General features: G+C 38.9%; 1 protein-coding gene across 1 annotated transcript; it reads right to left on the bottom strand.

Moving 5' to 3' along the window:
- Positions 1 to 5,892: 5,892 nt before the first annotated feature.
- LOC120518766 (cholesterol 24-hydroxylase-like) lies at positions 5,893 to 41,696 on the bottom strand. Its single transcript, XM_039741717.1, has 5 exons — positions 40,941 to 41,696; positions 30,240 to 30,317; positions 14,077 to 14,158; positions 13,424 to 13,497; positions 5,893 to 6,009 (listed from the first exon to the last, which is right to left on the bottom strand). The coding sequence occupies exons 1-5, from the start codon at positions 41,087 to 41,089 to the stop codon at positions 5,919 to 5,921; spliced, it is 474 nt and encodes a 157-aa protein (XP_039597651.1). The 5' UTR covers positions 41,090 to 41,696; the 3' UTR covers positions 5,893 to 5,918.
- Between the last annotated feature and the right edge of the window lie 24,095 nt (positions 41,697 to 65,791).

The following is a 65,791-nucleotide window of genomic DNA, read 5'->3' as shown; positions in this document are numbered from 1 at the left end:
TAATTTTATAATTATATATTATAAACATATGAAAATGTATTTTCAATTCAGTCAGAAGACCCCCACCCCCCAAAAAGGTATAGGTTTTTATTGCTGATGAATCAAACAAATCAAATGAATCGATTCACATAATTGTGTACTTTGAAAAAAGCAAATCAGTAAAGTCAATCAGATGCCCATCACGATTGTCAGAATTCACTATCACCTCACAGCCCTTTCTCTTCAACTATAGTTAGAGACCGCCAGTCTGCTGCAGTCCATTTTTCAATACCAACAGTTAATGTTTTAGATTTTCTTTGATTCATAGACATGGACCCAGTTGTATATTCATGGATTGTAGTTTGGTGTGTATTTTGGTGACTAAACATTACTTTTTTTACAGTGGCATGTTTTAATTTTAAGAGATATCAATTCTATGATAATTAATTTTCCCAGCACTAAGTTTACAAATATTGACATTGTTCTTGTATCTATTTTGGAGAGTTTTAAATTGAAAGCTAAAATTAAAAACTTTGTTCTTTCTAAGCCGGCTGTAACAGACAAGTCTACAGTACATGGTAAGTACTACGGAACAACATATGCACTAAATTACATTAAACTAAAAAAGAAATACTTTTGAAATTATTTGCATTCATTAACTTTGACAACCTTAATTTAAACACACACTAAGTGGAAACCTAAGAATAGCTGGGGTAGAAGAGATGTGTCTTTATCCAGGAAATGAAAATTGCAGGATTAGCTTTTTCTTCAAGAAAACAAAAGAAAGTGGAAAGAAGGAGAATGGAGAACAAGCAAGGAGCATCAAAATGGACACTACACACTATTGGGAAACACTAAAAAACAGAAACAATTTATTGAGCATGCTTGTGTGAGAGTATATGCCCTGTGACGGCCCATCTCTTTCCTGCCTCGAGTTTCGTCCTGCCAGGATTGGCTCTGGCTCTTCATGAATGAGGAGGTGGATTAAATGGGTTTGGACAATGGGTGGGTGGATGAATATTCATCTCTTATCCAACCCGCTATATCCTAACTACAAGGTCATGGGGGTCTGCTGGAGCCAATCCCAGCCAGCACATGGCGCAAGGCAGGAAACAAACCACGGACAGGACGCCAGCCCACCGCAGGGCGCACACACTTACTGATTCCTAAAAAGAAACAAAGATAAATTTAAAAACGGAGGTCAGTAACTCCGCTCACTATGATCTAGTAGCTAAAGCATCAGCAATAGCTGGTAGGAGTAAACAAAAAATGTCAGAGATAGAAGTCAAAATTGTGCAGTTCCTGGAAAGGAGGCAACAGATAATTTATGTTTACTTGAAAATGCCATAAATGATACCACAGAAAGCCATTGGGAGTTATCAATTGTGAATTTTGATGTTGAAAAAAGCTTTTGATAGACAGCACATGTGGAATGTGTTACCAAGTAATTTTACGAGCTGACTGACGATAAGTAAGATAAGAATTACTAACACATTAATGGGGCTAATCCTAGTTGAGCGTAGGGTTAGGCAAAGATATCCCTTTATCAACCTCATAAAAACAAAGGCTAACACCATCCAACAGAATAAGAATATTTAAGGTGGACAAATCTCAGGTATTTCAGGTCCTGAACATAATGCAAAAAGGGAGCTGCTCAAATACAAGTTAAATATAGAAAAATCAAATGTATGTTGTGCGGAAGACTGAAATAAACAACAAACTCAAAATGGATAACAAAAGAAATAACAAAAGTATTATAGGTTTACACTGTCAGCATTGTCATATGCACAGAGTACAGTGAAATTCTTACTTGCGTGTGCTGAAGACCATGCAGCTTGTCGCCATGATTAGTGAGTACCAGCAAACCCGTGATTCTTGAAAGAATCGCAAATCCAAGAATGGCAATCACTTTCTGTTCCCTCCGATATTTGGAGGGAAGAAAAATCATGGAGGGTGGGTGCGTCCTGGGAAAGTTTTCATTTAATTTAATAAACATATTTGTGCTAAAGCCGTTTCTTTTTGGAGCCGTGAGTGATCTGGTTCTGGTGTTTCAGAAGCGCATTGTAGGCGCCCGCGTTCATTGTTTATATCCATGCGGTCTCGTTTTTGTTTTTCTATGGCTGTGTCGTTAGCTAGAAGTCACTTGCTGATGGTAGGGGATTCGCGTGCTGAAGTGACCATGGCGGCGGATCCAGGCTTGGAGGGCTACATTACTAAACGAAGGTGGTATATGCAGTGGTGTTGGCGGTCGCGTTTGGGTGGCGGTGGTAGTGTGTACGGCTTGCTTGTGGCCTCTGGCATCTGTGCATATATACAACCTGGCGTGCACGTTTTACCTCAAGATTAGTTTACAGGTCATGTTGCGTTGTTTGGGCGCCACCTACTGACTCTGGGAATCCACTGGCTTTGACTCTGGGGCGCTGAGGCGCAGTGCGCGTGCGCTTTTGGTGCGTCTGGCATCCGTGCATATATACAACCTTCGTTTAGTACATGATTAGTGAGTATTACTACCTGACCACAAAATGTCTTCCTCACCTAAAATCATTTGTCTTCCTTATCTGAAATACTGCTTTACGTTGAAACTTCTGCCTTTCATATCTGAAGAATTTCCGCACAACATGCCACTGCATTAGAAGCTGGCACATGTGCACACGTATACAAAATCTATGGTTTTTAGTAAGGTATAGGGATTAAAAAAACTCACCAAACCTAAAGTAGCTGGGAAATCTGGGTGGGCAACTCAACCTGGAATGGATTGGTGGGTGACTCTTCAGGTGGTGTAACCCAGTAGGTACCCCATCTGAAATGGTAATGGATTATCAACCACATCAGCTATTTAACAATCATGCCTGCCTTGAGTGGCTTTATTTATTAACTTCTAGTTCTCATTTTTGTAATGTTTGTGTGAATGAAATTTGTTTTTTGCAGTTCTTGAAATACTTTGTTGTTATTGTGATGACACCATTTTGAGTCATATTTTTTTGCATGGTCTTCTCCATTTTGAGATAATCTTTTTACAGTATGTTCATGGCCATATCATTTATAGTCACTAGACCTGTTTGCAGGCCACGTGATACAGAGATCACATGCTGTAGTATATCATCATTGCCTGCCTATATAAAATGCAGGCATACATCTTAACACTAGAATTACCAGAGCCAACGAAAAAACTCGTAATTCCGGCCCATCTTAAATCCCTTCGCACCTCTCCGTCGGCCTCTTTTGTCTTCTAAATGTGTCGATAAGTCCAAGCAGCCTGCTATACCATCCCCCCCATCACCTCAGAACGGCCAAGAAGTTCTCCCAGTTCCTGCCTTGATTGATTAACTGGGAGTGAGCGACTCAGAATTGTAAGGGGAAATAACTTGATATGCGTTTTCTGTCTAAACAATCTATGTAAACAAATCATTAAAACAGAAACGTTTTTCATGTTTTAGTAATAAATTGACAAAATGTACACATGAACTATATAATATGTAAAGGTTGATGGCCAAATATCAAATAAACACTTCCATAAAAAGGGTAACTACAATATGACAGCTTCCGTGGTGCAGCAGTTAGAGCTGTGGACTTATAATCCAAAGGTCGTGAGTTTGAAACTAGCTCCCTTGTAAATTTATTGTTTTGAGTAGTGAGCTGCTCTTATTGTTACTATTATACAATAAAAACATACATTTCATTTGTGCCTGTAACAGCCGGTGTAAATTTATAGGACTTGTAAAAGTTAGCGTTTTTTTTCACTGTTATTTTCTCAGTCACGATCACGATATAACGTCCAATGCCCCCAAGGCCCACTCACGCCCCGGATTTGACGCGGTTACTTTTTATCTAAAACTGGGAATAACTGTAGATGTGAATGGTGTTATTCCCAGCTTTAGATAAAATGTATATTTTTTCGCTTCTATTCTCTGTTCTGCATCTGGCAGACTATGAGTCTATGATGCAAGGGAGGAGGATTATCTCTTCAGGGGCCTATCCCACCCAACATTGGCCCCTACAGCTCTGTGATATCATGCTGGCCTCACAAATCATCATGGGGCTCAGGGAATAAAAAAGATTGCCTAAGCTGGCTGCACGGCAAATTTTCAGGGGAAAAATTGGCAAACAAGGTCACTAGTGAACACAGCAAATTTCACTGATCAACACTAATCAGTACAGAGAGGACATGCACGTGATGGGCGTAACAGAACAAGATGCAGAGGACAGAAAGATATGGAAGAAGATGATCCGCTATGGCAACCCCTAACAGGAGCAGCCGAAAAAAGAAGAACACTAATGAATACACAGATTTATTAAACTTTATACATTTTGACCTTGATATATATCCGCGTTTCTCAACCTTTAATTATTTGCAACCCGAGTTTTCATAACAGTTTTAATTGTGCCCCCCTAACATTTTTTTGAAACCCTAATAAAATGTATTCCTATATTTTTTTCTGCCGATAAATCGCTACAAGTTTAAAATTTCCCTACGAATAGCGATATTACGCCACATATGGCAACACTGCCCACCTCTTCTTATTTCTCGCGCTTTCACGGAAAGTTTCAGTCTTTGCCGAATTTACTAGAGATGCACCTGCTAGTATAAATGTGACCTTCGTCTCGCTAAAGGCCATATTTCAGTCTGGTTGTTTGACTTAAGTACTCGATAGTGTTCGTAGCAACTCGAATATACGTTGTAAAAACCAAACATTTTTACGCTCACCATCATGGATACATTTTTAATTGGGCGCAAACGAGCATCGGACAATTGTGAAGCATCAACAAGCGCGGAGAAGAGCGTTGTTCCAAGGGTTAAATCAGGAAAATATTCTGGAGTATTTAAATTTTGGATTCACGAGAACTGAAGTAGCTGGCAAGGACAGGCCCCTTTGTGTTATTTGTTCAATAGATGTATTTTTCATATTTTCAATTCTTGTTTTCTTTTTTTTTTACATCTTCACGCCCCCTTTTTAGGGGGGCACGCCACACAGATTGAGAACCGGCGATATATATAATGAGGTCCTAATATCAGCATGTAACCTTGCATTTACACAAAGTGATACTAGGAGCCTAAACTGAATACCACTTAAGCCTATTGAAAACTCCTAAACCTAATGAAAACTCCCACAGTCAGAGAAGAGCTACAAATAATTATTATCCAAAATTCTCAAGTCACCTTCTACAAGAGTTTCACTATACATAACCTTCATTACACTGACCATTATATCATAAATAAGACAAAGCATCATTTTCAGAGATACAGGAATGTAATGCTTACATGTAAGACAATAATTCTGTATGAAAATGAAATGTTAAGCCATGTTTACTCCTCCTAGCTCAGGCTCCTCAACAGATCAGAATCAGATGTTCATTCATTCTAAACATTTATTATAAATCACTGCATATGTACAGTATGTTCATTTTAAAAATATTCTTCACTTTGTGTCTTGCTTTTCCAAAAGGAGCACAGTAATACGAGGGATGTTTAAAAAGTTTCCACACTTTTATATTTTCGTTGGAAACGGTGAAGGAGTGAGGAATAGTAATTGGGCATTAAAAAGATGGTACGAAGCTCTGGGAAAATTGCATCGCAAACGAAGGTGACTATGTAGAAAAGTGATGTCATTTGTTTTTGAAATTCTTAATAAACAGAGCTAAAAAAAGGTGTGGAAACTTTTTAAACGTCCCTCCTAAAATGTACCTTGAATGTGATGTCCATTCTTACAGGACAATTTAGGTAGCCTGTACTATTTTTAAGAAGTCTCTCTCACATAAGGCATGTCTTTAACTACAGGTGAAGGCTCCGAAGTTTTTCTAATTAGTTCATTTGAAACAGCTAAAGTATGTGAAAACCAGGTGTAATATATTTCACTTTACATGCTCCAAAGTCAAATACTTTGTCATTTTGAATTCTATCAATCTAAAACACTAACGTTAAAGGTCATAAAAATCAGTACTTACGTTCGGCTGAAAGCTGGATCCATAATTCTACGCTGATGGTACCAGCGATCATGGTTTATGTCAGTCACAAGTCCAAGTCCAAAAAATCTTTGTAAAGAAAGAAAGCATTGTTGAATTCTCAGCAAGAATTAACACTAGAATTACCAGAGCCTACGAAAAAACTCGTAATTCCGTCCCACCTTAAACTGCTTCTTAAATCCCTTCACACCTCTCCGCCAGCGCCCTTTGTCTTCTAAATGTGCTGATAAAGAGAAGCCGGCTATTCCATCCCCCCACCAATTTAGAACGTGCACGAACTTCTCTCAGCTCATGCCTTGATTGAGTATCTGGGAGTGAAGTGGAGTTTTAGAGTGAAATAATAGATCGTTGTTTGGAACACACGCATTTCATGTCTGTTCCGTTTCTACAGTAATCTGTGTCAACACATTGTTAAAACAGAAACTTTTTTATATTCTAGTAGTAGATGACAAAATGTAGGCATAAACTATATAATGTATGAAGCCTGAAGTCCAAATAGCAAAGAAACATTTTCACAAGAATAACACAATTGCACTTTTATTCAAACATATAACTGCAGAAAGAAAAAGCTGCCTTAACATGCGACATTGACACCAGTTTACTATAACTGACTCCGTGGTTCAATAGATACAGCCCCGCTTGGGAATCAAGGGTCACGGGTTCGATCCTGCGCCCTCCCTTTTGAGAAGTAAACTGTTCTTAGTCTTACTGTTTTAGAATAAAAACATACATTTGATTTCAGTCTGTAACAGCCGGTGCAGTTTATGATCTTTGTATTTTTTTTTTATTCACTTTTCACTCTCTCAGTCGCGTTCAGAATCAATCCATACAACCCCATCTGACACGGCTGTTTTCACTAAAGACGCGCTATAGCTCTGCAGTGTACCACGATGCATACTAACGCCCCGGTTCTGACACACAAGCTGGCGAAGCTGCCTTCTTCGTATCTCACCGTCACTTGCTTTTCTTTTTATTCAGTTTTATTGAGTGTTCCTGCCAGTCCCCGCATGTTGCTGTATGCTTTTTCTTTTGCACCCAGGACATGCAGAAGAAAGAATGGTAAAGACCAACTTCGCGCTATATGCAATCATCAGACACTCCCCATCTGCCCGTGTCGCTCAAACACAGGAACATATATTGGTGTAAAAGTATAACAAAAGTGCACTTTTATTCAAGTGCACTTTTTCCATCGCCTTTTCCTGTAAGAAGCAGTGTACACACTTCTCTCTATGCTGTGGTTTCTATTACACACCTGAAAGAAAGAGACAATACATATGAACATATCCAGCATACAGCAACATGCGGGAACTGGCAGGAACACTCAATAAAACTGAATAAAAAGAAAATCAAGTGACGGTGAGATACGAAGAAGGCAGCTTCGCCAGCGCCTGTGTGTCAGAACCGGTGGGGGGCGTTAGTATGCATCGTGGTACAGCACAGAGCTATAGCGCCTGTATTCTGTTTCTTTTGTACTCCAGGGCACGCAGAGGAGAGAATAGTAAAGAGCAGTAAGTTCGGCGCTATATGCAATCATCAGACACTCCCATCTGCCCGTTGTTTTGTTATACTTTTCAATACTTTTATACTGCTCAAACGGGCATGCTCAAAAATACACGTGTAATGCCACGAAAAGTGCACGCAGACACTTCATTTCGCAAACAAAACAAGTGCACTTTTATTCAAAACTACCTGTATAACCGAAGAAAAAAGAAAGCAAGATACAGTAGGCGATTGATACGACATCTTGCATGGTGCAATGCTAAGAAGTGAAGATTTTCATTCCGTGCTATATAAAATCATCACATTCAAATATTAACAGTTCCCACACACCCAAGGACCGTCCTTCCTACATTTACGACACGTGTACTTGTTGCCGTGTACACACCTCTCTGTGCTATGGTTTCTATTACACTGAATGAGCACCTGACACTGTACTTTCTTCCCTGGGGGAAGGTCCCGCATCAGAGAATTTCCAGTTCCTGCATAAATTCACCCCGATCTGACGCTGTTCGCTTTCAAATAATATTGCATTAGTGCGATTATATTTTCACATATATTGTCTTTCTTTCAGGTGTGTAATAGAAACCACAGCATAGAGAGAAGTGTGTACACTGCTTCTTACAGGAAAAGGCGATGGAAAAAGTGCACTTGAATAAAAGTGCACTTTTGTTATACTTTTACACCAATATATGTTCCTGTGTTTGAACGACACGGGCAGATGGGGAGTGTCTGATGATTGCATATAGCGCCGGTTGGTCTTTACCATTCTTTCTTCTGCATGTCCTGGGTGCAAAAGAAAAGCATACAGCAACATGCGGGACTGGCAGGAACACTCAATAAAACTGAATAAAAAGAAAAGCAAGTGACGGTGAGATACGAAGAAGGCAGCTTCGCCAGCGTTTGTGTGTCAGAACCGGGGGTGGTGCGTTAGTATGCATCGTGGTACACTGCAGAGCTATAGCGCGTCTTTAGTGAAAACAGCCGTGTCAGATGGGGTTGTATGGATTGATTCTGAACGCGACTGAGAGAGTGAAAAGTGAATAAAAAAAAATCAAAGATCATAAACTGCACCGGCTGTTACAGACTGAAATCAAATGTATGTTTTTATTCTAAAACAGTAAGACTAAGAACAGTTTACTTCTCAAAAGGGAGGAGCGCAGGATCGAACCGTGACCCCTTGATTCCCAGGGGGGCTGTATCTATTGAACCACGGAGTCAGTTATAGTAAACTGGTGTCAATGTCGCATGTTAAGGCGGCTTTTTCTTTCTGCAGTTATATGTTTGAATAAAAGTGCAATTGTGTTATTCTTGTGAAAATGTTTCTTTGCTATTTGGACTTCAGGCTTCATACATTATATAGTTTATGCCTACATTTTGTCATCTACTACTAGAATATAAAAAAAGTTTCTGTTTTAACAATGTGTTGACACAGATTACTGTAGAAACGGAACAGACATGAAATGCGTGTGTTCCAAACAACGATCTATTATTTCACTCTAAAACTCCACTTCACTCCCAGATACTCAATCAAGGCATGAGCTGAGAGAAGTTCGTGCACGTTCTAAATTGGTGGGGGATGGAATAGCCGGCTGCTCCGAGCTTCTCTTTATCAGCACATTTAGAGAACAAAGGACGCTGGCGGAGAGGTGTGAAGGGATTTAAGAAGCAGTTTAAGGTGGGACGGAATTACGAGTTTTTTCGTAGGCTCTGGTAATTCTAGTGTTAAGAAAGACTTTGAAAAGTATATACATTAATTTGTTTTGTGTTATCTAGTAGATAAGGGATCTTTTCAGCCTAGCTTAGCTTAGATAAGACATACAGTCTGGTGTAAGAATGTCAAGCCTCTCTACAGCCGCACATTAAAGACCATCATCTGTCTGCATGGACCACGCCATTACGGCTCTGTGCTTTATATGGATGTCAGAAATGTCTTTCAGGGCCAACCTACTGTATATAAGCCATCTGTGCTCCACTTCATGGCACCCAGTTCAAGCATAGGAGTCTAATTGTGTTTGTTTGCCACATCAAAGGGCAGACAACACCACTTTACTTTCCCTGCCAGAGGAAGATGACTTTTCTGATATTCATGTGGAATGTCTTCTACCTTAGATCGAACAATTTCTATTTACATGGTAGATCACCCTATTAAACTACACATTTTCCTGTTTTAATGAGCATATACAGTATATTCGGGATATATCAATTCTTTTTTAATAAGGTGCACTTCCATGAATACGCTTCAAAAAACCCTTTAGAATATTTGCCAAGATGTTTAAGGAAATAACACTAGAGGGAGCAAACCAAAACAAATACCATTTATGTCCACTCATATAAAATGTCAGCGTGATCAAATGAAATGGTAAAGGCTTGACTGAAATCACAGTTCGGTTTTAACATAAGACTGTACAACTAATTAAGTAGAATGTACACTGGACTGTGAAGGAGGAGAACACACATCTCAGGTGAGACAGGGAAATATACATTAACCAGACGGGAGGCCAGAGAGGCGATGAAAGAGCATTGGCCTCCTCCTCCTCCTCCTTAGGATCACTATGTATCGATACAGGACACTGTCAGGGGAGGACCTCCCTAATTTTCTTATGGCCCAGAAATGTTTCCCAGAGGATATGATGTGGCACTGAAAACACCCCCGGGTCTGGCATAAAAGGGAGCCCTGATGCCAAACATGGACGAGTCAGAGTTGGGAGGCAGCAGTCAACAATCAGCGGAGGAGAAAAGCATGAAGAACTGGTAATTTATTATTCATTTATTGTATTATTGTGGCTTACGTCAGGAGAGGATTGTGGTGTATTGCTGGGTCTGTGGTTTAGGGCTCTCTGGTGCCCCGTTGTGGTCTCAACTGCTAAAGGAATTGCTCAGATTATCCAAAGGGTCAATTACTGAAGGCATCACACAGACAGGGTGGCGCAATGGGTAGCGCTGCTGCCTCCCAGTAAGGAGACTTGGGTTCGCTTCCCGGGTCCTCCCTGCGTGGAGTTTGCATTTTCTCCCCATGTCTGAGTGGGTTTCCTCCCACAGTCCAAAGACATGCAGGTTAGGTGGATTGCCGATCCTAAATTGTCCCTGGTGTGTGTGTGCCCTGCGGTGGGCTGGCGCCCTGCCCGGGGTTTGTTTCCTGCCTTGTGTTGGCTGGGATTGGCTCTAGCAGACCCCTGTGACCCTGTAGTTAGGATATAGCAGGTTGGATAATGGACGGATCACACAGACATATTTGCAAATTATGCACTTTGGTGACAAAAGAATTTGCGTGTTTGCAAATAATATGCTTTTAACAATTAAATTCAATAATCTCAGAAATAAATTACAAAAATGTACACTGCTATTACTGAATGACAAACAGTATTGAATTAAATCTTTGTATTGCAGCATTCAAAGTTAAGAAAAGGAACAGGCAAACTGCAAACCAGCATCTGAAACCAAGATCTTCCTCTCACAGGAGCAAAATGAAATCAAGACAGTTTTCACAAGGCCTGGGAAAACATGAAGTCGTGGCTTTCAGTCATGGATAAAGAAACAAAAGTAACGATGACTTACAGTGTACACTACACCTACTGTGATTGAAGGCTCGTTTACTTCAAGGGGCTTAGCATTATCAACATCATTCAAGGCCTTATTGCTTTGAAATGAAATCCACTTAGATTAGTATGGAGGCATGGACTGTGTTCCATGAGAATCTACACTATTTATGATCAAAAGGGTCCCCAGTCCTCCAGGGCATGCACATAAATGGCCAGAGACCACCCAGAAGTGACTAGCAATGCATAAAATGTTACTGGGAATAGATGTCCTGCAAAGACACTGGGGGCCTTATTTATAAAAATGTGTGTGGAATGATCCTAAATATGAACATACAGCATGATTATTTCCAAAAAGATTCTACAAATCATTAATAAGATTTTCCTGTACATGAATAAATATTCCTAGATCCTCCACTCCTGGCCTGTTAATAAATAACAAATCACCTTTAATTGGTGTGCATGTGAACAACCACACTGTCTCTACTCAAAGAATACCCTAAAGAATCTTCATATATTTGGATATAACTCCATATAAATGGCAAGAAATCGGCCATCATTAAAAAGGCAAGTGAATGCTAAGTTCAGGAACAAAGAAAAATCTCTCTCCAAATGACATAAAGGTCCTGATGAAAGAAAAAAAAAAAATTTATTTGGCATCCTAAGCACTGGAAAAACCACTGCAATATTACTTGCCAAGCTGTGACAGTTGTGCTCAGTAAAACAGGTGACCAAAATCTGGCAGGCAAGCAAAACTGGACTAAGATGGGCCTGAGATTCTCCCATCCTGCCTGTGAGTTGCCTGTTGCATGTAACTTGTGCACTGAGAGATCTTGCACCTCCACTGGAACAGTGAGATCATGCACATTAGAGCCCTTAAAGCATAAGTTTGGTATTTTTTTAAGTCAAAGTTATTTCTTCACAACCATGGTATATATAATTTAACAAGGTTTTGCTCTAAAGAGTATCATTTTTTTTATACATTTTAAAAATACTTTGTCCATTTATGCAGCTGGCGGCACAGTGGCGCAGTGGTAGTGCTGCTGCCTCGCAGTGGAGTTTGCATGTTCTCCCCGTGTCTGTATGGGTTTCCTTCCAAAGTCCAAAGACATGCAGGTTAGGTGGATTGGTGATTCCAAATTGTCCCTAGTGTGTGTGCTTGGTGTGTGTGTGTGTGTGTGTGTGTGCCCTGCGGTGGAAGACAAGGTTTATAAATGTGGTAAGAGAGGACATGCAGGTAATGGGGGTAACAGAACAAGATGTAGAGGACAGAAAGATATGGATAAAGATGATCCGCTGTGGCGACCCGTAACGGGAGCAGCCAGAAGAAGAAGAAGATTGGGGGCTTATTCAGGACAGTAGTAGATTTATACAAAAGCAATAAAAAATACAAATAAATAAATTAATAACACATTAGGTTCAATTAACATGACGTCTTGGCTGGGATTGGCTCCAGCAGACCCCCATGACCCTGTAGTTAGGATATAGCGGGTTGGATGATGGACGGATATGTGCAACTTACAATAGGACTAATGGATACATGGGTCTGTAGGTGAAAGAGAAAATCTTAATACCAAAAAAGTCAATTTGTCAAGCCAAAAATGTTATCAAGCATTGATTGGTGTCTTGAGAATGCACACATTATGCAAAATAGCGTATCCATGTTGTTTTCAGAAGAATAAAAAGCACAACACTGTTGTGACATTCAGCCATTTAAAAAGAGACTGCACACTCTGTTCTGTCACTTGTCTTCATCCACAGCATCTTTCAGGGCCAGGGACAAGGATTCACTTCGGGAAGTCATCAACAATTGCTGCTATTGACCATGAATGTTAATGCTCAGATATGAATTGCTGTCTGTGTTCTATAGACAGCTAGGGAAGAATAACTGAAAAATGCACACTTATGGTCGCGTACTCTGTGTAAGCTTATTTCATGTGTTAGTGGCCACAAATTATTACAAGAACAAGAAAATACAAACACATAACTCCAGTTCTTAAATCCTTTCACTGGCTCCCGGTTAAGTTTAGGGCAGATTTCAAAATCCTCCTTTTAACATATAAAGCATTAAATAGCCAAGGTCTGGCTTACTTGTCTGAACTTATCATGACTTACAAACTACAGCGCACATTAAGATCTCAAGATGCTGCTCTGCTTAGTATTCCAAGGGTATAACAGTGGGAGGTCGAGCTTTTAGTTACAGGGCCCATAAACTGTGGACTGGTCTGCCTGCTACTATAAGAGATGCCCCTTCGGTCTCAGCTTTCAAATCCTGACTGAAGACTCACTACTTCAGTTTAGCACACCCTGACTAGAGGGTGAAGAAAAAGTACTGATAATTAGTTTATAACAGACAAAAACTCAAGATCGTTCAGTTCTCAAAACTTGTATATGTCTGATCTGGTGACGTTTGAGTACTGAAATGTTAAAAAACTAGGGATGCCTACCTCTGTCGGAATAAAGAAAACAGAAGCTTGTAACTGTATGGGTCCTTTGTATACTTCGGTGACATCAGAAGCTCCTACACAAAGGAGAACAACTTTATATACAAACTGAATAAAATATGAATTTAACAGAAACAGGGATTCACAGAATTTATAACAAAACATTCTAGTTATGAATTTGTTTTTCAAAGAACATAAATAATTACCAAATAAAAAAGAAAAAACATAACTCTGAATAGATAAGCAGATATCAGGAAACAGCACTACGGTGCAGCAAGAACCAAAGTTCAAAGTTCACCAAGTGTCAAATCAGAAACAACAATGGTGGATCAGAGAGGCCTGTTTATGAATCGGGGCATCCCCAAGGTTTTGATTAGTGGTGCTGAAAGTGAGCTATTAGGATAAGAAGGGAAAATCCACATTATTTCGGGAGCTTTTTTTTTATTTTTGTGTGATATTTTTTTATTATATGATGTTGCTAAGCATTTAAAAAAACTTTATACATTCCAATATATAAAAATAGTATGGTCTGATCAGGATATACTACAAATTCATTTTTTGTTTCGTGACCCTCCTAACTTATATGCAGAAATTTATTGCATAAGATCCTTCTTTAATAAAAAAATAATTGATGGGTTTAAATTTTCTAGGTTTACCTTAACTGCCTCTGGACTGGTCACAATCAGAAACACCTGGTGTAGTATATTCAGTCGTACAACTGGCCCATATGCTTCAGCCCTGAAAGATAACAACCTGAATGTAAAGGGAATCACATAGATGTACTGTATATATAATTTTACAAATTTCTATTACAATTGAGAATACAAAATTAAGTAGATTTGAAAATGTATTTTTTGCATAGTAGATACTTTAAGTGTATGTCTAGCATAACTTCTTTGAACACGTTTTAAGCCAACTGAAGGTTGTAAGCAGGTGGGACCCTGTCCTAGCTACACTAGAAATGAAGTTCCATCTATCAGTATTAAATAGTATCTCATCTATCTGTCTAGATATCTATCTATTAGTATTAGATAGTATCCTATCAATCTATCAGTCAGTATTAAATACAGTGGTACCTCGGCATACGTCCTTAATCCGTTCCAGATCCTTTGACTTATACCAAACAGGGCGTATACCATACAAATTTTTCCCATAAGAAATAAAGGGAAAATGATGAATCCGTTCCCATGAAAAAAAATCCTATTGTTATTGGCATATTATACATTGATGGAGTTGTATGAAATAATTTAAACACTGCTTAATACTAAAATACATAAATACAAAAGCAATTAGATGAAATAAGTGAAAATTTAACCTCACTTTACTTTTTAATAATATCTTTGTTTTTCACAATTGTCGATACCATCGTTCTCAGCATACGGTATGCAGCAGCCAATCCCGGATACGCATGCCACCTTCATACTTTTCAACAATCAATTCAAATTTACGCGAAAAAACACAAAATCACATGAAAATTCACATAGAGTTATAGTGCGGGTTGTTCACTGAATGCTAGCAACTGGCGTACTGACACTCGTGGGCAGTCGTGGCTTTGTCTCTCGAGAGAGGTAAACAAGGGTAGCATGCGGTGTTTTAGCACGCGAGTCGTATTCCATACAAAAGTCGTATACCAAGCAAAATTTTTCGGGTCCAAACAGGACAAATACCAAGTGGACTTATTCCAAAGTGGACGTATACCGAGGTACCACTGTAGTATCTATCTATCTAGGCACAAAGCAGGAATCAGTATATCAAAGCAGGGCATCTTTATATAAAGTGTGCTGGACCACACAAGTAGGCCTGCATGTGTGAAGGTATGCAGCATGAACCTCAGCTTCCATTTTGTCTTGTTCTTTCTTATCTATTTGCAGTTCCTGTCTTGTTATTTCCAGGGATTTTTTGTCATCCTTTATAATCTCTTAGGCTCCTTGGTAACTCTCTGATGTTATAAAGAGTTGTCTGTAACACTTTGTTAGCTATTTCATTTTTGTATCTACAATATTTCATATCCAGCAATTGGCTTTATTTATTTAATCAATTCAGACTACCATGTTCACCTTCCAAAAACTTTCAAATGCATTCAGTGATACTTCACAACCCATTATTAAGTAAATATTGTTGGTTTCAATCAAACGTCTTTGCTTCCCGTTTCTTCCAAATCTTCCACACCATCTCTCTTCTAGTAGCCAGTGTTTCTTTTCTCTGTTTTGTTACTTTCAGTCATTTAGTACACCTTCTTTCAAATCTAACTTTTTTGTGATGTAAGCTAACCTGCACTTCATTACTAAGGACATTTAGGCCTTTTTTGGAAAGAAGTTTATTTACTTGTTAGCTGTCCTAACCATCTAAGATGGTTTGGCATCTAAGTAATCAGCACAGGCCGCCTGTTTCTTATTTAATAAAAGGGTCTTCCATTCGGTCTGATATAAATACATACCCAATCCCTTTCTCTCGTGGCGGCCTTTTCCTCTCCGGATAGAGGCATCCATTTTTCTGTATTTCTTCTCGGCTTTGGTTGCTGAACTTACCTCTCTTAAATGTCAGAGTGTTTTGCTGGGAAAATATGGCAGTGGTCTCTACCACACTGGATAATTTTAGCAACTCTAGCCTGGTTGTGTTGGGGCTTTGGTTTCCTGACGTGCAACACTCATCCACTGCCAACCATGGAATGTTCTCGGTCATTACCATTACAGCTATAAATCTTGTTCATGTGGCCTGAGCGGGTGCAAGCAAGTTGCAACCACGCTGCTGTTGGTGATGTACAACTTCAGACAACAGAATAGGCCGATAAGACCAATTTTCTTATTTTAAGACCCTTATTTGGTATTTTTATTATCATTTTAGATTTATTGACCCTTCTTCTACATGTTTTGCCTAATTTTACATTCTTCTTTATCATCCTATCAACATGTTGGGCACACAGGTACACAAACACATGTGCCTTTATTAAGGTGTATAAGCTGATTTCTGTCCATCTGGTACATCTGTACAGTGGAACCTCGGTTCATGAACGTCTCGGTACACGTACAAATCGGTTTACGACCAAAAAGTTTGCCAAACTTTTGCCTCGGTTCACGACCACACACTCGGTATACGAACAAGCCAGTTTCCCTTTCACCTGTGCAGCGAGCGATCGAGCAAGAGAGAGAGAGTGCGACACACACGCACACAGGCGCGAGAGAGGCACACACAGGCGCAGATGAGAGAGACACACACACACGAGAGAAAGGCACACACACAGGAACGCGCTAGAGAGAGACACACACAGGCGCTCCAGGCTCGGGAAAGAGAGACACACGCACACACGAAACAGAGAGCGAGCGAGCGAGAGAGGACTGAGTGCATAAGGTAGAAAAGGCTTGTTTTTGTTTTCAGTTCTGTTTACAGCGATCTCTTCATAGCGTGCATTGTGGCAATGTTACTTTTCTTGGTGGTTTATTAAATTACGGATTTTTCAAATGTTCATTATTTTCCCTGTGCTTAAAACTAATTAAAAAAAAGTGTTTTTAACGAGCGGTTCCTAGCACTATAGCGCAAACTATTGCAGTGTTAGTTTTCTCTGTTGTTCAAGGTTTTCTCAGTGTTATTCAATGTTTTTACATTTAGTTTACTATTACTCTGTGCATTCTATGGTATAATTAACTATATTTGTGCTTAAAAACTAAAAAAATATATATTTACATACAGTTTGTGCGGTCTGGAATGGATTAATTGTATTTACATACAATCCTATGGTGGAAATTTCTTCGGTGCATGACCAAATTGGTTTACGACCAGAGTTTTGGAACAAATTATGGTCGTGAACCGAGGTTCCACTGTATTCTGTAATGCATGTAGTAATAAAATTATGAAAATTATGAATCCCCTCCATTATGAAGCGGTTTTAGTAACTTCTTCAGTCCTAAAATGGTGTGAGACTGCTTCTCAACTTCAGTCGTTGTACACATATGTTTATTGCCACAAATAGATTTATTCTGTAGAGCTCCACTGGTACTTTTACAACATTAGAAATTCTCAGGGAGACCAGAATATGAATATTTTTCATTTTATAAATGAACTTCTCATATTTCAAAGTCAGGAGGCAGCAGGTGAACAGTAAGAAGTACACTGTGATAAAAGTACACTGCAGGGCACCTCTCAGGGTAAATTATAAAACAATAAAAAAGTCTCAGAATTAAACATACAATAGCGCATAGTTGGATAAATCCAGCCATCCATTATCCAACCTGCTATATCCTAACTACAGAGTCACTCAGCTGAGTAATGTTGTAGAGCGACTTTTAAATCACTTCTACCATCAGGAGTGTTCAAATAAAACAGTCACTTGTTGGCCTGTCCTGCAGAGAGTGAAGAATGACCGCACCAGTTGTTTTGGACCACGTCCTTGTCACCAACCTACCTAGTGGTTTTGGTTCTGTTTATTTCTCCCCCTTTGTCATTCTGTTATTTCCATGCCCATAAACTACTTACTTCTAAGACGTTCCCCACATATTTAGGGCCTACCACCCTTGGTGGCATCCTCATTCCCACACTGGTATGACATAACCTGTTGCTGCCAGTGTACAGCAAATGTCTGTCAGCTCCATAGGTGTGTTTTCTGCTTTGTTTAAGCAAGTCACTCAACCACCTACTCCCAGCTTGGAATACTGTATATACAAAATTTAAATGACAATATCATTAATAAGTATAGCAAATAGCTGATTTATGATTATTATCCATCTTACATTTACTCTTCTACCTGAGTATTCACAAAGAAAAATAAACCAAACTGTTATCTGACACCAAACAGGCCCCAAGTATTTATTTTCAGATCAGTGCTGACGTCAAAGCCTTTGGAAAAAAGCCCAGAATCCTGCCTCTATGTTTACAGTACCTTTTACTCGAATTGTTTATTATACAAATATTGTAGATTTTAAAGATGAAGTAAAGTCTAAGAAGACAAGTCATTCTAGCATTTAAACTAGTACAGTTTTACAGGCTAAGAAATGGTGAAATAAGCAAAATCAAAACACACACACATATTCAAGTTCCTTTTGAAACTGAGCATTCTGAATTCAGTAAGAGTGGTTTCTTTTGTTCAAATGAAATCTTATTGTGGGGCATTTCAGTTATGAAGATGTGTCCTAGCATCCTTGAAAGAAGCAACAGCAAATGCAATGCAGGAATACTGTCATGGTGTTCACTTTGTGGATATACAGAGTAAATCTAAGGTCCTCTTTATGGTTTCAGCCTGGACCTGTTAGGTACCAGACAGCTTTGAATGTGCAAAAAACATTTCCTCCACAAAAAACACTGTATGAATGTAATGTAACGTAATGAATATCAGATACACTTTTTATAAAATGTATTTAGAGGACGGTTTTAAATCTTATTCTTATACAACATTTAATAACAATGGATTCCAATCTAGCTTTTTTGTCCCTTATTGTGTGTTATACAATTTTTCATATGAGGAATTTGTTAGTTTTCGCATACCCCTTGGGGTCAGAGCGTAGGGTCAACCATTGTACAGCACCCTTGGAGCAATTACAGGTTAAGAGTCTTGCTCAAGGGCCCAGCAGAGTAGGATCTCCTTTGGCAGTGACAGGGATTCGAACCGGCAACCTTCGGGATACCAGCGCAGATCCTTAGCCTCAGAACCACCACTCTGCCCTGATCACATCTCTGCAAAGGGATCTGAATTACTTTAATTACAAATACATAACACAAAATAACTGACTGCATATTTGCACATCTGGACAGTTTTCCCATTTCTTTTTTGCAAAACCGCTCCTGTGAGTGAACAGCCTTTATCAAGTTCAGCCACAATTTCTCAGTTGGGTTGACATCTGTGCCCATATTTATCATACATCTCAGAATTACTTCTAGGAATTGCACTGTTTGTCCGACTAAGATAAGAATTTGCACCCCTAATCAGCACCCTGCATCCACTGCCAGTGAGGAGTAGGAGTTCACGTTTCAGAATACTTGATGTCACATTTTTATGGCAGCCCCAAGCTGGAAATTGGCACTCATGAAGGCATTTTATACTTTCCTTGGATATAATGATGATTTTTGTTAGTTTTCTGATACTAATGCTAAGGCTCCAACACAAAGATAATAATAAAAATATTGTAGGAGTAGAAGTATAATAAAAACACAATAGAATATTGCGCTAAGCTGCACATTAATTGTTGCTACTTTGCAACAACTTTACAAATAATACCCTAATGAGCACCAAGATGGAAAGGCCGAGACACACACACCAAATGAGAGTAAAGCCCAATGACGGACACATTTATTTAACAATGAATGATCCACAGCTGTACTTTTAGAATCACTTTCCCAAATGACAACTGGAAACTCCTTGCAAAGTTACTGAAGGTAGCAACATCTATTCTGGCGCTGATTCTGATGTTGTGTTCACTATTTCAATGTTCCCCATCGTCATGCTGTCACGTGCCGTGCCTCTCTCTGTAATCCTCCCTTATCTTCTACAAAGCTATTATTTATCTAATGCACAATAGATCATTGTTTCCCAGCCTCGGTCCTGGGGCCCACTGTGGCTGCAGGTTTTTGTTCCAACCAGCTTCCTAATCAGTGACACCTGATAGCACTGAGCTCATTTAATTAGCTGCTATTATTTTTCTTTTATTCAACTTTCAGTAAAACATAGCAGCATGGTTTTTACATTTATAAGACATTTAAAAATATTTCTGCTTTTGCTATAGTTTTAAATGCTTAACTCTCTTTTATTGATTTCATTATCTTATGCCCTTTCTCTGCGCAGTTTTTCCCCTTTGTTGTATCTTATTAATGACAATTAAAAATAAAGTATCGCTCTATCTATCTATCTAAAAATGAGCAGAGCAGACACTCTGGCAAACAACACTGCAACTACTTTAGCATCAGACCCACTAATTAGTAAATAATGGATTAATGAAACAATTAGAACACCTAGAAAATTAGAATGAAAATCAAGATGAAAATATTGTTAAAAAGAAAAAAATACATTATTCCCATATAACTGCTTGGTAAATTTTAATATATATATATATATATTTTTTTTACCAAACTTATTTTTCTAATTTCTATATTGTTCCCAAAATACAGAAGTTGGGAAATAACACATCACTTAATTAGCCCAGGAGTCCAATTACAAACAGAAGCTGGTTGGAACAAAAACCTGCAGCCACAGTGTGCCCCCCGGACCGAATTTGGGAAACACTGCAATAGAGGCCCTGCTTATGAAGTGTAATGCAAATGTTCCAGAGGTTTGTGAAATGCAGAGCTCAGTGTACCTGTGTGACATTTTGCTGTCAGTCACCCATCAAGCCCCAGCTGTTGTCAGTGTAACATGCTGCCTAATGCACTGCAATTTGCCTCCATGAACACCTATGTGTTGATCCTCTGATATGATATGCGATTCACATATATGTGCTCATCCACTTTTGAGTCAATGATCTTTATGTGCATGTCGATTTGCATGAATATAGCTTGCTTTAACATTACCTGATATAGACTGGCGGGGAAAATGTATAAATTTTCATATTACAGTAATCCCTCACTATATCGCGCTTCGACTATTGGTTCTTCACTCCATCGCGGATTTTAAATGTAAGCATATCCAAATATATACCACAGATTTTTAACTGCTTCGCGGATTTCTGAGGACAATGGGTCTTTCAATTTATGGTACATGCTTCCTCAGTTTGTTTGCCCAGTTGATTTCATACAAGGGACGCTATTGGCAGATGGCTGAGGAGCTACCCAATCAGAGCACGTATTACGTATTAAATAAAACTTCTCAATGATATACGATATGCTTCCCGCACGGTGATTCGCACACTTAAAAGCTCTAACAGTAAATATTGATTTTTGATTATTTGCTTTTCTCTGTCTCTCTCACTCTCTCTGACATTCTCTGCTCCTGACGGAGGGGGTGTCAGCAGAGAGGCTGTTTCCACAGAGCCTGTTTGCCTAGAGGATACCGACGCTCCTCTAAAAAATGCTGGAAGACTACCTTCACATTGCTCACTTCCTTCGGCCACTTTATCGCGGTGTTTTGCATACTTAAAAGCCCAAACAGCCCTTATTGATTTTTGATTGTTTGCTTTTCTCGTTCTCTCTCTCTCTGACATTCTCTGCTCCAGACACGCATTCCTTTGAAGAGAAGATATGTTTGCATTCTTTTAATTGCGAGAAAGAAGTCATCTCTGTCTTATCATGGAGCACAGTTTAAACTTTTGACTAAAGGGTGTTATTTCATGTCTAGAGGGCTCTAATAATGTTAAAAAATATATTTAGAAGGTTGTAAATAGGTTTTGTATGCTCTAACTGCGAAAATATTAGATTTATAAATAAAGAATCCTACTTCGTGGAAATTCATTTATCTGTCTGGAGCGGATTAACAGCGATAAACAAGGGTTTACTGTAAAACTGTGCGGAGAATATTTATAAACAGTGTGGGAGAGTTTATAAGGGCTTAAAATATATAAAAATAACCATACAAACATATGGTTTCTACTTCGCGGATTTTCACCTATGGCGGGGGTCTGGAACGCAAAAGTCTCAGAATTAAACATACAATAGCGCATAGTTGGATAAATCCAGCCATCCATTATCCAACCTGCTATATCCTAACTACAGAGTCACTCAGCTGAGTAATGTTGTAGAGCGACTTTTAAATCACTTCTACCATCAGGAGTGTTCAAATAAAACAGTCACTTGTTGGCCTGTCCTGCAGAGAGTGAAGAATGACCGCACCAGTTGTTTTGGACCACGTCCTTGTCACCAACCTACCTAGTGGTTTTGGTTCTGTTTATTTCTCCCCCTTTGTCATTCTGTTATTTCCATGCCCATAAACTACTTACTTCTAAGACGTTCCCCACATATTTAGGGCCTACCACCCTTGGTGTCATCCTCATTCTCACACTGGTATGACATAACCTGTTGCTGCCAGTGTACAGCAAATGTCTGTCAGCTCCATAGGTGTGTTTTCTGCTTTGTTTAAGCAAGTCACTCAACCACCTACTCCCAGCTTGGAATACTGTATATACAAAATTTAAATGACAATATCATTAATAAGTATAGCAAATAGCTGATTTATGATTATTATCCATCTCACATTTACTCTTCTACCTGAGTATTCACAAAGAAAAATAAACCAAACTGTTATCTGACACCAAACGGGCCCCAAGTATTTATTTTCAGATCAGTGCTGACGTCAAAGCCTTTGGAAAAAAGCCCAGAATCCTGCCTCTATGTTTACAGTACCTTTTACTCGAATTGTTTATTATACAAATATTGTAGATTTTAAAGATGAAGTAAAGTCTAAGACGACAAGTCATTCTAGCATTTAAACTAGTACAGTTTTACAGGCTAAGAAATGGTGAAATAAGCAAAATCAAAACACACACACATATTCAAGTTCCTTTTGAAACTGAGCATTCTGAATTCAGTAAGAGTGGTTTCTTTTGTTCAAATGAAATCTTATTGTGGGGCATTTCAGTTATGAAGATGTGTCCTAGCATCCTTGAAAGAAGCAACAGCAAATGCAATGCAGGAATACTGTCATGGTGTTCACTTTGTGGATATACAGAGTAAATCTAAGGTCCTCTTTATGGTTTCAGCCTGGACCTGTTAGGTACCAGACAGCTTTGAATGTGCAAAAAACATTTCCTCCACAAAAAACACTGTATGAATGTAATGTAACGTAATGAATATCAGATACACTTTTATAAAATGTATTTAGAGGACGGTTTTAAATCTTATTCTTATACAACATTTAATAACAATGGATTCCAATCTAGCTTTTTTGTCCCTTATTGTGTGTTATACAATTTTTCATATGAGGAATTTGTTAGTTTTCGCATACCCCTTGGGGTCAGAGCGTAGGGTCAACCATTGTACAGCACCCTTGGAGCAATTACAGGTTAAGAGTCTTTCTCAAGGGCCCAGCAGAGTAGGATCTCCTTTGGCAGTGACAGGGATTCGAACCGGCAACCTTCGGGATACCAGCGCAGATCCTTAGCCTCAGAACCACCACTCTGCCCTGATCACATCTCTGCAAAGGGATCTGAATTACTTTAATTACAAATACATAACACAAAATAACTGACTGCATATTTGCACATCTGGACAGTTTTCCCATTTCTTTTTTGCAAAACCGCTCCTGTGAGTGAACAGCCTTTATCAAGTTCAGCCACAATTTCTCAGTTGGGTTGACATCTGTGCCCATATTTATCATACATCTCAGAATTACTTCTAGGAATTGCACTGTTTGTCCGACTAAGATAAGAATTTGCACCCCTAATCAGCACCCTGCATCCACTGCCAGTGAGGAGTAGGAGTTCACGTTTCAGAATACTTGATGTCACATTTTTATGGCAGCCCCAAGCTGGAAATTGGCACTCATGAAGGCATTTTATACTTTCCTTGGATATAATGATGATTTTTGTTAGTTTTCTGATACTAATGCTAAGGCTCCAACACAAAGATAATAATAAAAATATTGTAGGAGTAGAAGTATAATAAAAACACAATAGAATATTGCGCTAATATTGCGCGATCGAGGAGGGATTACTGTACCTCACACATTGTGAGGGTTTTCAAATATTATTAGAAAATTTGAGAATTGGTTGTGTGGGACATACCCAGATCCTTGCTTTTGCAAAACTGCATTTTCCCTGTGAACAAAAACATAATGTTTCATTTCAGCTGACCGTGTATGGCTTTTCCACGTAGACCACAGGTGTCGAACTCCAGGCCTGGAGGGCCACAGTGGTTGTAGGTTTTCATTCTAACCATCTTCTTCATTAGTGACCAGTTTTTGCTGCTAATTAACTTCTTTTGCTTTTGTTTTAATTAACTTGACTCAGGCCCCATAATTGTCTCTTTTTTTAATTAGCAGCCAAACAATACACCTGACCAGCTCACCTGTGCCCATCACACAATATCTCAAAATAAAGAAAGGTCTCAGTAAGGTTGATCTCTCAGGTCACCAAAACATTTTGACGAACAGAAAATCAACAGTATTGGAAATGTCTGCTGTGGCAGAATGAGACCACAACATTAAATAGCGGGCTTAATTAATTAACAGCAAGAATCAGCTTCTCATTAATAGATTTGTTGGAGTGAAATTGGTTGGAGTTTGAAATCCCAGTTTAGCTGCTCATCTGTTGGATCGCTTCATCAACAACAACAACATTTATTTATATAGCACATTTTCATACAAATAGTTGCTCAAAGTGCTTTACAAAATGAAGAATAGAAAAATAAAAAAACACAATAAGAAAACAAAATAAGTCAACATTAATTAACATAGAATAAGAGTAAGGTCCAATGGCCAGGGTGGACAGAAAAAACAAAAAAAACCTCCAGACGGCTGGAGAAAAAATAAAATCTGTAGGGATTACAGACCATGAGACCGCCCAGTCCCCTCTGGGCATTCTACCTAACATAAATGAAACAGTCCTCTTTGGATTTAGGGTTCTCACGGAAGAACATGATGATGGTGGTAACGTAGATTTCTGCCTTTTAATCCATCCATCATTGTTGGAGCATCATGAAGCTTTGAGTAGGTGGAGGTGGCGCAGGCCACCACCACACAGAAACCAGAAAAAGAAACAGAAGAGAGAGTAGGGGTCAGTACGGATTTTAGAGCCACCATGAATAGTTATTATGATGAATTGAACATACAGAGTATCAGGATTAAGTTAAAGTGAAGTTATGAGAAAGCCATGTTAAAGTGTGTTTAAAAGTGCTCCACTGTATTAGCCTGGCAAATTCCTATTGGCAGGCTATTCCAGATTTCAGGTGCATAGCAGCAGAAGGCCACCTCACCACTTCTTTTAAGGTTTGTTCTTGGAATTCTCAGGAGACACTCATTTGAAGATCTAAGGTTACGATTTGGAATATAAGGTGTCAGACATTCCGATATATAAGATGGGGCGAGATTATTTAAGTCTTTATAAACCATAAGCAGAATTTTAAAGTCAGTGCAGAATGACACAGGCAACCAGTGTAGTGACATCAAAACTGGAGAAATGTGTTCGGATTTTCTTTTCCTAGTTAGGATTCTGTCAGCTGCATTCTGCACTAGTTACAAACGATTTATTTCTTTTTTGGGTAGTCCTGAGAGGAGTGCGTTACAGTAAACTAGACGACTGAAAACAAACGTGTGAACTAATTTCTTAGCATCTTTCAAAGATATAAGAGGTCTAACTTTAGCTATGTTTCTTAGGTGAAAAAATGCTGTCCTAGTGATCTGATTAATATGCGATTTAAAATTCAGATTACAGTCAACAATCACCCCTAAGCTTTTTACCTCAGTCTTGACTTTTAATCCTAATGTATCCAGTTTATTTCTAATAGTCTCATTGTATCCATTATTGCCAATCACTAAGATTTCAGTTTTCTCTTTATTTAACTTGATGTCTCATTTCTGTTTGGCTGCCATTTCATGAAGAAACAAATCAATTCAGAGGACTGAATCCTTAAAAACAGTGCTATTAAAATTAAGGGAAAAGGAGTTAATTAGCAGTGAAAACTGGTCAATGATTAGGAAAAGGGTTAGAATGAAAACCTGCAGCCACTGCGGCCCTCCAGGCCTTCAGTTTGACACCCCTGACGGAGACAGAGCAAACACGTGATGTACAAGATTAGTTACAAATATTATTTCATGTCTGTCAAACTGATACCCTTTTATGAGTTCATTGTTGTCCAGCATTTCTAAAGCATTCCACATTTTCCAGAACGTGCACGCTGATCTCTGCTGAACTAATGAACAAATGAAAGCCCAAATAAATCACTGTAATTCAATGTTGTATAGGAATAAAATGTGAAAACTTCCAAGGGGCTCAATATTTTTTATGGGTAGTGTACAACAGCCGAAGGATACACAAGGCTCTGTTTTATAGCTCAGCCAGTGTGGTCACTCTGCACTAGAACCTAAGTAAAGATAACTCAAATAAAAGATCTTGCATCTTGTTTGACAGACAAGCCATGAGGTTAAAAATGAAGTAGTTTACATAAAAGATCAATCTTTTTGATTGTGTAACTCTGATACAGCCTAAAAAATGAAAAAGAAATAAGTCTCTTCAAATTGCCATGCAAGAATACTGCTGCATGCCAATGATGGATTAAAAACATTACAAGAATGTATGTGCTCATGAGTCTGGCAATGATGTGTTTGCTTTAAGGAGCAGAGTGTGGAAAGCTGGATTTGATAAGCATTCACTACATTCTTTATATCCTGAGCTGTTGTTATGCAAGTAGCCAGTGTACTTGCCGTATTAGACTAGCCACTGCTACTGAATCATTTAATACATCTCTCTATTATAATAAAAAATCCTGGGACGAGTCGTGACTTTTTCAGAGAGATACTTTCACGTTTCGCAACACGAGACTTTGTGCCAAAAGATTTAACCACGCCCGGGGCCGGAAATAAAAGACAAAGAGTAGATGACAAAATAGAACATTGTAAAGAATTCAAAAATGTTGGCGTGATACACATGCAGAAAGAGATAATGGAAATACTAAAATTCGAAAGTCTCAAAAAATGATAGTAAAGATCACATTAGCGCAAACAAATGGAAATTATTACTCCGTGAAATAACGGAACAGTGAAAAGAGATCGAATATATTGTTCGGTTTTAAACTTTAAGCCGGAGACGAGCAGATCATCTAATTCGTGTTACCATTAGGGAAAAGTAGTGTTTCTTCCCAGAGAAGATAATTAAAAGATTTGTTGTTTAGTGAAACTGAAATCCACATACTCGAGCGGCAGAGACGTGAAGTGGCTGGCGCACAGTGCAGGCCAGGGGGGTTGGCGAGCAAAGGGGGCTAACATATTTTAAACATATCATAACATAATCAACTTTATCTAATTCATGTCAGAGTTACAGGGGACTGGATTCTATCCCAGCAACATCAGGTAGAAATTTAGTCAAATTTCTTCGGTCTGCAGATTGTTCATTGACTGACCACTCCTTATTGCTGCTTGCTCACAAGTGCATTAACAGGTGAAAATGCACATCAACTTGCTTTTCAAAGAAACCTTTAACATGAAAACAAGGATCATCAAACATATTACTACAGTGTTAGACACAAAATCAACTAGCATATAAAGAAAATAAACTAAATAAAAAAATAAGGATTTACATGGAGTATAACCCTCAAGACATTGATTAGAAAATGTACTGTCAAAGAAAGGATAAAATCATGAATGTTTTAGTCTTCAGCTAAATTCCAGAGACCTTATTCATAAATCTTGTGTATGCACAAAATGAGGCTTGAAACATGCGTACGCCAACTTCCAACACAAACACAAAATGTGACAGGGGAACATGCTTTTATTTGTGGCAAGTCTAACCCAACCATACGCAACATTTCGGAGAAACTGGGAAATAACGACACCCTTGACGAAGCAGGGAGATGCAGCCAGAGTGGCTAAATGATGACTCGCACACATAATAATTAATATCACCAAGCCATTGTTACATTGTGCATTGATGTGACAAATATATCACACCTCAAATACAATGAATCTGCTGTGCTGATTGTAATTTAGTTCCCTTTTAAGGGGGCCAATGGTACATATTTGCACTGAAGAACTTTTTTGGTTATTCATCAGCTAATATATTGGTGACCTGCTGTAACTCCTAAGGGAACTGGCCAACAGGTCAGGAATAGGTCTTCCTAGCGGTCCTATAATGCTGCACATGATATTCTGCTCTCAGTTGCGGAGCACAACCATATACTCTTGAATGCATGTGGTGGGGTCTTGGCACGTCAATGAAGTTCTACAGCATTGTGAATACATATGTGTAAGGTTGATTAGCATGCTACACATACAGTATGGATGTTTCAGAGCGGCATGTTCATGTTAACGTACTGTATCTACAAGGTGATTGTAATTTATAAAGGGTGAACTGTGTAGAGATGTGCGTATGGCAGGTTTCATAAATCTGATCTTTTTTTGGTGCACGCGTTTTCCTGTTTTATCAGTGTGTGCATATTTCCCCATGCAAAGTTTTATAAATGATGCCCTAGGTCTGTTTTGGGCAGAAAAAATTTAAATTTCTGAGGAAAAAAAAAATTTTTGGATTGTCCATAGTAAAAAAAAATAAGAACAAAACCACAGGTGCATGAGGAGAGGTTGGGCTGACATTGGCGCGCCCACCACACAATGTCTGGACCATCTGGATTGGGACCCAAGTGCAGCGCAACAGTGAAGATTTTTTATGGTGGTTGGAGTTTCAATCCTGCCACCAACCTCTAGGTTTTTCCTTGCAGGGCTGGATGCAGATTAACGTCATACTCAGGATGAAGCCTTGCTCAAAGGCCCAACAAAGTGGAGTCACTTCTGGCGTTTACGGGATTTGAACTGGCAAGCTTCTGATTGCCAATGCAGTTCCCTAGCCTCAAAGCCACCATGTGTGCATGACCATTAACATATGATTGAGGTTAAATCCAAAACAGACCTATTGCTGAAATAAATGGAGTCTGATAAAATAAAAACATCATTGCACTTTCTTGTTAACGTAAGCCACTGATGTGAAAAGCGAAACATCGTAACATAAACAGAAAGGAATTAAAAATGTTTGTAATGGCACCAGGCATCAGCTAAAGAATAACAATTAAGTTTGGCTTTTCATCTCAGACAAGCATGGGTGGACTGGAATCAAAAACTGCAGCCCACATGGACACATGCTGTAACGGTCCCTGTTGACTTATGAGGACTACAGTACAGCGTAACGACTGACAGAAAAGCACAGGCCGTACAGGCCCTGCACTGTGCCCCTAAGTAAGTGGAAGGCATTAACTGACAAAATGTAGGCAAGCATCAGAAAGCAAATACTGTTCATGAAAGTGAATGAGCAAAACAAAACTTAATATTAGATTCTTTTTAAAGTTGACTTTCTGAAATACTTTATTTGAGATGAATAAAGGTTCTTGTTCCATTTCATAGCCTTAACTTAAACAAAATTGAGATCAACTCCATGTATAGATTATGTCTACACAGCAGACAAGATCTGGCATACCAAGGAGCAGGACATGAAAGTGGAAATTAATCAAAACTGGGAGGTCAAAAAAATTGTGTGTGTAAGCCAAAAATGAAGTCAAAAGCAAAAGGAAAAAACTAAACATCTTTGAGTTTCATTATTTTGTGTAGGTGAATCAACAGAGGTTTTTTTATTCACAGCTTGAATGGGGAAAGATTGCTCCTGAAGGTCCTTTATTTCTTTTCTGTCATAATACCCAGGTCACCTCCTGTAATAACGCGGCATCCTGTATCCTAACAACGGGCACCTAAAATCGCAGTGAATGTGCGCAAAACAAAACGACGAATGAGACAGGCCAAAAATGAATCTGCAATTCAAACAGACTGGAGTATCAAAAAATAAATGCCAGAAATTAATTTAGGGGCTCTAAATCCTCTCAAAATGAGTACTGAATCATAAAATTTGATACACATTAATTTGTAAAAGAAAAAAAAAAAAAGATTCCTAATGGTATGTATGCAGCTTACTTTTAAATAAGACACTGATCATGATGTTATTTGCTGATGAATACACACATGCAGATTACTAGGAAAAACTTTAATGATCAATTAAGCTGATGATGACACTGAAATGTGACATTACAAAAACAAAACCACAGTAGCTAAAATTCAATTTATATACAAATAATCTGCCAGAAATAAGAATAACAAGAAATAAGTTCCTGTAGCTATACTCAGAACCTGACAAACAGAGCAACAAAAACTTGTCATAGACCTCAGGTGTACCTCCAAAGTTGCAGCATAAATCATAAAAAATATGTTTGAACGACTTACCATTGGCGAAATAGTTCATGGCTGACTTCATAATCATCTGCTGCCTTCGTAAACTTTATGAAATGTCCCAGTAAAAAACTGAAGAAGAAAAAAAACATTTTGAAGAAGTTGGAAAATGAAAATAGAAGGTTCAGTTACAGAAGCACCAAAATGACTGTCACAAGGTCCATACAGTACTGAATCACCACTTACTCTGTTGAGCTGATGATGCCTGTGTTTAGCTGTAGTCTCTACAGAGTTTAGCTTCTCAGGTACAAAAGAAAACATTCTGACTCTAAAGATTAAATGAAATTGAGTGTGTCTCCTTCTCAAAACAGACTCGTCGGGGATCGAACCCATGTTTTGATTAGAAGTTAACAGTTGATACCGTTGCGCCACTGAAGCAGTCATAGTAAATGTGTTTCAATGTCACACCCTAATGCGTGTTGTTTTTCTGCAGTTATATTTTTGAATAAAAGTGCACTTGTTCTGTTATATTCGTACCTTTTGTGAAAGTGTTTCTTTGATATTTGGACTTCAGGCTTCAGACAATATACAGTAAACTTCATGTCTACATTTTGTCAATTATTACTAAAACATGAAAAACATTTCTTTTTTAACGATGTGTTTACATAGATCGTTGTAGACACGGAACACACATGAAATGCATGTGTTCCAAATAACGATATAGTATTTATAAAAGGTGTCATTTTGCTTGACTTCTCACTCTATACAACTCTAAGCAACTGACACGCAGGTAAACAGATTTTGCTGCTTATCCAGACATTTACAGGACAAAAGACGCTGACGGAGAGGTGCGAAGCGTTTTAAGGTGGGACGGATCTATGAGTTTTTTCGTAGGCTCTGGTAATTCTAGTGTTCATGGATCTCAGTCCCTTCAATATGCAGAGGTATCTTAACACGTCTCTGATGACCTCACGCCAGCTCTGCTGCTGCTGCACAGTACATCACGCTCTGCTGGTTAAGGGATTACTAGTAAAATGTTATGCTCACCTTAATGTTTTTCTAGTTTTAAAATATTTTTTAGCTTTTGTTTTTTATTTAGTTTTTGATTTTAATTCTACTTTCCACCATTTTCGAATTTTAGTTTTATGTAGTTTTTGGTTTTTTTTTTTTAGTTTTTATTTAGTTTTAGTTTTTTGCCATTTTCTATTTTTTTCATCTTTTTTTGTTTTTATTAATTTAGATTTGTAGCAATTACCTTTTACTTTTTGTTACATTTTATTATACTCACCAAAAATGTTGACATGGGCATATAATGTATAATCATAAAATGCAAGAAACAAATAACAAGTGTGTTTTGACGTCACTTATTGACTTAACCTGCAACACATTTAAGCAAAGGGCGGCATGGTGGTGCAGTGGTAGCGCTGCTGCCTCGCAGTAAGGAGGCCCAGGTTCACTTCCCGGGCTCTCCCTGCGTGGAGTTTGTATGTTCTCCCCATGTCTACATGGGTTTCCTCCTACAGTATAGTCCAAAAAGATGCAGGTTAGGCCATTAGTGTTAGTGCATTAGCGATTCTAAATTGTCCCTAGTGTGTGGGTGGTGTGTGTGTCCTGCGGTAGGCTGGCACCCTGCCTGGGGATTTGTTCCTGCCCTGTGTTGGCTGGGATTGGCTCCAGCAGACCCCCATTGACCCTATATTAGGATATAGTGGGTTGGAAAATGCCTGACTGACGTTTAAGCAAATGGTTATTTAATTTTATTTAATTTTAAATTAAAATTAAAAATAAAAGTGCTGTTTTTATTTTTGAGATTCCCTTTGCAAGTGGTTAGATCACTGCGCATATACACTCTTTGGTTTATTTTTGATATCTCTGGTGTGGGATGGTACAGCAAGCTGTTTGCTGCTTGTGCTGATTGACACATTTATAAAACAAAAGACGCTGATGGAGGGGTGTGAAGGGATTTAAGGTGGGCCAGGATTACGAGTTTTTTCATATGTTTCAGGAATTTTTGTGTCAATGCATATGTTTTACATAATAAATATTAACTGAATATAAATTGATATTTGGTGAAAAATGGAAAATGTGAGTTTTCCTGGACAACTGTGTACTATGATTTGGTCACAACTGCTGCCGTGATTCATTTCCTAGACTCAACAAGTTCAACTCCTCTACAGGAAAGTTCATCGGTTAAGACTCAGCTGTGTACTTGTGAATTTTAACTTAGCAGGGTCATGTAAAAGCTTTAACGCATGGTGAAGTGCTGGGCTTCATAAATACTAAGGCAAGAGTGCAACAACAGTGTGCCATCATAAATCTGATAGCAAGTACTCACCTCTCTCAAACTAAAAAGTGCAGTTTTTTTTCCAGGTAATTCTTTTGCTCGTTCACTGCTGCTGCTACCAAGCAAGCACAACACTAAAGCTCATGATCTAGTCCCGTCTTCAACTGCGCAGCATCTTGGGTAATACTATTAAAGGGGAGGGCTCACATATTGCATAACAGTCACATCCACGTCCATACAAAAAGATATTACCTTTAAAACACAAGTACACGACACATTTTCAGTTTTCTTCTGCATGTGTGTTTTGTTTTTAAATGTATTAGCAAGTTTTCTGCTAATTCTTTTACACCCACTACTAGGATCAGCCTTACTAGGATCGGGGCTGTCCCATCTAACTTTGGCTGCTACAGCTGTATGATGTCACACTGGCCTTGCAAAGCATCATGGGGCACTGGGGGGAAAAAGGTTGCCAAAGCCGACTGCATGATTAATTTCCAGGAAAATATTCATCAAACACAACATGTTTGCTGAGAAAAAATGTTTTGGAGAATTTTACTTATCAACACTTTGAAAAATGGGGAAGGCGTGTTTTCTGCTGCTTTGAAGAACCTGTCTTTGTTGAGTTTTAAGTACTAGGGTGTTGTACCATGTTAGCCATTATGAATGTAATGAAAAGTCAAGCAAAATGACACCTTTTATTGACTAACTAAAAAGATTACAATATACAAGTTTCGAGGCAACTCAGGCCCCTTCTTCAGGCAAGATGTAATACAGAAACGGGAGTTCACTGTGTTTATATACACACACTAGGAGAAGAAACAACATTGGTAAATCTTGAATTGAGAAATCTTAAATGTAAAAAATTAATGGATTCATTCAGGCTAGGGTTTATTTAACAAGAGGGAAAAGAACAATGTATGGTCAAGATCTTTGAATAAGATAACTGTCCATCAAAGTCTTTTGAAGTTTCTGATGAGTTTTTCCATACAATGTGGGTCTGTAGACAGGTTGTCGGTGTCATTCTGAGAGATGCAAACAATCCTCACATCTGGCCATAAGACCCATGTCTCTATTCAAACCATGTTTTAATGTATTAAATTTTAACATGAGTTTGACTTCCCATTCTTTTCTCTCTTGCTGTGTTTTGAAGATGCCCATAAGCCCTGTGACTTTGAAGTCCCTCTCACAGTGTCCATGGCTGTTGAAGTGGGCCGCTACAGGAACATCTGTTTTGCAACGTTTAATGTGGAACCTGTGTAAATTAATTCTATGGCGAAGTTTTTGTCTAGTTTCTCCCACATAGACTGCAGTGTCTGGACATTTCATGCAGAGAATTAGGTAGGCCACATTAGATGATCTGCAGGCTATTTTATACAATTACAACGTGATGTCCTTTAACATTTTAAACCACAAAACAGGCATTGCATTTGTTTTTACTTATAAAAATGTTCCACTTAAAAACACACAATTTCCCAAGACAAATTAATGTAGGCCATGATTGCGAACTTGAAAAACACTAAACTTATCTTATAAGCAGGTCTGGGAATGTTACGTTAACGTCAGATGTTTTCCCATTTACTTTGCAACTCCCATATTCAATGAACTTACCAGGAAGCAATTGTACACTAAAATGGAAATGGGAATCTGGGCCAGACTACACCGTTCTCTACTGTAGCTGAAAAGGATATTCTAAAAGCTTTTAAAAACTGTCTGGGCAAACCATTGAGGCTACGCACAAATGAGCCAAACATGTGTACTGAGGGACTGAAGAGCCCTCTGCATTTCGAAGATTTCTAGATTTTTAGTAAGTACAGTGGTGGCATATCACTTCTTAACTTTGTTATTACACATCCATGTTCCCCAGGACACTAAAGTCGAGTATCTACATACTGTATAGAAATGCATGACTTTTTGTCATACATGGGCTTTAATGTTAAACCTAATAAATCTGAGACCTTGGTAAAACATCCAGAGTCGTTTCCTGACTGTACCTGAAGGTCCCCTTGCAGTCCAGCCCTACATTCAGCGGGTTGGAAAATGGATGGCGGTTACTGCCAGGCTGCGTAGTTCTGCCCAGCTTTACATTAGAAGATACCCATCATCTGACTCTGCAAATATCAATGAACAGCACATACAGTTCATTGCGTGACATGATTACTTTAGAGGGTTGGTTTCTGCCTTCTACTTATCACATGCTACCACTGATAAGGTGCTTGCCAAGCTCCTTGAAATAGTTTATGTGGCATGGTGCACGCTTACTCATACTGGTTCTTTAATGGCATTTTCCTGGGTTGTATGGTTCCCTGCAGAACCATTACTAGACATTTAACATTTTATTTGGGAAAGAGTTATTTCCATATGAAATTAGTAGTTTTGGATTTGAAAAGGTTCCCAATATGTGGACAAATGGGTTGCATTTTGTAAACTCTTTGTTCTAGCAACTTGAGCAAGCCTTGATGTTATCAGGTTTGGATATTTAACTGTACTTCTAAAATGGCACACCCTGCAAGCTTGTATACAAACCCACCTTTTAGTGATATGGAATGTGTTTTGTAATTCAGATGACCAAAGTGTAACGCAGCTATTTTGCCCAAGGGGCCTTCATGTAGGACTTGTTGTGGACCAACTTGAACTGTGTTATAAAAAGCATCGAATGACATTTACAAAATTAGTGTTGCGGGTTCACAGCATGCGAATCCCCCCATAGTAATAATAAAAAGGCTTGGCATTCTATCGCCTAAATTAAAAATGAAGCTTGTTTCTTTTACACCTTTTTTTAAGAAATTTAAATATCTTATTGTTTCACTTTTTTGCAAAAGTAATGTTAGGAACTCTAAAATATGTGCTTTCCCATTTAAACATCAAACAACCGTCTCAGACACATTTTATGAGCAATTTATAGTGCCCAAGACTTTTCACACTACCTCACTTTACTGTATGTTTTTTTTATATCCATAAATGGGGGGAGGGTTACGTCAGGAAGGGCATCCGGTGTAAAATTTTGCCAAATCCATATGCGGACAGATGATCCGCTGTGGCAACCCCTAACGGGAGCAGCTGAAAGAAGAAGAAGAAGAAGAAGATATACTGTATATATACAGCAATAGACTGGCATTCTGCTCAGGGCTGTGCCTGCTGTTGAATAGGGCTTTGTCATCTCATGGATGACAACGGATACGCTTGTCATTTTTTATATTATTTATTTTTTCAGAGTGATGGTACACATTAATATTCCATGGGAAATTCTGTTTTAAAGTTTATATATATTAAAAATATCAAAAAAAACTATGTTTGTTCTGGCAGTATAAAATGGGGTCTAAGGAGCAACACTGCAAATGTGAAAAAAGCCTTAAAATCTCAAGCATTGATCTGCAACTTTAAGATTGCATGCATATTGTAAACCTGCATATCCATGTTTTCAGTTTATGACTTATGGTTCCAGCTCTTACAGTTGTAATTTCTGATTTGAGTGCTTAGGTAATGACTATCCACATCGTATGTCTTAAAAAACATTTTTATAGATTAATATTTAAACACTATAATTCCTGAAGCCTACGAAAAAACTCGTAATCCCGGCCCACCCTAAATCCTTTCACACCTCTCCATCAGCGTCTTTTGTTTTGTAAATGTGTCGATCAGCACAAGCAGCCTGCTGTACCATCCCACACCTTGACGGAGCTCAGCTCATGGGCAAAAATTTCTCCCAGCTAAAGCCAAGGCACAATATCTGTGTGTGATGTGCCTGGAGTTGTATGGGTAAATAATACAGTATATCGTTATTTGGAATACATGCATTTCATGCGTGTTTCATGTCTACAAAGATCTGGGTAAGTGTAGGATGAAAGGAAACGTGTGGGATGGGACAGCAAGCCGTTTGCTACTTCTGCTGATCGACACATTTACAAAACAAAAGACACTGATGGAGGGGTGTGAAGTGATTTAAGGTGGGCCAGGATTACAAGATTTTTATTATGCTTCAGGAATTCTAGTGTCAATGCATATGTTTTGCATATTAAATATTAACTGAATACAAATTGATATTTGGTGAGAAATGGAAAATGTGAGTTTTCCTGGACAACTGTGTACTATGATTTGGTCACAACTGCTGCCGTGATTCATTTCCCAGACTCAACAAGTTCAGCTCCTCTACAGGAAAGTTCATCGGTTAAGATTCAGCTGTGTACTTGTGAATTTTAACTAAGCAGGGTCATGTAAAAGCTTTAATGTATGGTGAAGTGCTGGGCTTCATAAATACTAAGGCAAGAGTGCAACAACAGTGTGCCGTCATAAATCTGATAGCAAGTACTCACCTCTCTCAAACTAAAAAGTGCAGTTTTTTTTTTTCCAGGTGATTCTTTTGCTTGTTCACTGCTGCTGCTACCAAGCAAGCATAACACTAAAGCTCATGATCTAGTCCCATCTTCAACTGCACAGCATCTTGGGTAATACTATTAAAGGGGAAGGCTCACATATTGCATAACAGTCACATCCACGTCCATACAAAAAGATATTACCTTTAAAACACTAGTACACAACACATTTTCAGTTTCCTTCTCCATGTGAGTTTTTTTTTTAATGTATTAGCAAGTTTTCTGCTAATTCTTTTACATCCATTACTAGGATCGGGGCTGTCCCATCTAACATTGGCTGCTACAGCTTTATGATGTCCCACTAACCTTGCAAAGCATCATGGGGCACTGGGGAGAAAAAAGTTTGCCAAAGCCAACTGCATGATTAATTTCCAGGAAAATATTCATCAAACACAACATGTTTGCTGAGAAAAAATGTTTTGGAGAATTTTACTTATCAACACTTTGGAAAATGGGGAAGGCATGTTTTCTGCTGCTTTGAAGAACCTGTCTTTGTTCAGTTTTAAGTACTAGGGTGTTGTACCATGTTAGCCATTATGAATGTAATGAAAAGTCAAGCAAAATGACACCTTTTATTGACTAACTAAAAAGATTACAATATACAAGTTTCGAGGCAACTCAGGCCCCTTTTTCAGGCAAGATGTAATACAGAAACGGGAGTTCACTGTGTTTATATACACACACTAGGAGAAGAAACAACATTGGTAAATCTTGAATTGAGAAATCTTAAATGTAAAACATTAATAGATTCATTCAGGCTAGGGTTTATTTAACAAGAGGGAAAAGAACAATGTATGGTCAAGAACTTTGGATAAGATAACTGTCCAACAAAGTCCTTTGACGTTTGTGATGAGTTTATCAAAACAATGTGGGTCTGTAGACAGGCTGTCTGTGTCAGTCTGAGAGATGCAAACAATCCTCACATCTGGCCATAAGACCCATGTCTCTATTCAAACCATGTTGTAATGTATTACATTTTAACATGAGTTTGACTTCCCATTCTTTTCTCTCTTGCTGTGTTTTGAAGATGCCCATAAGCCCTGTGACTTTGAAGTCCCTCTCACAGTGTCAATGGCTGTTGAAGTGGGCGGCTACAGGAACATCTGTATTGCCACGTTTAATGTGGAACCTGTGTAAATTCATTCTCTGGCGGAGTGTTTGTCCAGTTTCTCCCACACAGAGTGCAGTGTCTGGACATTTCATGCAGAGAATTAGGTAGACCACATTAGATGATCTGCAGGCTATTTTATACAATTACAACGTGATGTCCTTTAACATTTTAAACCACAAAACAGGCATTGCATTTGTTTTTACTAATAAAAATGTTCCACTTAAAAGCACACAATTTCCCAAGACAAATTAATGTAGGCCATGATTGTGAACTTGAAAAATAGTGAACTTATAAGCAGGTCTGGGAATTTTATGTTAACGTTGGATGTTTTTTCCCAGTTACTTTGCAACTCCCATAAATTAATGAACTTACCAGGAAGCAATTGTACACTAAAATGGAAATGGGAATCTGGGCCAGACTGCACCATTCTCTACTGTAGCTGAAAAGGATATTCTAAAAGCTTTTAAAAACAGTCTGGGCAAACCATTGAGGCTACGCACAAATGAGCCAAACATGTGCACTGAGGGACTGAAGAGCCTTCTGCATTTCGAAGATTTGTAGATTTCTAGTAAGCACAGTGGTGGCATATCACTTCTTAACTTTGTTATTACACATCCATGTTCCCCAGGACACTAAATTCGAGTATCTACATACTGTATAGAAATGCAAGACTGACTGGAAACAATTTTCCTTAGACTGTGCACTATGCACGAATGTCAATCAATGATTATATTTGGCATTAAGTGAATTTCATTCCAGGCAGTACGGTGGTCCTTGATTTCTGCTTTGATCTCTGATAGTGTAGACTTTACATGTTCTCCCCATGCCTGTATAAGTTTTGCTTCGAGAGCTCCACTTCAAGATGCTGCAAAGACAGAGAAGGGTGACATTCCAGTTTGCACATCTGACTGGTGTAAGTACCACAGTGGATGGACAGGCATCATGAAGGGGATGGAGGATGATTCTTTGCCTGTATGAGCTGCACAGTTGGGAGGGTACAGGAACCCTTTCCCAGCCTGGAGACCAATATAATGGAAGGACCGGGGGAGACAAAAAACAATGTTTGGCTCCTTCATCCAAAAATATGTTGGATGGTAGCACCCCTGGGCTAGGATTCCCACACAGACATCTGCAGGACATGCTGGGACCTGTAGTACTATGGGACAGCCCTATTGGGTTCTTTGGGGGCTGCTGGGATTAGTAATCCTTACTTTCATGGACTTCTGTTTGACCTGAAAGTGCTTTCAGTGTGCTTTGCCCTAACACTACAAGTGACCCCAGGCCATAGATAAAAGTAGCCATTCAACCTCATTCAAGCGAGTCGGAGTCGGGAAGCAGTGGAAGACATTTGCTTGGAGAAAGAGCAGTAGGATGAAGAAGGAGGAAAGTTTTTATTGTTGTGGTGTGCTGCATGGAGGATACTAGTAGGGCCTGTAAAAGTACTAGCTAGAATAAAATTATTATATCTGAACCTGAGACAAATACTCCTCTGCATTCCCAAATCTGTTTAAAGCAATTTAAAATAAGAATGCAGTGTACAGAATGCTGCAGTAATAATACAGGAAAAGACACCCACACCTCAGGGAAATGGCCTCTCAAAGGTATGCTTTATAACCCCTGAATTCCATTTAAAGTAACAGAAAACTGTCAGATGGGTGATTAAGAACCATTCCAAAGCACACTGAAAGTAAAATGGAGGCAAGAAATGTGCTTTTATCAACAACAAAAGCATTTATTTCTATAGCACGTTTTTACACAAAGGATGTAGCACAAAGTGCTTTACGAGATGTTAAAGAAGCAGTTACATGCAAAGAAAAACAAACTAATATTAGATAAAAATAATAATGCATAAATAGAGAAAAAATGAATAATGCACACTTACATCAGATAGATATACAGTACAGGCCAAAAGTTTGGACAGACCTCCTCATTCAATGTGTTTTCTTTATTTTCATGACCATTTACATTGGTAGATTCTCACTGAAGGCATCAAAACTATGAATGAACACATGTGAAGTTATGTACTTAAAAAAAGAAGGTGAAATTAATGGTTTAATTTCAGGTGACTACCTGTTGAAGCTCAACGAGAGAATGCCAAGAGTGTGCAAAGCAGTAATCAGAGCAAAGGGTGTCCATTTTGAAGAAACTAGAATATAAAACATGTTTTCAGTTATTTCATCTTTTTTTGTTAAGTACATAACTCCACATGTGTTCATTCATAGTTTTGATGCCTTCAGTGAGAATCTACCAATGTAAATGGTCATGAAAATAAAGAAAACACATTGAATGAGGAGGTGTGTCCAAACTTTTGGCCTGTACTGTACAAGTAAGAGAAACAGAATCCTTGAATGTAGAATTGTTTTATTAAGTCTCTAAATGGCAGTCTGATGATAAGGTCAGTAGGTTTGAGTATCCATTTAGAATCGCCAAGGCACCTAACCTGCATGTCTTTGGACTGTGGGAGGAAACCCACGCAGACACGGGGAGAACATGCAAACTCCAAACAGGGAGGATCCGGGATGCTAACCCGGGTCTCCTAACTGCGAGGCAGCAGCGCTACCCGCTGCGCCACTGTGACGCCCATTCAGATGAAAATACTGTAATAATATTAATAAAACTCCAGTTACACTGTGTTCCAGGCCATAATGCAGGCTGATTCTATCATCCCGTTGTGACTTCTGAATGTGCCGTCTTGAGGATTCATACCTCTAAAAATAGTAATCTAAAAAGTAATCATCTTGTCCACTTTGCCTGTCTGAAAGTACAATCGCAATCACCTACTTTAAGAAGAACACCTCGTTTAAAGTGTGCATTGACCCCTAAACCCCCTCGCCCGTTAGCTTCACTTTAAAACAGAAACTGGCAGTAAGGGCAGAACTTTGGTAACGTAAAATAATAAAAAGAGCTCTCGTTAAAGTTGAGAGAATTTCTAAAGCAGACCCCCCAACTACACCGTGCACGAAGAGTCGCGTGACGTCCGGGGTGCTCACCTGTCTCGGGGGGGTCCCGGGATGTGGTCGAACTTCAAGTGAATGTATTTGACGTAAAGGCAGTAGAACCCGAAGGCGGCCAGGAGCAGGACGAGCAGCAGCAGGAGTCCAGTGCCGGTATAATGGAGAGCAGTCTGCAAGAGGGACATGATGGCGACCTTTCGATTAGTCCGCTGTCTCCAGCCGTGTCGCTCAAGTTTTTCGTTGTTTTAGCGGCAGAGCACGTGATATAACACAGGGGCACTGCTGACAACCGTGAATAAAGCGCTGATAAGTGTGCGCGCTGACAGAAGGAGCTTAGAGGCCGACGGCTTGTTATAACAGCGCTTCCTGCTGCCAGACTGCGCGCTTCTGCGCAGATTCCTGCGACATACGGAATGAAGTTGGTATCAAAGAACGGCGTAGGGCTTTTAATGTTAAACCTAATCAATCGGAGACCTTGACGACACATCCAGAGTCGTTTCCTGACTGTACCCGAAGATCCCCTTGCGGTCCAGCCCTACATTAAGGGGGTTGGAAAATGGATGGCGGTTGCTGCCAGGCTGCGTCGTTCTGCCCATCTTTACATTGGATGATATCCAATATCTCACTCTGCAAATATCAAAGAACAGCACGCACAGTTCATTGCGGTACATGATTGCTTTAGAGGGCTGGTTTCTGCCCTCTGCTTATCACATGCTACCACTGATAAGGTGCTTGCCAAGCTCCATGAATTAGCTTATGTGGCATGGTGCACTCTTAACCATACTGGTTCTTTCATGGCATTTTCCTGGGTTGTATGGTTCCCTGTAGAACTATTACTTGACAAATTAACATTTTATTTTGGGAAGAGTTATTTCCATATGAAATTAGTAGTTTTGGATTTGAAAAGGGTCCTAATATGTGGACAAAGCATACAGTTAATGATTCATGTCCTGTGTAGTAGGCTACCTAGCACACTACTAGACAGATCAAGAAATAAGGATCGAAGCCTTTTGCAAAAGTCCTTTTAAAATCAGGAACCCATTGGTGTTTCACAAACCTGTTATCATCTATTAATGGTTATTAATGCAGCCTGTTACATGTTTTAATAAAAATATCTTGTCTGGAACCAACATGTGGAAGCTTTTTTAAGAACTATTAATGGTTCCCCTATGGCACCCCTCTAAGGAACTGTTTTGGCAGCTTTATTTTTAAAAGTGTGTTTGCATGTTCTCTTCCTGTTTTTGGTGTGTTGTGGGTTAGGTGGACTGGCGTTACTAAACTGGCCCCTAATGTGTGTGCGTGTAAGTGTTTGCCCTGTGCTGGGCTGACCTGATTTTTATTCCTGCCTTGTGCCCGATGCTTACTTTGTTAGCTTCCAGCTTCCACACAACCCTGCTATGGGTAAGCAGGTTTAGAGAAATTTTTGGATCTGTTCAAAGATGGACAGATGGCAGTCAAAGTTGTTGCCTCATTGCGCCATTCTGCCCAGGATTTTATGGTAAAATGTCTATAACTGGACACAACTGTTGTCAAAGGAAAACCGTTACACTGAACACAGAACCCCATCGATTCAGGTCCCTGACAAAAAAAATCAAGGACAAGTTTCTGGGCGTCACCACCACCATCCTGAGGTGGATCAAGGGGGTTCAGTAATGGATGGATGCTTTCAGGGCCAGCGTGTGGAGTGATGTGATGAAGTGAATGCCTTTGGCCAAAGCAGCATTTTCATAAGAGATTTTTTTTTTTATCATTGTGAGAAAATAATTAAAAAAAGTAAAGTGTGACCCACCAACGTTACATATACTGCCATTTAAATTTGTAAAAAATATTTTCAGTTCAAAATGTTCAAATACGTCAGAACTGCAGTTTGCACTGCCTCGTCACACTGCAACAGAACATCAAAAATGTGTATGTACAAGTCAGTGATCTTCATCCTTAATTTTTCACATATCATAAGTAACCACAAGGGGGCGGCAGAGAGCACAGTAATGCAGAACGTGTTGTATGAATAAAATCTTCTTCTTCCTACCCTCAGTTCCACTCTCGTTACTTTCCTCCTCTCCTCCTGCCTCCAGACACGTCTCCCCCCTCTTCTTCTCCTTCTTCTTCTTCGGCCAACAGTAGCCCAATTTCCTCCAGCACCCTGTTGGCTAACAGTACTGGTGGTGGTCATTGTTAACCCAGGGCTCGACCGATCCCGTATGGAAATCTGTATTGTTGTCCACATATTGATTTGGCAAAATTTTACACTGGATGCCCTTCCTGACGTAACCCTCCCCATTTATCCGGGCTCGGGAGCGGCACAAAGAAACACACTGGCTTGTGCATGCCCTGTGGCTGGGTTGTGTTGTATGAATAAAACAATGGATATTTATTCCACAAAAGCACCTTTACACAATCTTCACACCAGTTATTAGCCACAATACATAATGAATATTCTATTTAAAGCAGTTCTTCAGTGTTGCCTTCTTTCCTCCCAGCTCTGACTCAATTGAACTGAGGCAGCTGAGTCCTTTTAAGTCAGACAATAAAGCACTTCCAGGTCATAGAAAAAATAGCAAAGTTCTCCCCATGACAGCGCCCTCTAGCGATACCCAGGGACCCTGACAGGGCTGCACTTCCAGATTCCAACTGCCAAGCATCCCTGTAGCTGTCCTAACAGGACACCACTGCCACCTATCATATGGAGGATTGAACTGCTCTCAACTCCTGGCTGTCACTAGTCCATCCATTCATTTACAAGGACTGGACACAAAGTTATTAATTTGTTCCGCCGGTCAATCGTCTGCATCGTTGTGCTGGCTTCCTGTCCGGGTAATAGATCCTTCTCTTTTCTGGCCGGAATGCCCGCTCTCCTTCTATACATATTATGTACTCGTATATACTGATTGCAATTCTGTAAAGATTTGTAAATTTCCTGAATGTTATTATGGTGTCAGTCATCAGTACAATGTTTGTGAAATGCCTGGTAAATTTAAATAAGCATGTTTAGTTAGAACACTGAAAAAAATAATTCTTTAGATTAACTTAATTCAACTACATGTAAAATGTCCACGTAATTGAATTGAGTAATTTCAAAGAAATGAACATTGTAATTTAAAAATGATTTAATTTAGTTAATGTAAGGCCATCCATATTTGTTTCTCAAATCCCAAAGAATTAAACTGGATTGATTATATTTAGTGTAGTTATTCCAAACTGTTTAAATTGTATTGATCAAACTCAAGTAAAAATATTTTCACTTAAACCAATCACTACATGTTAATTCAATATATTTAGTTTATGGTAATTTTACACTTTTTAATTATGTGACGAATTTCCATCCAATTATATCATGTCACTCCAACTAAATAAAATTAATTAACCCTCTTCCACCCAAAAAACAGACACACACACACAAGAATAACTCAAAACACTTTACTATAACAATAGTTTATTCAATTTGAAAAATTAAAGTGCTATAAGCTTATCAGCTGCTCATTTGCTATTTTCTCCCCTTATTACTTTATCAAAAATACGCAAATAAAATAATTAAAAAAAAAAAAAAATTGAGGGGCTAAAGCTGAAAGACCGCTCAATTCCATATTCAGATTTAACAGTTATACTGTACATAACAGTTTTGTTGAACGGTGTGTTTTTACTATCAGTCTGATGAACAATATTTGAAAACATACAAGAATTCCTAAATATTTCCTTAAACAGATGTCAATATTTTTTTGCATAAATCACTACTTATCATGTCTCAATAACAGAACTTTACTTGTGGTTTAGTTTTCGAATAATATCTACAATTCTGTTATAAAGTGTAAGTAATGTAGAGACAGACAGAAGCTAACATTTTGATTATTTAAGCATTGAATACAAGTTCAGTACAATCTTTAAATAATCTCAATGAATATTTGCTTTTCAATATGTTACATTGTGTTTACACAAAGTACAATCACATAAATTCTTACCAGCTTTTTAAGCTTTCAGTATGTCTAATAAGCAGGCCAGTAAAATAAACAGTTTTTCTTCTGGGGAAAAAACATCAATTCAAAAATTTCCTTCAATGGTCAGAGGCAAAAAGCTGCACGATAAAAATACTTTTGAAGGAAAACCAAAACTTTCTGCCTCTCTGTGTTTAACCATTTCTAATCTGTAAAAAAAAAAGAAATTGGAATACAAAAGAAAATATCTTCATTGTGTGTATGATGATCGCTGAAGCATTTTAATTTTAAGTGCTTGCACTTTTGGAGAAAGCTTTTGCCCATCCGTGTTCATTACGACCTTCTGAATAACTAAAATTTTAAATGATGAGGGTAGCTCAGGTTGAGTGCATAGATCAGGCCAAACAATTTGATAAAAGCAGAGACGATGTTCTTCAGTTCATTGAGAACCTCAACACCCTCAAGTACAACACCTACATCGTCTGCCTCCTCAGCAGCATCTTCACCCTCTCTTCTTATTCCATATATTCCCATGACTGTTTGTTCAATCTCCCTCTCAGCATCATTTGGGTTGTCATTCTAAGAACACAGAAACACAAACAAAATGAAGATTAGTACTAATCAGATGTATGTAGTAGCTTCAGTGACAGACTTTTGTCACTGTCCTGTTCCACTGACAGACTGAGGAGATCGTTCCTCCCCCACACTATGCGACTCTTCAATTCCACCCGGGGGAGTAAATGCGAACATTAATTTTATTTTAATTCTTTTCATTTTTATTACTATTTAATTTAATATTGTTTCTTTGTATCAGTATACTGCTGCTGGATTATGTGAATTTCCCCTTGGGATTAATAAAGTATCTATCTATCTATCTATCTATCTATCTATCTATCTATCTATCTATCTATCTATCTATCTATCTATCTATCTATCTATCTATCTATCTATCTATCTATGAATTATAGCCTTTACTTCAATAACCTTCAAGTTTACTCCTGGTTTTCACTCAAACCATTCCTAACTATTAAAATGGACTCATAAATAAGAATTCTGTATATGCTTCAGTGTCATGTAGATGCCACTGAAATGACACTTATATGGTTTGTCATCTTTGTTCTCCGATCTTTAACAGTCTGCATAATTAAGACTGAAAAAGCCTACCAAAAATTAAATAAGCCTCATTTTTTTAAAGCGACTGTAATAAATGCAAGATCGTCTAAATTTCTATTAATAAACCTACCATGTCTGACTACAGAAGAAAAAAAAAATTACCATAGTATTATCAAATGAGTTGGGCTATAAACATACAGAATCCACTTTAATGTTCAACTTGTGCTTTTTCTTAGATTTTATACTTGACTTTACTGTTAAATTGCTTACCAAGTACTCCTTCACAACATTTCCGATATCTTCATTAAGACAGACACAGAGGCTCTTCAGGACACACTCTCTTCTTAAATCAATGTTGTCTCTCTATAGGAAAATAAAACCTGTTGACTAGTAACTTACAGTGTATGAATATATATGTGACACATTACATTTTTCCATGTTTTGAATGTACATGTATTGGACAAGTGATGAGCAGTGCCTGGTTGTCTCCACACATACCGCTTAGAAGGGATTAATAAAGTATCTATCTATCTATCTATCTATCTATCTATCTATCTATCTATCTATCTATCTATCTATCTATCTATCTATCTATCTATCTAGAATTAAGGCCAAAAAGTTCTATCTTGGAGTTTGCTAAAAGACACCTGAAGGACTCTGAGATGCTGAGAAATAAGACTCTCTGGTCTGATGAGACCAAGATAGAACTTTTTGGCCTTAATTCTAAGCGGTATGTGTGGAGACAACCAGGCACTGCTCATCACTTGTCCAATACAGTCCCCACAGTGAAGCATGGCGGTGGTAGCATCATGCTGTTGGGGGTGTTTTTCAGCTGCAGGGACAGAACGACTGGTTGCAATCGAGGGAAAGATGAATGCGGCCAAGTACAGGGATATCCTGGACAAAAACCTTCTCCAGAGTGCTAAGGACCTCAGACTGGGCCGAAGGTTTACCTTCCAACAAGACAATGACCCTAAGCACACAGCTAAAATAACGAAGGAGTGGCTTCACAACAACTCTGTAACTGTTCTTGAATGGCCCAGCCAGAGCCCTGACTTAAACCCAATTGAGCATCTCTGGAGAGACCTAAAAATGGCTGTCCACCAACGTTTACCATCCAACCTGACAGAACTGGAGAGGATCTGCAAGGAGGAATGGCAGAGGATCCCCAAATCCAGGTGTGAAAAACTTGTTGCATCTCTACCAAGAAGACTCCTGGCTGTATTAGCTCAAAAGGGGGCTTCTACTAAAAACTGAGCAAAGGGTCTGAATACTTAGGACCAGGTGATATTTCAGTTTTTCTTTTTTAATAAATCTGCAACAATTTCAAAAATTCTTTTTTTTTGTCTGTCAATATGGGGTGCTGTGTGTACATTAATGAGGGAAAAAATTAATTTAAATGATTTTAGCAAATGGCTGCAATATAACAAAGAGTGAAAAATTGAAGGGGGTCCATGTATACCCACTGTATACATGGATAACAGTGGCTGCGTCCATAATGCCCATGTTTTAGTCTGTAATGTTTTACCAAGTGGTACCTACTTGATGATGTTACACCACAGTCCTTGCACTTCCACATTTAAATCACTGAAAAACAAAGAGACGATTTTGCATTGACAAAAATATCAGTCAGGTAATCATCTACACTTACATTTGTTTATACCTACTCTCCCAAATGACTAACCAATCAATTCCAATGAAGAATATCACACTCAAAAGAAGTTTAACAAAAATACATACAACTTAACACAGCCTTAACCTGCTGCTTGATTAGTGGGAACGTTAAAACAAATTTCCTAAACTGGTTTTAAGTGCAGCTGCCCTCAATGATAACAGGACTTCTTAGCAAAACAAAACCACAATGTAGTCTAAGCAACAACAATATATTTTAAACTTAAGTTGTACAGTTGTAAAGACATGCTTATTACTCACATCCCATAATGATAACAAAGATACAATGGGAAATGCAATTTGTTACTGTTACGAATAAACAGTAAAGTTCCTACAATATGTTCATCTAAATTTAGAGATATTTGGTAATTACAGTTGACAAGTTGTCCCAAATATCTGATTGTTTCACCCACAAATGTTCGTAGGAAATGGTAGTTTAACCTTTATGCTTTTATAAAAACAAAAACAATGCAAAATATTATTCATACAGCCATTTAAAATACAAGTATACTTACCAGTAAGAGGTTGCCCTTAATAAAGTCAAATTACTGTGAAGTTGAAATAAAAAAAAAACAGGAAAGAAACCTGTCAAAAAATTACAACACGAGACCAATTATCTTGCAAATTACACATCTATACGAAGTATTTTACTTCATTATTTCGTTCATATTTGCCATCCTTAGATCAAATAACACTAAGGATGCAGCGATGTATTTTACTAATAGCCATCGCGAGAGGTATACTTTTATTTATGATGACAAGAAAAATATTTGAAGGGCATCTAAAACATTGTTTTTAGCAAACACATGCAAAGGTAACTTATTTTTTCCTTAAAACTAGTTGCTATACAGAAATTTTACTGACGAGGATTCTAAAATTCGGATTAGTAATAATTCAAAGTAGTTACTCTAAGGCAGAAATTTAAAAAAAAAAAACTTTTACAAATATTTTTTTAAACATTTTAAATATATTTTAGATTGCTGAAAAATAAAAATGCATAATTCTATTCGTCTAATTAGAATTGTTAACCTTTAGTGAATAGTTGCAAGGAAGAAAACTATGGAGGAATATTTCGGACAAAGTTAAATAAATAAATGCGGACATAAATAAAAGTTCTGTGAAATGTGAACATAAATAAATAAATGTGTCATGAAATGAGAGCCTAAATAAATAAATGTGTCACGAAGTATGTTTTTGTTGCTTATTTATTGATTTATTTCATTTTGTCCGTAACATTCCTGCAAACCGTCATGAAATACAACTTGAAATAAAGCTGTCACTTTCACTCGTCAAAGTTGAGAGGGTGGGCTCTAACACGCCCTCTAGTTACTGATTGGTGAATCGATAGCACAAGAATTAATTAGAAAAATGTTTACTACTGCCGATGAAATGGATTCAGCCGAAGATACTGCGTATTTCAGAGACAGAATTGAAGATTTATCGGAAGAAATTACAATGTTGGCGGCCCTTTTAGACTCCGATATAGATGAAACTATTTTTGAAAATATCGAAGAACTGGTGGACCGGACTCTACTACACTCCAGTTCAGGTGACGCAGTTCCCTGCTCTAGACGTCCATCCTTTGACATTCCAGCTGAGTCAATAGAACACCTTCTGTTATGCGGTTTAAAAGTACGACAGATTGCAGATCTATATGGTGTATCGGAGAAGACGATCACAAGGCGAATGAGCCAGTTTGATATACGGCTGTATTAGTTTAGATACTTTGACATGGAATTCCCAAAGCAACTCCAACTAATATTTTGAACGTCGCGACAGATACCGACACGTCTCGAACTTTCTGGATTGAAAATACGCGACTATAAAAGCAGCAGCAGCTCATCATAGAAACAAACTTCAAATAGAAAAGGAGCTCAGAGTGTCTCGATATCTCGAATATCAAACACAAACCTGGACAGGCTGTGTACTTTAAAGCAGACACATATTAGTCATTAGATCTATGCCTTAGAAATGTTTTATTTTAATTTTAGTTATAATGCATTCGTTGTGATTATATGCTTGCCAATTTAAATTTGAAATAAAAATGTAAAAAATTAATTTTGATGTCTTGTTCATTTATTCGACGCCCTCATTGTACAGCTTCTGCGCCCCACAGTTTGAGAACCGCTGCTGTAATACAACACATATTGTATTTGGATTAAGTGTATCGACTCATGTTTAATAAGGATTTATTTTGATATACAAAAATGTGGCTTATCTCAGGTGGCATTATTTAATGCACTGAGCCCTGGATGCTTTCAATCAAAACTGTCTGGCAGTGCCATGCAAATTTGTATGGGAAAATGTCTACAACCTAAAGCAGAGTCTGTTAAAGGGCCTAGACATTTATGGCATTTTAGAAGACTGCTGATCCGAGAGATCACTGCACCTTCCAGCTTTGTGTCCTGCTGTGTGCCTGAGAATGGGACGGTGCATGATTGATGGATGTGTGGTGCGGTGAGAGAGTACTGAGCCAAAAGACTAACTACTCCTGTGATTATACTTCAAACAAGGTTGTCTCTAAACATATCGAAGGCTAACTATGTAGCAGAGGGCCGCGATGAATCATCAGAAGAGTTACGCTACCTGAACTGATATTCAGCAGTACCTTCTTTAGATCATTACACTCTCGAGAGTTTATATCTTTTGACAGACTTGCTTTTATATCTACGGTAATTAACCTCCAAAGTGCTCAAGTTCACGTGTTAATTTTTGTGCCAAGTTTGGAACAAAATACATTCCAAAGTCGTGAAGCGAAAGGGGGGCCCAGTTTGAAGTGTGTTGATTATATCACCATAGTAATGTAATGCCTACTGTGTTAAGCACTAATAACAGGTTTGAGTCGCGGGAAAAGGCAAACGAGAGCTTATTGGCGCAGGGACATTGAAGCAGAATCGAGTGGGAGACACGAATGAACACACAGAGCACATTTAACATTGTCACACACCCTCGTGCCTTTGGAATCCAAGCAGAATCCCTGGAAGGAATCCACACGAGTATACAAGGAGACAATGCACTTGACCATGGCACGAACAGACCCCTGATCCCTCGAGTTCTGAGGTAGCAGAACTGTTTTCTGGCAAAAGAGTAACTTGTGACGCCATTCTTGATGCAGTTAGTTGTTGGACCTCCGGAGAGAGCAGTTTAGTAAGAGCAGCAGAACGCTGAGTGGTTGGTAGAACGTGGAATTATATGGCAACAATGACTTTAAAGTGAAAATAACATGTCCCATTCTTTGTTTTTTATAAATGTACTGTAGATATGAAGTGTTTTTCTTTTTCTTTTTAAGGAGATTTGCAGTAACGGAATACTCTCTGTAGTTTGGAAGCAGACAATGATGGTTGACTAAGCCAAAGAATTTTGCCATTTCTGTTTTACAGACCAGTCATGTCTACTGTGTATAGATTCATGCAGATAAAGATTAATAAAGGATTTAAAGTCTTATGAAATACATTAAGTGCATTATGATTTATGAAATGTTTTCAAGTAAAATGTTTTTCACCATATGTGATATGTTTAGCAGGGAATGTGAGCAACAATAGAGCTTGGCAGGTTGTTCCAACAATTGGGAGATATTTAAGACAATGTCTACAAAACTGTGCCATTTTAATGTTTGTGTAGCATAAGTTATGATAATGTTCTACATGCTTAATAAAATCAGAGGTCAGTCCGTCATGCAGACACTACATACAGAACAAATGAACCTTGTGGAAGATCAGCCCGGACAAAAACAGAGACGCAGACTCACAAGTCCCAAAAGCACCAACTATTTTGCTTTAAGGCTTTACAGCGCCACACAATGCTCAGTCCATTCCTTTTCTCTCTCTTTCTTTATTCTTCTTTTCTCTATCCTCTGTCGCCTCCATTTTTACAAGCTCTGTCCTCCACCTTCTGACTCCAGCTCCCAGAATGGAGTGAGGCGGCCCCTCCGGGAGTGCTCCAGGTGTGTGGCAGAAGTTCTGCATGGACAACCGACAGTACTCCCAGTGTCCCCAGATCTTCTGGCAGCACTTCCTAATGTGGCGAAAGTGCTGCCGTCCAGGGCTTCACAACAGTCCAGGTGCCCCCACTTGGTTGTGGTCACGGGCCTCAACAGGGTTGAGCTTCCAAGCTCCAATGCCGTGGCCCTGATACAAACCAGAGGGACTGCCCTCTCTTGTCCCAAAGGAGGTACTGTCTCTCTCCCAGTCTTTCCATCCTCCAGGCGACCCAACTGGATAAGAGCCCCAGCCATCCGCCACAACCTGCAGACTTGAATCCAGCCTGCTGGCGCTGTGAGGCAGCAGTAGTAACCACACCATCACCCTCAATGTTTATATGTTTGGTTTTGTTTTTGCAAACAGGGTGAAATAGTGAATTTTTCTAATTGTGAGTGAAGTCCTTCAGTTTATTTGGCAGCAGAGTGTGACAATGCGGGTTCGCTCCACGCTCCCATCATCCTTCTAGGAGCCCTTGAACCCTACACCGTTGGTAATGTCACAGATGAGCTAGGCAATGAGGCACAGCAATGGAACAAGGGGATGATGCAAAAGTGCCAAGTGCTTTTATTGAAAACCAACAAACAAAAACCAGTGTCCAAATAAATAGTGCAGTACTTTAAATATATGTCATTAAATAAATAATCTGTAAAATCAAGTGAAAGGGTGGAGATTAAAAACACAATACACAAAACAATCCTTTAAAACAACAAGGTTAAAACAATGGCATGAAGCAGTCTCTTTAAAACAAGGCCTGGTGCATTCTTCTTCTCGGCGGCTCCCCTGCTTCTCCCCAACGGGGACCTTCTGATCTGGAGGCTTCCCGATCCCTGGCTTCAGTTCAGCACTCTCCAGACCGAGACTTGGTTTCCCACCCCAATGGCCAGGACGCTCACACTGGGGAATCCACCTTCCAAGCCTCCCCACTCCTGCTGCCTTCTCGGCCTTATGCAGCCAGCCATCCTTTTTCCGGTCACTCCTGCTCCGCACAATGCTCAGCGGTTAGCGAACACTACCAACCGCCCTAGGTGTCGGCCATACACCCTACTGGGGCTCACTGTCCAGCTGCCTATCTGCCTGCCTGCCTGCGAGTGCTCTCTAACGCACTAGCTTTCTGCTCGCTACTACCTTCCATATTCTTCTCCTGTAACCTTTGTCTCTCTTTTCTTTTTTTCCTCCTCTTCCTGCTAGCCACCTAGCGCTTCTGTTTATTACGGGGACGTGGATCAGATGTGGCAATTAGCAGCTCCCGGGAACAATTACGGATGCGGACAACTCCTCACCTGTGCATTTAAGTGAGATTCACCTGCATCACGAATTACCCCGCCACACTAACACACCCCCTCGCTAAGCCGCGAGTGCGGCGATTATTTCTCTCTATTATAAAAAAAATCCTGTAGAGAAACAGTACGGCTACGATACATGATCTTCACGTGAAGATCACGGAAGACACTTAAAAGACCCACGAGACTAGAAAGATTGGCATCCGAGCGTCTCGCGGGGACATTAAACATCAGACTTTGTGCCAAGAGATTGATCCAGGACCGTCTCGCGATGACGTAGGACATGAGATTTTTGCAAGACACACCTTACTTACAACCAAATAAGAGCACAGGCAGCAACACACAAACACTCGTGTTTTAGCTTTGAGCACACACAGATCCAGGGCTCTCAGCGCATATTAAGAGTATAAGGACAATACGTTAGAAATGAAATGTAGACGACTAAGCGAAGAAGAAAGCAACACGGAGAAAAGAGACTCAAAAGTATTGGAGAGACAAAAACGAAAAAGAATAATCTAGGTACAAATTCAGAAAATAAGGAAAGTAATTATCAGCCCAGAACAAGTAGAATTAAAATAAAGTGCATCCAATCCGGACGTTGGTGCTATACACATGCAGAGCAGGTTAGAGATTATGAAAGAAGTGGCACTCAAAAGGCTCAAAAAAATAGTTGGCACAATGCACATGTGGAGAAAGTTAAAGAATATGAAAGTAGGAAAATTAGAAAGTATAAAAAAAAAGAAAGTAAAGATTGCAGGAGTGCTAACAAACGGAAATCTTTACTCGAAAAAGGGAAAGTAATCACCACGGACCAGGGGCCTCATGTATAAACGGTGCGTACGCACAGAAATGTTGCGTAAGAACTTTTCCACGTTCAAATTGCGATGTATAAAACCTACACTTGGAGTAAAGCCACGCACTTTTCCACGGTACCTCATACCTTGTCGTACGCAAGTTCTCCGCTCGGTTTTGCAGACTGGCGGCACCCAGCGTCAAAGCAATGTTACTGTTCCTGTGTGGTTACTCATTATTTTCCTGACGCGGCTTTATAAATACACTGAAACTAACCGCATATTGTTTATTAGTGTAGTGCATCTGATTGTAATTAACTCGTAACAATATAATGGTCCAGGGAACAGCCATAGTATTCCAAATACCATAACTGCTTTAGCGTTGTTACTCTCACTTCTCCTTCTTCTTCTTCTTCTTTCAGCTCCTCCCGTTAGGAGTTGCCACAGCAGATCATCTTTTTCCATATTACTCTCACTGCACGACTCAGAGTATTTATATCACTGTATCTGAGTGTGAATCACAGCAGCAGCTGATCGGAAAGAGAATTATCGGTTTACAGCTTCAAGGACACGCTGTCTCAGCCACTGCAAAACATTTTAAAGCCTTTCCTGTACAGACCTCGCGGTTCAGAAACCATTTCATCCCAAGAACTTTAAATGCACTCAATCAATTGCTCCTTGTAGAACGGTTTGTACTTATAAGTACAATCACCTCACTGTAAACTTGCACTACAGTTATAATATCGCACAACCTGAGCCACTTTGTAAAGCGCGTATTTACATATGATGACGATATCATTTTTAAGGTGAAATGCAGCAAAATATGTTTATTAAATTATACAGATAAAACTTTAACTTCATTTAAATAATCTATATTCTTCACTGGGAGTGTCGTGAAGGATAGAATAATTAAACATGTACTACGAAGATATTTCAATGTTCCTTAAACTTTTTAAAGAATCAGCGCTCTAAGCTTACAGATGGCTTAACTTCTATTACAGAGCTGATTGTGTGGCGATCGGTTACTTGGGGAAAGAAAAGCAAGGACTGCAGTGACGGCTACGCCAATATATATTGAATATAAAACAGAAAGAGAAAATAACATCACAGCTAAAAACGCAGCGACAAATTTTGGCAAAAGTTAAATGCTTGTGTCATGAGCACGATGCGGCTATGCAGTGTCTGCAACGGACGAGGCCATCCATCGTGCATAAGCTACTTTACTGACATTGGTGGGCGAAGGAGCCACCGATTCTTCCTCTGCCCAGTGCCACCACAAGCCTAGAGCCGCCCCTAATACTGCTGCAATAAATTATGTCATCGAAGTGAAACACATGTTTAATAACGTGCTTTAACTCCTATCATCATGAAAATGATATCACGTATACATCTCAGTATTTTAGTTATTCAGAGAGCTGTAATATCACGAATGTAATGGATTCTGTGTCCAGTTGGAGGAAAAGAGCCGGTTTAAGAAGCAAGTAGTGATTCACACACATAGGCACATAGAAGATCAAAGCATTTAACGTGCTTCTTTAATTACGATGTGATTTGAGAAACTGGTTAATTAAACGATTTTGAGATGAAGTTTATGATGTTCTACTGTACTTTAATGACAAAATAAACTACGTGATTAAAGTGGAAATGTCGAGATTGAACTTGACATTTCGTGCTTTTTTCCCCACTGTGTGCCTTTTTTTTCTTTGTACCCTAATAAGCTTTCATATGACACTCAGACGGTGGGCTACAACTCTGCTTTTCACGGCGACTTTGATATGTGACTTCTTTTTTATTTCCGGCACTGTGCGATTTTGTGAACGTGAGCTTTCAAGTTTCTCCAGCACGCTATGTCACTCGATCAACTTCCTTTTGTTGATTATACCACGGTTTATTTGAACAAATAGTATGTTTTTCCTTTGCCTCCACTTGGTATTCGCTGAAATTCTTATATTTTCCTCCATGCTTTTCCCATTGTCTTTTCACAGAAGGCTGAGTTTAAGGGCGATTTATATTGATTTGCATATTCAAAGAGGCGTAATTCTGGGAGGAGATGGGGCGTTACATAAAAAGCGTGCACGAGCGTTACTTTTCACGCTGATCGGGATTTATGTAGCGGAAGAACGTGGAAGTTGGAGTACGCACAGATTCCTGCATCTGGATTTTTCTGTGCGTAAGCACATTTCGGCTTTTGAGCTTACGCCATGTCATAGTGCGAGTTCTACGCACGGCATTATACATGAGGCCCCAAGTGTCATTGAAACAAAAGCAGGATAAAGTGAGGTCAGAAGTAAAAGACAAAGAGTAGAAAACAAAGTAAAACATTTTAACAAGAGGTTAGAAAACAAGGGGGCCAAACACATGCAGAGCAGGTTAGAGATGTGAAAACTGGAATTCAAAAGACTAAAAAAAACGTAGGAGCGAAACACATGCAGAGCAAGATACAGAATATGAAAGCAGCAAAAAAACAACAGTGTGAAAACAACAAAGAAAGTAAACATCGTATTAGCGCAAAGAAAGAGAAATTATTACTCAGAGAAATAACGAAAAGGCGAATAGAGATTGAATATATGGACACAGGCGATATGTCAGAAGTATGTAAATATTGTAAGGTTTTGAAGTTTAAGCCAAGAGAATTTCAAAAACGGAGTTTACCTTCCATGCATTTATTGGTTACTTTGCAAAAAAAATTATTAACTGCGGATGATGTCGATCGTTTTGTCTGTGCAGAAATTCCAGACAGAGAGAGCTATCCTGAATTATGGTACAAAGTCATTAAACACGTGTCTCACTGACCTCATTAAAAGATTCAGCACGTTGGTACTTGAAAGATTCCAAATATTGTTTTTACAGAAGTTCTGAAATAAAAGTGAAACTAATGAAATAGCAACAATTCAAAGACAAAAAAATCTTACAAGTGTGTATCTGGAAAAACAAAAACGGGTTTAATAACATGCTTTAACTCCTATCATCATGAAAATGATATCACGTATACATCTCAGTATTTTAGTTATTCAGAGAGCTGTAATATCACGAATGTAATGGATTCTGTGTCCAGTTGGAGGAAAAGAGTCGGTTTAAGAAGCAAGTAGTGATTCACCCACATAGGCACATAGAAGATCAAATCATTTAACGTGCTACTTTAATTACGAAGTGATTTGAGAAACTGGTTAATTAAACGATTTTAAGATGAAGTTTATGATGTTCTACTGTACTTTAATGACAAAATAAACAACATGATTAAAGTGGAAATGTCGAGATTGAAGTTGACATTTCGTGCTTTTTCCCCACTGTGTGCCTTTTTTTCTCTGTACCCTAATAAGCTTTCATATGACGCTCAGACAGTGGGCTACAACTCAGCTTTTTTACCTCCCATTTATTGGTTACTTTGCAAAAAAAAATTATTAACTGCGGATGTTGTTGATCGTTTTGTCTGTGCTGAAATTCCAAATAGAGAGAGCTATCCTGAATTATGGTACAAAGTCATTAAACACGTGTCTCACTGACCTTATTTAAAAGATTCAGCACATTGGTACTTGAAAGATTCCAAATATTGTTTTTACAGAAGTTCTGAAATAAAAGTGAAACTAATGAAATAGCAACAATTCAAAGACAAAAAAATCTTACAAGTGTGTATCCGGAAAAACAAAAACAGGTTTAATAACGTGCTTTAACTCCTATCATCATGAAAATGATATCACGTATACATCTCAGTATTTTAGTTATTGGCAAGCAAAGCTCCCTAGTATTTTAAAAAGTGGCCTTTGACATGAGCTGTGGACCGGCTATACCACACAGAGTCATATTACTGGCTCAATATTCAGTGCCTATAAAAAGGATGGGAAGTTTTCTCATTGTGTCATCATATGACATTGAATCACAGTGGAGTTAATTTGGCTTTTTTTGACCCTGATCAACAGAAAAAAAAAAGACTGATCAATGTCAAAATGAACACATATCTCTGCAAAACAGTCTAAATTAATTAGAAACATAAAAGGCAAACTAATTGATCATGTAAGTACTCACGGCTTAATAGGGCTCACCTGAATCATCACTGGTGCTGCCAGTTTAGTTAATTGGTTCCATGGAGATCACCAGTCTGTTATCAAGCTGTTTTAATTGACTGGAGTATAAATGCACTTCTGTACATAGAAGGTCTACCTTGTGATGAGATCCTTGCTTCCTAAAAATGTGCATTCCTCATACATGACATTTACAATCATAAATGAAACTCTTTACAATCTTCAAATTCACTCTGAATACTAAAAGAAGCCTCATGTTACGTTATTTTTAAAATGTTTCCTTTTCTTTTTCATAACTTCTTTAACACACTACTACTACTGCGAAGCGCACGGATTTTACTAGTTAATAATAAAATGTGAAAACTTCCAAGGAAGTGAATATTTCTTAGAGTCACTGAATCATTATTTCAAAAGGAGAAACCATCTGTGGTCTTTCAATTAATTCTTCTTCTTCTTCTTGTCATCAAATGTTACTGTTTCTGAGGTTCTATCATTTTCACCCCTGCCTGCTTTGTATAGTTTGAGTGAATCCAGTGGTTGTCTATTGCGGATCTAATCTCCTGCCTCACTTTTGATTTTCATCTTCCCTGCACCTTTAAAGTGTTCACTTGACTACTCACACTATTCTCTTCTCTTTTATTGACCAAGTCTTCAGCGGCTGTTAGAATGACTGGTTTTATTTGTTTATTGTATGTTTATTTAGCATACTGAACTGTTGCTAAAGTTTAGAAACTTTTGATTTCTATGAATAATATCTTAAAAAAAGATGAAGTCTCTTACTTTTTTTGTTTCTTTGCCTTTCGGATAAGTAGGAATGACACTTTAATTAGGATTTAGTACTGGATACCTTACAAATGTGTGATTTATCGACAGTCCTTAAAATGAATACAATAATAAAATATAATCCCTATATAGTAAAAGGAGTGACAATAACATGAAAGAGTTATGGATTTGCAGAAAAAGAAAAAGCATGCAAACATCTTTTCAGCCACAAGTTCAAAACAGAACCAACTCAAAGATGGCTGAACGGGCCAGGGGTGGATCCAGGAGAGCGGACAATGGAAGTGACGTCACAGAGAGAATGGCTATCAATCTGTAGAGGGAGGAAGAGAGAAGGCACTAGCACGCGGTGCCAACCCCTGGTTTGGCAGGTAACTATCATCACCAGGGCCCTTAAGCTCTCTCTTTCTCTCTTGCTCTTTTTGTCTCTCTAGATAGATAGATAGATAGATACTTTATTAATCTGCTTTACTCTCTCTACACCTATGACTGCGTGGCTTAGTACAGCTCTAACACCATCCTCAAGTTTGCTGACGATACCACTGTAATAGGTCTGATCAGCAAGGACGATGAGACGGCCTACAGGGAGGAGGTCAGACTCCTGTCAGAATGGTGTCAGGACAACAACCTCACCCTCAATGTTAGCAAAACTAAGGAGATGATTGTGGATTTCTGCAAACAGGCAACAGAGCACAGCCCCATCTACATCGGAGGTGAGGCTGTGGAGCAGGTCAGCAACTTTAGGTTCCTCGGAGTCACCCACAATGATGACCTTAAATGGTCCAGTCACACTGCTGCAGTAGTCAAGAAAGCCCAACAACACCTCTACTTCCTCAGGAGACTGAGTAAAGCCCGGATGTCCCCCACAACCCTGTGGAGATTGTAGAGGTGTACTGTGGAATCTATCCTGACAGGATGCATCACATCCTGGTACAGCAACTGCTCAGTTCAGGACTGCAGAGCTCTGCAGCGGGTGGTGAATACAGCACAGCAGATCACGGGCACATGACGTCCACACTACATGCTGTCTCAGGAAAGCGAACCGTATCTTTTCAAGACAAAAATCAATTTGCTTATTGTGCAAACAGAAGTGTGGAAGATACCCTGCTTGTTATCTTACATCAGATCTACCCCTTTCTTGATCAGCCTGGTTCATATGTCAGAGCACTAGTTTTGGATTTTTCTTCAGCGTTGAATACCATACAGCCTCATATACTGATTTGGAAATTGAACAGTATGAATGTAAACCCATTTATTACTCTATGGATTTAGAACTTTCTTTTAAATCGTTCACAGACAGTTAAAGTGCAGGACACTTTTTCAATACTGTAGTCATTCATTCAAACACAGGAAGTCCGCAGGGGTGCGTCTTATCACCATGACTGTTTATTGTGTACACAAGTGACCTGAGACAGAACAATGACCACTGCTCCATTATTAAGTATACAGATGACACCAGGCTCATAGGACGCATATCTGGGGAAGATGAAAGCCACCATCTAAATCAAGTGGACTGGATGGTAAACTGGTGCAATAAAAACTCTCACTCACTCTGAATGTAAAAAGACCAAAGATTTATATTTGATTTTAAGAGACAGAAATCTATATGTTCACCTATTGTAGTTCTGGGAGAGGAAGTAGAAATAGTGACTGAATATAAATACTTAGGAACTTACCTAGATAACAATCTTAACTGGAATACAAATACAAAAAAAAATATTCTCTAAATGCAACCAGCGCTTTTTTCTCCTCCATAAACTCAAACTATTTAAAGTAGACAAGGACCTCACGGTGTCCTTTTATCTCAGTCTGTGGTCACTTTCAGTTCCATTGACTGGTTTAATAGTCTGACAAACCAAAACTCCAGCAGATTACGAAGTATGCAGCTAAAGTTATTGGGGCTGATGTAGATGATTTGACTCGTGTGTGTGTGTGTGTCAGAGGGCAGGCAATGTTAAAGAAACTGGAAATCATCTCAACTGATGACAGACATCCATTACATGGAGAACTAAAGTTCAGTAAATCAGGAAGGGGAGTCGCTTTGAAAACCCACACAAATCGCTCCAAAAACTCCTTTCTTCCTAGTGTCATACGACTTTTCAGTAAGAAATATCGGAGATAATGATTAAGGTTTTGATATATATCCTGTAACCTTTTTTTTGGTGTAAATATGTATTATCTAACTGCCTTACCTTAACCTTTCTTGTTTCTATTTGTCTGTTTTATTTCATTTTGTCTGTTATTAGATGCAACTGAGAAGGCAAATTGTCATGTTTTCTTGTGTAAACAGGACTAAATAAAGAAACCTTAAACGTATCAGGCGGGACCACAGCCACCCTGCACTGTCACCTTTCACCCTCCCCCAATCTGGGAAGCGACTAAAGTCCATTCGTACGCACACCTCCAGGTACAGGAACAGTTTCTACCCAACTGCAATCAGAGTCATGAACAATCAGTAACCTTGTGTCACCTCCACTGCTACCTGCACATATACTTCTGCCACTGTCTCTATATATTCCTAGGATTCTGGTTTTATTTATTTACTTATTATATTCATTTATTTATTTTGTGTGTGTGTTTTTTTTGTCTATGTTCACTGTCTGCAGGGGCACGTGCAAGCAAGCGTTTCATTGTACATGGTACTTGTACACATAACAATAAAGAATTGAACTGAACTATATATATACATATATATGGAAGAGAAGGTCTGTGATACGGTTTGCATATTTGCAGCTGGAGATCCGCAAAGGAAGAAAATGAATCACATATCATAAATTAGTTTTTATTCCTGAGCTTTCAAATGGAATAAAGCTCCGAAAGCTCAGGAATAAAAACTACTTTATGATATGTGATTCATTTTCTTCCTTTGTGGATCTCCAGCTTTATATATATATATATATATATATATATATATATATATATAGTTCAGTTCAATTCTTTATTGTCATGTGTAGAAGTACCATGTACAATGAAACGCTTGCTTATATATATAAAGCAAAAGATTTAAGACACACGTAATCTATTTATTCATAATAGTATAATTGTAATATTATTTAATCACTCTACCAGTAGACCAGAGGTGTGATACAATGCTCCAGTCTTATTGAGGTCATGGGATACCAGAGCCTATCCCAGCAGTGTCACCATTTGCTTCTGTCTGAGCCACTTGATGGCAGTGCTGCTCTGCTAGTTTCTTTATTTGTCTCGAGTAAACTTGTTTTTAACAAAGCACACAGGTCAGCTGAAGATGTCTTACAGGCCACTTAAGAATGGTAAAACCAGTTTTAAAGAGATGAGCAGTTTCTTTTTTTTTTATTACACCAAAATGTAGTTCTTGTGGAAGCATCATTCTCTTTAGTTGACTTTTCCAGCCTTGAAATATCTTTTTTTATTTAAGGGTATCAACAATATTTTGAAGATTTTAGCCTTTTATTTTAATCGGCGTGATATATCTGCGATGGGCTGGCGCCCTGTCCGTGGTTTGTTCCTGCCTTGCATGTGGTGCTTTCTGGAATTAGCTCCAGCTTCCCTGTAAGCCTGCTTTGGATAAGCGGATTTAGAAGATGGATGGATGGTTTAGTATACTGTGTAGTGCAGAGAAGTATTAATACCATTACACAGATCATTTAGTCAACATCTTTGTGTTTTAATTTGTAAAGTTGCAATGTAATTTTATTAAGCCAATAATCACACTTTTTAAAACTTTTTTTCTTGTCACATTAAATCATAGACATGCATACACAGTACTGCGGTGGGCTGGCACCCAGCCTGAGGTTTGTTCCTGCCTTGCGCCCTGTGTTGGCTGGGATTGGCTCCAGCAGACCCCCATGACCCTGTAGTTAGGATATAACGGGTTGGATAATGGATGGATGGACATACACAGTATATCTCAACAATGGAAAAGCATATAATGAAATCAAAACATTGTACCTTATGAAGAGTGCAACTAAAATGTTAGAACATCTCTCTTAGTACCCGAAACAGTTAAGCCTTCAAAAACGGTTATCAGCAAGGAGCCGCAATGTAGATTGGACCTTTAGGGGCAATCATTTGTTATCTAAATTGTAAAAACAGTTCAGAGAGTTGCTCAGACTCAGCCCTTCCTGTGTCTTTGAAATACCAAGGCCACAGTTTCACCCACTTTATCAGTGTTCAGAAATGAGGGCACGCAACCAAACATGTGTAAAAGAAAACCCTAAGTGCCAATCCCCAATCAGCTAGAGGGCAGGCACAAATATGGAGGAATTAAAAGCTGCTTTGTGGAGCTGCTGTAACTTTGATGTGGCTTGCTAAGCTAACCAGCTATCAGATTGGAGTGAGTCATGCAGGCAGTCCATGACAGTTTATACACATTGGCAAATATTAGAAGTCTAATAAGACTAAGATGGCGTTAGTGGAGGGCGTTGGCAGTGTGTATCTGCAAAAGGAATAAATACATGAAGACAATTACAACATTGACAGAGTAGAGAAGAGTGTTAGAGACACAATGTTAAGCAGTGTAGCCCATGGCAAATGAAGGCTATACCACTGCAATGGTTCTCCATCTTCATGTTTTATGTTGTTAGTGAACAATTACACGTTTGCTATTTTTTCTTTAATTAAAGATGGACTTCATTTTCCTTTAATATGGTGAATCAGTATCGCTGTATGTTTGCACAGTCATTGCACAAATGTCTATAGTATCAAAGAGTATACAACCATATCCAGTGTAAGAGTTCAGTGTCTGACTTCTTGGGTTTCTGTTGTTCCTGCAAACACCATGAAGGTTGCTTAAATAAACTGAGAAGCAAAGGCACATATTACAGCAAGTTAGCTTTTACTGACTGCTATTTATAACTGATTCTGACTTATTTGCACACATGCAGTTAACTTTTTTGTTTGTTACGTCTTCTCGTGGCACAAGGGTCAAGAAAAGAAGTAATAAAAACTGGGAACAGAACAAAGCTGGACTTAGGTGAGCCTCAGGTTTATTTCTGGCAGTTATCGACCTTGACTGCTTTTCATCTCCACGAGTGCTTACTTGCTCTTTAAGGTAAGAAATGTCAGCTCTCTCTCAACTCCGTAATTCTGCTATCTTCTTAACCCTGTGTTTAACTGACTTGCTGTTCTTTCCATGCACTCAGGCCCCTCATCCTAACACGGATGGTCTCAAAATGCAGCTTTGTTTCATAAGACCTGATTGCTTACAAATTCTCCTTTATGTATACAGCAGTGGTGTATGGCACGTGATGCTTTAGAGTGAACGACCACCTTCTCAGCTAATGCAGTAATTCTCCTTTCTGCTGCATGTTGGTAACACATTCATGAATTAAGCAAAATTAACATTCTTTAAGTTGCTGGTAGCACATTCCTAAAGATGTGCTACACAGATGCAGATTAGGGACTGAAATGCCAGGTAACACTGGGTGTGAAGTGGTAGTACAACTGCTGGAGCGAGGTATGGAGCCATCCCAGAAGGTAAGATGGGTTGGCGCCAAAGGGTGGCTAGGTGTACGGGCATGTAGAGACTTACCTGAGATAACTGCTTACTCTAGGGCACGGGTGTCGAACTCCAGGCCTGGAGGGCCGCAGTGGCTACAGGTTTTCATTCTAACCCTTTTCCTAATCAGTGACCTGTTGTCACGGCTCTGTTCAATAAGGGCGCGCACAAAAAGGCAAGCTTCAAAAGGGCGACCTTAATCGAGCGCGGCGAATAAAGACGTTCGTAGATATTTTAGTTCAAATGGCTCTGGAACATGTGAAGAGCAACAAAGGTGCAGATCTACTCGTAGTCGAAGGCTACACATTCAGAAAGGAGAAAAAAGGAAATGCACTGAATACAGGATTGGAAAATGTTTGTTTCGCTGTCATACCAAAAATGGTTTATTCGTCAAGAGAACATCTACGCACAACCATGTTCCAGATGTGGCGAAGATCGAAACAAGGAAAGCAATAGTGGACATCAAACAACGAGCAACTTATTCTACTGACAGACCGCAGGAACTCGTGGCTACAGCAACCCAAGGTCTGTCATCAGCGGTCGTTGGACAACTTCCTGTTTTTCCTGTGACATTGCACATAATCTACAGCTTCAAGTGTAACACAACAATGAGTAAGAGCAGAAAACAACGAAATATAGAGAGCTTTAGAAATAGTTTGTTAGAAGTTCATGCATTCATTAACTGGATGTTTTGATATTCTTGCTTTCGCCTTTTTATACGCTCAATCATTGCCTTTATCTAATAAATTTTCTGTAATAATTTTGTTGCGTTTGCCTTTATTCGCCGCGCCCAATTGAGGTCACCCTTTTGAAGCTCGCCTTTATTTACGCGCCCTTATTGAAGGATACCGTTGTCATTGCTAATTCACATTTTAATAGCCCTGTTAGAAGGATTCAGTCCTCTGAATTGATCCGTTTTCTCACTAAAATGCAGCCAAACAGAAATGAGACGTGAAATGAGCCAAGAGATGACCAGCTAAACTGGGGCTTCAAACTCCAACCAGTTTCTTAATGAGAAGCCAACTGTTGCTGTTAATTAAACTCGTTATTTAATTCCACAGCTTATTGTTGCTCTCGTTCTGCCACAGCTGACATTTCCAAAACTGTTGATTTTCTGTTTTTCAAAGTGTTTTGGTGAGTTGAGAGATCAACCTTACTGAGACCTTCACCTTTCTTTATTTTCAGATATTGCGTGATGTGGCGGTTTGTTTTGTGTCTCATTATTGTTTGGCTGCTAATTAAGTAAAAAGAAACAACTAAAGGGCCTGAGTCAAGTTAATTAAAAGAAGTAATTAGCAGCAAAAACTGATCACTAATTAAAAAGATGGTTAGAATGAAAGCCTGACGCCACTGCGGCCCTCTAGGACTGGAGATTGACACCCCTGCTCTAGGGCCAACAAATGAGAGAGCAGAACATTTAACAGTAAGATGAATCCCCCAGTATGATAGGTGGCAGTACATTTTGTGTATTACGTTGACCAAATTAATTGGGTTTGCCTGGTATTACCACCAGGGTGTGTTGCGAAACCCCAAACTCCAAACACAAGTACACGGACCCAGTCTCATTTCAGATGAAAAGTTTTTAATTAACTAAATGCCTTTTGCACACACACCACAACTTTCCATTTTTCCTTCTCTCCTTCTACTCCTCCAGGCAAGCTTTGTCTACTTCCTCCCGACTCTGGCTCCCTGTACTGGAGCGAGGCTGCTTTTTTTTCTACAGAACCCAGGAGTATTTCCAGTGTCACAATATTGTCCCTCGGAAGCACTTTCGGGTACAGCTGAAGCTCACAAAGCAGGGACTATGAATCCCTGCAGCGTCCCCTGGCAGCACCCATGGAAGCC

The sequence above is a fragment of the Polypterus senegalus genome, chromosome 18 (assembly GCF_016835505.1).
Source record: "Polypterus senegalus isolate Bchr_013 chromosome 18, ASM1683550v1, whole genome shotgun sequence".
Taxonomy (NCBI): domain Eukaryota; kingdom Metazoa; phylum Chordata; class Cladistia; order Polypteriformes; family Polypteridae; genus Polypterus; species Polypterus senegalus.
This window is presented reverse-complemented; position numbering and strand designations above follow the sequence as displayed.

Excerpts from the sequence above, each read along its gene's own strand:
- LOC120518766 (XM_039741717.1), bottom strand. The coding sequence starts at position 41,089 with ATGTCCCTCTTGCAGACTGCTCTCCATTATACCGGCACTGGACTCCTG. Across the intron at positions 30,318-40,940 it reads CCGGGACCCCCCCGAGACAG|TTTTTTACTGGGACATTTCA; the intron begins GTGAGCACCCCG and ends TTTCTTCTTCAG. Across the intron at positions 13,498-14,076 it reads CCAGTCCAGAGGCAGTTAAG|GAGCTTCTGATGTCACCGAA; the intron begins GTAAACCTAGAA and ends TCCTTTGTGTAG.